This window comes from Saccostrea cucullata, unplaced genomic scaffold, assembly GCF_032062105.1.
Source record: "Saccostrea cucullata isolate Sc308-1 unplaced genomic scaffold, CSIRO_AGI_Scuc_v1 ctg424, whole genome shotgun sequence".
NCBI lineage: Eukaryota > Metazoa > Mollusca > Bivalvia > Ostreida > Ostreidae > Saccostrea > Saccostrea cuccullata.
Genome location: NW_026932916.1, coordinates 137,756 through 209,844, shown reverse-complemented (window position 1 = coordinate 209,844; position 72,089 = coordinate 137,756). Strand labels below are relative to the sequence as shown.

The following is a 72,089-nucleotide window of genomic DNA, read 5'->3' as shown; positions in this document are numbered from 1 at the left end:
ATGGTTTTTCAAAACAAAGGTTGGAAAATTTATGTTACTTTATAACATAAGAAAAATATAAGTTCAGATTAAGTACATGTATCACCTTTGTTATCAATCCCTCCTGGTTTGGTATATGTTCTCTCATCAATCTTTCCTGGTGTGACATATCCCTCTTTATCCAACAATATTTGTTTAGTCGACTTACTGATTGATTTACCTAGAAATATTATTATATTGGGTTTTAAAATAAGTGTTTGTGCTATTTAAAAAGTGGTGATTTTCACAAACATTAAATCAGAAACAAAACCTTTCTCATATAAAAAAATAATACTAAGTATTACTTGAACGCACTTGCTTTGAGAAGATTATAGTTACTATTCAACTCTGAAGTTATAACAAGAGGCCCAGGGGCCTTATAGGTTACCTGAGTATTGCGTAACAACTTGCAAACAATTAAATTTGGTTCGTGTTTTAAACCAGAGATCATGAAATTCACAATTCACAGTTTTGAAAGAGGCACCATTGCTTATCATAACTATAAACTAAGCATGCTTTCTCTATTTACTTAATACCCAGAGGTAGATCAGAGTAACAAAGAGAAAATGCACTTCCACTTTATAACCAGTTGTGCACCACACCCCAAAGGAACCACTGTCCCTTGGGCTACATATTTCAAAATTTTGCAAATTTTATCATAAAATGGTTAATTAATACGAAAGAGCAGATTTCAAAGCATTAATTTATTTTCAGACTATGGGGGCATAAAAAAATAACCATTTTGCTAGATGCACCTTTCTTCATTATAAATATATATACTTGGATCATTGGCATAAAACCCAGGAACAAAGGAAAAGATTTTCAAAGAATTAATGTATTTTCACTACATAATCAATAGAGCCCTGCCCTAACACCAGAACCCCTGACCCTGGGGCCATAAAATTCACAATTTAGGAAGAGGCACTCTTGCTCATCATAACTATGTGCTTAGTTGGTTTATTTAATACCCAAAAGCAAAGAAGAAGATTTTCAAAGAATTCATGTATTTTCTCACTATATAATCAATAGAGCCCTGCCCTAACACCAGAACCCCTGACCCTGGGGCCATAAAATTCACAATTTTGGAAGAGGCACTCTTGCTCATCATAACTATGTGCTTACTTGGTTTATTTAATACCCAGAAGCAGAGAAGAAGATTTTCAAAGAAATTATGCATTTTCACTATATATTCTATATAGCCCTGCCCTAGCACTAGAACCCCTGACGCTGGGGATATGAATTTCACAATTTTGGTAGAGGACTCAATGCTCATTACATTAAATTCATGCTAACAGTTTGCCTGCTTGATGTCCAGGAGAAAAGAAGAAGATTTTTTAAAGATTTCATTAATTTTAGTGGTTTTTGCCCCACCCCTCAGGCCCCAGGGGGGAGGGGACAATAAAATTCAAAATTTTCGTTCCCCATCATCCATAGATGCTGTATACACAATTTGGTTGAAATTGGTTCAGTAGTTTCAGAGAAGAAGCTGAAAATGTTCAAATGTTAACACACAACACACGGCGCACTACACACGACGACGGACGAAAACGGATAGCAATAGGTCACCTGAGTTACTCAGGTGACCTAAAAAACTATTTGGCTGTAAAGGCATATTTATTTAATTAAAATATTATGGAATGTTTCAAAACTTTGTATGTAGTATTAGTTATGAAAGGCAAACGAATGTCCCCCCGACAGCGAAAAAGAAAGTTTAGCAAATCTCAAATAAATTTTTTTTCGATACTTCTTTTTAATTCATCCAATGCTTACTAGTTTTCAGTCAATAGTGAAAAACGGTCAGTAATTTGAAACAAATTCCATTTTTCACATGGTATTTAATGGCTTAGCACTGTAAGCAGAGAATTGTGGTCGCCCGCTTTCGGTGTCTTAGTGGGTAAATTGCCATTATTTATGTCATATTGTGTCCAATATGAACGCCCTTTCATATGTTATTTAAAAGTAATTACCAAAGCTTGTTTTTAGTTAGGTCAAACATGAAAGACAGTGTCAAATGGTAAAAATCATAGCATGCTCGGCACATCATGTAACAGGTAATGCACATGTCAAACATGAAAAAGCTATCTCTTCTTAATCAAAAGTTATAATGACAAAAAACATTTTAAGAATAAGATAAAACTTTATGTTCAAGGTTTAAAAATAAAAAGCATATTTAGAAAGGCCTTGTCACATGTGACATGCATGTGTAACACAAAAGCTCTGTCATTTCTCTTTCAGAAGTTAGATTTTTTTGAAAAATAGGTCAAACTTCAATATCGAGGTCAAAGGGTCAAAAATCATAGCTTATTTGGAAATATTTTGTCACAGGAAACCATTTCTTCTCTGTCAATAGTTAAGACCAAGTTTAAGTTTTTTGGGACAGACGGACAGACAAATGTCTCCTTGCTTTTGCGATTGCAAACAGAGATGCTTATGTTTTTTTTTTTTGTTTTTTTTTTGATAATGATGATTCAGAATGATTACTAACAAGAAAAATACTTAAATGTTTTAAACTGATTTAAGTCTTTATTTCTGAAAAAAAAAGAGCTTTAGATAGCTATCATATACAGTATAAGTGGAAACTTTACTGAGACGAAAATTTAGTTATTTATCCTTAGAAACAGGTTATTTAATTTTAGCGATATTCAATTTTAGCGATCCCGGCACCCTCGCTAATAATGTCAAAATCCTCGCTAAAAATTCTATCAAATAGTATTGATCTGAAAGACATTAAACAAAAAAATTAATGTACCTAGCTTTAAATTTTTCCGTTTTCGCATCCAAATAATGCAGCCGATTATTACGAAAAATACAACCACAGAGATGGAGCTTATAATTATAATAACAACATCACTACCGGATTCATTCTCTGCCTTTTCCCAAGTCTTGTTTTGGTACTCCTCTGATACAAAAGAAAAATTATCAAAAATAAATCATGCATTTCTCCTTGTTTATGTCAATGTAAATTTGGTTTGCCAGTTCAGACGAACACTTACCTTTGAGTGAAATATATATGCTTATGTTTGTAGCGGCCGTTTCATGGTTACTGAGGAATACGGTGTATGTGTCGTTTTTATTGAGAACTTCTTTTGTTTCCACGCTAATTATTTGCCCAGGATATGCTACTGATACATTATGAATGTAGTGTTCGATATCTGCAAATTCATATGTAGTTTCTGTTTTTTATGCTCAACGTTGCATTATTGCTTTTGTGAAGAAGATGCACTTCCTTTACCGGTGGAATGCTTATAACTTTCAATTTCAAAGTAAGTATTCCCTGAAGTAAACTCTCTTCAATATTAATAATTGTTGGTGAGCCTGTATAGACAGAAAAGAGTAACTTCATATATGTTTTATTCGAATGGAACAATGTTACTCAACATTCTCGTTTTAACACTATAAATCAAATATACATAACTAATTAAAATATACATTCAAACATTTAATTAAAGCATGGTATATTTCGCTTAATAAATTTTGAGAATAAATAACATACAGCTACTAGCCTGAAGGTTTCCACTGCCCTCAATGAACATATTTCTATTGATATCCATCACTCCATTGGATACAACACAGACGTATTCACCTATATCGCTGAGAGTCATCTGATATTAAAGCTTGTATTAAATGCATTGTAGATTTTTTATTACGAGAGAGAGAGAGAGAGAGAGACAGAAGGGAAAAGTGTGTGTGTGTGTGTGTGTGTGTGTGCGTGTGCGTGTGTGTGTGGGTGTGTGGGTGTGTGTGGGTGGGTGTGTGGGTGTGTGGGTGTGTGTGTGTGTGTGTGGGATTGTTGTGTGAGAATTGGTGAATTGAATGAAGTCTTACGTGACTGATAAAGAATTGCCTGTTGCTGACGTTGAGTTTCTGAATAAAAGTTCCATTGAATCTGTGTTCCCATTTGAGCAAAGTATAATCCGTTGGTATGCCTTCATCGACTAAGCACCCTATTGAAACATTATCACCACAACTTACAACCAAGTCGTTGATCCGAGCAATTGGTGGATCTAAAAAAGTAAGAGGGACACTATACAATCAATTAAAACAAACTTTTAAAATTGTCCTTAAAACATATTATCAATGGAAAGTGAATATCATATGCGAAGACCTAAACTCAGACTAAAAGTAAAAACCTAACAAATGCTTATCTACGGCACGGTTACAATGTAGTTCCTTCGACAAGCATTCGGCACTGTAAAAGAAATTCTAGTCTAATCTTTCGGATAAGACCTTAAAACCCAAGGTTCCATGTCTATGAATGCATTGGCACGAAAAACCGTTCAATGCTATATTTCTTTCAAGTTTGTCTAAAGTTATAACCCTCCACTGGTTTCTATATTTGTGAAAAAATATCAAACGGGGCGTATAAACAGTAGTACCACTGACAGCTCTACTGAGTCTTTCAATTTCATCCATGCTTTTCTCCAAACACAAAATTAATATAATTATTATATATATATATTTCACAGTCTTCCTATTCATATTAAGATATGATCTTGATCATAAGCATTTATGAGATACACTTTTAACTTACAAATATTACCCCCTTTTTTAAGCTCGTGTTGATGTTTAATTTATTCTTGACATAATACAATTCGTATGTTATTGATGCTAATTCTTACACTGAACTGTGAGGATATAATGTGTAGTATTTTTCAACGTAGTTCCTAGATGTGAGGAAATCCCTTCGCATGAGTAGTTTCCACTGTCTGTTCTATTGAGCTTTGTAAAAACAATAGCGTTTTCACCCACTGAACGGCTTAATTCTACATTTTCGTATTTCCAAACAACAGTTGGGATAGGATGACCTATGGCAGTACAAAGTAATTTGAAGCTGAAGAACTCGGTAGGATCAGTTGAAGGTAAAATGTGAACACGTGGAGGCACTGAAAGTATTATTTTATTGACATATTCATCACTCCCGGTTTCCATTCATAAGTTTATGACAAAAATTCTAGTATACAATAAAATTTTACAAAAAATTTTAAGGAAGAAAAGATGTTTCATTGATTACATATATGTACTAACTGAGCTATATCACCTTTATGCAATTATTTCTATGAATATATTAAGAATTAAGAAGCAAGGACAATTTAAATGCTATTCGACATTTCTTACTTGCATATATAAATATCATGGTTCTTCCTTTTGGTGAATGCGTTTCTTCACCTATAAAGTAATATCCTGCACATTCGAATACTTCCTGGTGAATGGGAGTGACTACATGTAGAGTTACATTGTTAATATCACAATTAAGGGAGTAATTTGTGGCTGTCATATTTCTACATGATATTATTGAAAATATTTCTTCATCATTTTGTACAGATCTCCATGTGCACCTGCTCCAACCAGGATCAAGGGTACACAGTATGTCAGCTTCCTCTCCGTAGAGTACTTCTGTTTCATTTGATATATCTATAGATGGGTCTGAAAAGATAAAGAATTCAATTGAAAATATGGTTTAGTATGAATGTCATTGATTAAAAATAATATTAAGAACTCTATACTTCTGATAACTTTGACAGTTTTCAACAAAAGAGTTCTAATGTTTCTTTAGGGGATATACATGTAAAAAATAATGTTAATCTTTATATCAATAATTTTCAAAACAACTTGTGAGTAGAGTTTTTGAAGAGAGCTTAAAATAATTACCACTAATGAAAACTTTTGTTCTTTCACTTTCAAACCCATTTCCAGGATAGGCTGCAAGACATTCCCAGGTGTCATTATTTTTTGGCGTTGTATCATAAAATATTATTGTTGTTTTATTAAGAGATTTGCTACAAATTGCACGTTTTCCTTCGCCATTGTCTTTTGTTTCACAGTCGGCTTTACGAAAAACAAATGTATATGACACATCACTTGCTCTCCTCCAAGAAATGGAATCCCATTCATTATCAGCTTCACATGTCAGCACCAACTGTCCACCATATCTTATATTTGCAAAAGGAGATGGATTGAGTATCATACACTTGATGGCTATCAAAATAAATATTCATTATATTTAAGTTTCCTTAGGGTTATGGCTTTGGGAAATATGATGCATACTTCAAGAACAAACATGAAATAAGTTTTTGATTATATGGGAAACATGCCAACTTTTAAAAATTGATTTATATTTATTCATGTACCTGACAAAAGGATCTAAACACTTCGAAACTGGAAGCGAACTTACAGTTTAAACATCAATGCCTTGCATTAACTGTAATCTTACTTATGTGATACTAGTAACTTGCGCCGATTGCGGTGAAAATAATATCTGCCAAGTAAACTTTTACTATCTTTACCATTTTATAAATTGTACAACTTTAATGCAATAAAAAGTCGTGATGAATAATACATTTTATACATTTTATTCGTACTTTCAAAATTTAATGAAATATAAAAGAATTGCTTTCGTACATGTAGAATATTTTGAGTCGGGTCATTGTGAGACAATCTGTCATGGGAGGGCAATCAAACATTTTTTAAGTGGCCTGGCACTAATGATTTATACAATTTAATCCAAATAAAAAATTAAACAAAAATGTTACCGTTTATTTTTTAAATACTTCTTTGCTGACCTTTTTTTAAGTTATGCGAAACCAGAGAAAAACAACCAGGAAAATCAGAGCATTCTAAATAGCACAGTGAAAAAAAATTTCGCTTAAAGAATTGCTCTTCCAGCTAGCATAACTCAGGATAAATGGTGGGGATATTAATATAATACTAAAATGATTGACGGACATTTCTCCAGATTCATTCAACAGGAAGTCTGTTTCCACAATTTTCAGAACGAATTAATGCGATTTCTTTTTCTTTTTCTTTTTTACAATTTCAGATGGATTTTTATGATATTGACAGACGGGACAATTTCTGGTGAATTTTCTCAAGGAGCTCGTAAAGTATTTATTTTGATATGAATCTTTTTTTGAAAATATAAATCTGAGAAGCGTTTAAAATCGATAATTTATTTTTTACACATATAAATATTTGTGAGTTAATAATTCAAAATATTTTAAAATTGGTATCATACAATTGCCGCGAAACAACGATACCTGAAATGGATATAATTCCAATAATGGTTTTCTCCAAGTTCATTCCTGAAAAAAAAATCAAATAGTTTTCATTTCTATAGTTTCATCTGACTGTCTACAATAAATATATACCTCCAATAACAGGAAGTGATTATAAACTAACTTGTATGTTTTTGCTATTAAAATGTAATAAAAGGTGAATATAGCAAACAATGACCTTAATAAAAATCTTAAAAGATATAAAGAATACAAACTTCTGAACACAACCTCGAAAATTCCAGAGGTTTGATCAGGTGCCCAAAAAGGAGTACGCATTACTTCTTTGAAAACCTTCTCTGCTCCTGGGTATTCAACAAACTTACTACATGCGTAGTTATGATGAACAAAGGTGCTTCTCCTGAAATTGTGAATTTTATGACTCCAGGGTCAGAGGTTCTAGAGTTAGGGCAGGGTTTTATTAATTATATGGTGAAAATACACGAATACTTTGAAAGTCTTCTCTGATCCTTTGTATTAAGCAGAATTACTACAGGCATAATTGTGATGAACAAGAGTGCCCCTTTGAAAAAATTAAATTTCATGGCTCCAGGGTCATGGGTTCTGGTGTTAGGGCGAGACTCTTTATGTAATATAGTGAACATGCATGAATCCTTTAAAAATCTTCTTGTCTGCTTCCTGGGTTAATTTAACCTATATATCTAAAATGAGCAATGGTTTTTCTTGCAGCTTCCTCCTTATGATGAGTGAGGGAGTCTTTCCCAAAATTTGTAAAATGAGTCGCTCCAGAGTCAGGGGTTCCTGTGGGATGGGAGCACTACTGATTTTTGCTGAATATTACTGATTAGTTGAAATGCATCCCCCAACTATGCCTTTGGATATTAAGTAACCAAACTAAGCATGCTTATTGTATAGTTATGACGAGCAATGGTGGCTCTTTTAAAATTGTGAATGTCATGGCCCCTGGTTTTAAACATAAACCAAATTTAATGGTTAGAAAATTTATGCATGATGCCCAGGAGACCTATAAATCCCATATGGGCCTCTTGTTTTAAAATAAAACCTTGATCCCTTATTGTGGTCCCACTCATCCTCCATTTAAACTATAGAATTTATATTCTTTCTGGAAGGTTCCGCGTAAGTTTATTATTATCTAGTACAATGGTTCTTTTTGAATTTTTGATCTAGATTTTTGATATACGAGGGCTGTTCAATAAATAATGTCCTGAACACTATTACATGCAACACATATCATATGTGACATTAAGCTTGACCTTCTCTCGTGATTGAATTTTAAATGAATTGATATCAGTTTATGTGACCACTTTCATCTCATATTTACATTGTGAGAAGGTGGAAAACAAGGGCTATTCCAGACACTGCATTAAAAATGAATGGCAACGAATCAGTAAACTAGAGTGAAATTAAACGCTTCATTTAAGCTACTGTAAAGCTTGGCAAAAATCCCAAAGAAATGTTAACTGAAATTTGTAAAATTTACAGCAACCAATGTCTGTTTTATAGACATAAGAGCAGGTAGATTTCAATGAACAATAATGATAAAATGGACATGAAAAATGGGAACCGTCCTTAGCGACAAGGACTTGAAAAACCGATGTTCTGTTTGCCAAAATTCAACAAATTATTCCTTATGATGTTTGGTTGACTTTAAAACCATAGCACATTTAATAGGCATCAATATGGGGCTAGTTCACACCATTTTAAAGAAATATTTGATAATAAAAAAAGCATAGTACACAATGGTCACTCTATGTTTTGAAATATTAGTGAAAACGACACCGTGTGAAGTCCAAGCTTTTTGATATCATTGACAGCTCCATTTTTAATAAATATGGAACTCGTAAATTCACTTACCTGGTCATTGGTCATCTGCAAAATTTCTTTTTTAAAAACATTCTGATTGCACACATAAGTACTCTGAAGTTGACATCAAAGACATTTCTTGACAAAAAATTGTACCTTTTGATTATATAAATATGGACGACTGCAAACCGTATATAAGAAGACGTAGATGGCCTCAATGAGCGTTCTTTAGTTTTGGCAATAACAGTAACAATTTGTCCGCATGAAAAAGATATTAATTGTCTATAATTATAATGTATAAATTACTCATGCAATGAACAGTATCCACAACTTGATGCATAACATTATCGATCAATGCACAACTTTGATGGGAGAGGCAGTTTAAATTTGACACTCTTTTTTATGTATAGGCAGTTGGCTTCTAATCAGCACCTAACTAATTTATATGTTGATCAATCGATCAGCAATGTTTGGCTAATTTATAGGAGGAAAAAAAAATATAAAGTGGACGTATTCAGAAATGCCTTATTTAGACTTGGCATTTTTAAATCTATAGAGTTTATCATAGATAATATTTTCTTTACATCAAATTCTAGCTTCAGCTTTTATATACTAGTATATCCAAATAACAAGTTAATTCGATGATTTATTCTTTTTTGATTTATAGTTTCCTCTCTTGAAACTGAATAAAAAGTCATGTTTTGTTTCTTTTACACGATATATTATGACAAATGATGTTTTGCTTTTTTTTCTATATATCAATAATTATTATGATATGATTTTTCATTGATTTTTAAAAAAAAGATTTAATGTAGATTTAGGTTTAGGTAAATTGGATAAAATATAAATATATCGAACAGAAAGCCAGATGAAAAGTCAATTGAAACAATATAAAAATCAGTAAAATTTCTTTAATATAATTTTGACTGGGCGAATTAAAAGCAGGGCAAATTGTTTGCAAGTGCTAAAGGTCGAAAATAAACCATATATTGTGTATGATTTGAAAATACATTAGACATATAAGTAAACCTTAGAAAGACATCTTGGATGCAGAATAGTCTATTAAGTTACAATGATCATTTGAGTTTGACTATCTACCAAAATTGAATTTCAAGTCCCCTGGACCCAGAGTCAATGTTCTGAGATGCGGTCAGATGGCTATATATGGATAATACTTAGCACTTTCATTTGTAAGTCTTTTGCTGGACATTTAGCTAGCAATCTATGCATTAAAAAGTCTTTGCAATATTTTACAAATTGCATAATGCATCAACTCTTCAGCACCATTTTAAATGCCAGAAATTCGTATTTTACATAACAGGTTTTAAAAAGAATTACGCATTCAAACTCAATCCGATTTACTCCAAGTTGAAATAAAAGAATTTCACTTTTTTTTGTAAAGTTCCTAAAGTTCCTTGTTGAAAATGCTATAATCAAGCTATTGAAAATGCTACTGGATTTTTTTCTTAATTAACTCTTTTAATAATGGAACGTAGAAATACTTGCCTTCGTGTTGATTTCTGATCCCATTTAACTTTTTAATATTTCTCGGAGCATGCGCGAATTTATTCAACGTCAAATTTAGATGTGCGCCTTATTCTACTGTCATTTCTTTGACAATGTTTCTACGGATAATTCTGTTCGTATTGACAGGTAAGAATAACAGATTTTACAAAACATATACCACATCTGTACATGTATTTGATGTCATAGAATTTACCGATCATTGTTTGGAAGTGGTGTTCCAGATAATCAGTATTAACATAATTCTTTTTTCCCGATTTTTCTTCTGATCAATTCCTGCAAATAAGCAAACAAAAATAGTTTGTTTCCCGAAAAAAAAACTAAATGAAGTGAATGTTATAATGTTTCTAATGCATGATGGAAAACTGAGGGCTTTTTTAACGTCGCCAAGGTGATAGCGTAAACATTTTTGTTGTCACGTACGATTCTTGAAACTCAATAACGCAAAATGAATAATTTTATTAATATGTTTATTTTAAGGCTACAAATGAATCCTTCTTGTGGTTTTATATTTTCTTTATCAAATATTTGATTTTGAAATAATCTACTCCTCAATTATGGCTTCTTTGGACTTGTTCAACCACTGTACCATGAGTTTATTTTATGGTTTACTGTTATGTTCATCTGAATTATGGTATGATGTTATACAGTTGCTCACAAACTTCTGCAGAATATCACAACAAATGATTTTTCTTAATATTTTTCATTTTAAAAATGTTGTATCATTATGTACATACGGAATTGTCTACGGATTTCTCCATTATTGACAAGGAGCACACAGCCGGTGTGACCGGTCGGCAGGGGAGGCTCACTCCTCCATGGCACCTGATCACACCTCTGATGCTTTTGGAGTTCCATAATCGTTCTGCTCTTGATTTATATTATTTGAATGGACTTTGATTTTTAAATACTGTTCGTCATCTCTACATTTCATAATAAAGCGTCATTTTACAGGATGGAGAGAAGTGTATGTATGTGTGTGTCAGTGGATGTTACGCTGGGTTTTTTGTTTTCTCGCAATATCAAAATGATGACTATGAAACTTAAAATTCGGAATTTTTTCTACACCCCTGATCATACCGGAATGACTTTTTTCTGAAAATTTCCATTTCGATGGCTGCATGAAGTATATTATAGAAGATATTTCAGAAAATCTGGTAAAGACTGTGCGGAAAAGACAATTCTAGCAATTGCCCTCTCAAGCAGGTAAATTGAACCTTTGAGATAGATTTCGTTTTTAAAGACAAGAACTGTTTTAGATAACACAAATAAAAGTTCTTCTTTTAAAAACTAATGAGGATATCTAGTTGTTCTCTCATATTCATGTAGTCATTTACCTTTATAGGAAATATAATATCGATATTTCTGTTTAGAAATATCAATATGAGATTCTATTAGATAACCATACACGCTGTCTCACAATCAGGCACACAAGCCCTTTAACTATTTATTCGTAAAATATAAAAATTCTTTCAATAAGAGAGACATCTCTCTAGCATAGAGAGATATCTCTTTAGCTTATATAGATATCTCTTTGACCAATAGTGATATATTTAAACATGAGAGAGATACCTCTTTAAACAAAAGAGATATCTCAACCGACCTTAGCCTCGTTTTGAGATCGAACGCGGGGCTTATGAATATTCTTTGAGAATGGAGTATATCTTTATACCCTGGAGAGATATATCATTAAGAGCGAGAGATATCTCATAAAGTTAGAAAGGTATTTCTTTAACAATGTTAAAAGATTTATCTTTCTTAGTTAGAGAGATACCCCTTAAGATTTGCAAAAAGAGATATCTTTCTAAGCTATAGAGATATCTCTTTAAATGAAAGAGCTATCTCTTTTCCAGTCATTTTTAAAAAAATAATTAAGTCTCCCCTTTAAAACAAAAGCGAAACAAGAAGTAAACTCTCTGGACTTGCTCTTTAAGAAAAAAGAATGAGCATGCATGACCCAGAATAATATATGTACTATGTAGACAAAAATGCTATAAATCCCTTCTTTGATACAACAAATGATAATGGCAATTTCGTTGAAAAAAATGCTAAAAGTAAATACTTAGGAAAACGAAAGTAAGCTTAAAAAATCTCAAATGGAATGACCCAAATTTTCTCAGCTTATAAAATAATCAACTTTTACTAATCTTAAATCTAGACAACACTGAATTACTTGTTATGTTTAGTAAAACTATTGTGTAGAATATCATGAATATGTCGAAATTTAAAATAACTTATGTACTATGAATAAAAAGCTTACTTTCTTCGGTAAAGGGAGGAGTCATTTTAAGCGGAATTTCAATTTAAAAAATGATATATCTTTTTGCTTGAGATATATCTCTTTTAGTCACTTTTGAAGACTAAGATTTTTAAGAGATATGTCTTTAAATTGGAAAGATATCTCCAAAAGTAAATGAGTTGTCTCTATAGATGAGGGAGATATCTCTTTGACGTTCAGAGAGATTTCTTTTCATGAAAGTGATATCTCCAAAGGAAAAAGAGATATCGGTTCAAGTGGAAGAGATATCTCTCTAATAAATTCTCAAAGAGATATCTCTGAAAAATGAGAGATATCTCTTTATGATGGGATATATTTCTATTTTTCAAGAGATATCTCTCTAAAATGAGAGATATCTCTGTCATTCCAAGATGAAATTTTATTTCCGAATAAATTGTAAAAGGGCTTGCTCCTTTACACCCTCTCTCACACAAACTCCCACATATCATTTTTGCCAATAGTTTCTTATTGCACACTGGAAAAATAAAAACTGGGGTAATTTTACTTTTACTTTCTGCAATCCTTTTATATTTCAAATTGTTTCTTCGATATGCACAGCAGGAAATCTATCGTTCCTTAGAAAGCGCAGAAATATTTTTCCGAAAATTTCAAAATAGATTTAAATATTAATATACAGTGGTTTAGTGGTGCCTTTCAGGTTGCATCGATTTAGTTACAATAACATTACTTTCTATTCAACACTCCAAAATGACAGAACTCGCAAGGCTAGTCACTCAAAAATTTTGAAATTGTTAAATTTATTTAACTTGAAATGCATACACTTTCAAAATGGCAATTTTTTAATTTTTGAGAGCATTCTATTCGTTTGACTTAGTTTTTAAAAAATGACATTTTTGTTGATTGGTGCACGAGAAATCTTATTTTACCTGCAAGCTATTAATACAAATATCATTTGATTCTGATATATGTTGACACTGGAAGCTAATTGAAGTATGTTAGGTATTAAAGTAATATCTAGCAGATTAAAATTATTATATCAAATTGATCTAGAAAATAAATAAAATGTGTAAATAATAAAAAAAAAACTTACTTAGCAATTACAGTAAGCACCTACATTTTGATATTCTTATTTCAATTATTTTGATAAATAGCATTTCTCTTAAGGGGGGCGACTATATTTTCCATTGCGCAATATTTCGCGCATCATAGTAAAATGAAGCGTATTTACTGTTTTAATGCAACTTTTTTCGCTTAATTATTAAAATTAAATAAAATTAAGAAATTATAGGTATAAAAATATAATTATAATTTTAAATAACTGATTTTTTAACCGTTTTTGCAATTGATAGGTAGGTTGACGTCGTTGCAGTGTGTTTTTGACGTTATGATAATCTGTAGCTCTTAAAGAATGGGTTAATAAAAATTTTATTATATAATCATACACTCTTGAAATTTAAAACATAGAAATTTGAGAAGATCTCCATATTTTTATTATGTTTTCATGTGAATCCATTATGTACGTCATATTTTGTAAAACTCTATAAAAATATTAAAATTTGCTAATTTTTTGCATTTTGAGATGCCCCCTCAGGTAACAAAATGGTAGAATTTTGTGTTTCTTACATATATTGTATAATATAGTATTACTCATCAAATATTATAGTTTGAACAAAATGTCTATTATAGTATTTGTATTATTTACTTTAAAGTGCTAAAAATAGGCATTTTCCTATATAATCCTATAGTAAATGTACCTGTATTTTGAGACGGTCCCTTAAAAATACCTGGACTGTAGATTTCCCCCAAACTTTGCATGTACACTGAAGTTAATGTAAGTTATATACGTTATAAAAATGAAGAGTTTCGCTATTGTAGTTTTCACACAATAAAACTATAGTCGGCCCCCTTAAGTCTCCAGAATGTAACTGTGCACTTATTTCTTTATATCAATATTTAGAATATAATGAGTTGGATAAACTTCGAACTTGAATCTGCATGATTGACACTGTTTTTATCTGAAAAGCTAACGGCACCCAAAACAAGTAATTTTATTAATATATTACTTTAAATGTTTATTGTAAGGATCATTAAAGCTTTATGTGCCTGATTTTGACCTTGATATTACAGAAATTGGAAGAGTTCCAAAAGAAGACTTTTAGAAAAAATAAAGAGGATCAATCACAGCAGATTCGAGTTTTTTTTTATATTTTATAGATTTTTAAATCATCTGTGTGGAAGTTTCCAATCATTAAAAGAGACATCTTCATTCCTTAAATTAGGCTTTTTTTCATAGCATATAGATATTGTATGTTTATGGTGATTAAAAGACAATTTTAACATCTGAAGTGTTTGTTGTAATGGCTCATAAATCATTATTCTACCCTTGTAAAACTATATATTGACATTTTTATAGCTTAAAAGTTTGCATGTCATAACTGCTATGTGTATTTCTGGTTATTGTTTTCCAACAGAATATTTAACAATATACTTGAGATTACACAATTAAATACAAACCTTAATTTTTGTGTTTTAGTACCAAACTGTCATTCTTTCCTGGAAATCAAACTTCAACCATCAAAGGGAAAGAATGCAACTCTGGTGTGCCGATATCCTGTAGAAGCTACAACAGTGATATGGACACGAGTTGGAATAGGAACTATCACTAGCTGCTCCGTGCCAGGAACCTGCTTACCTTTAGTGAACAAGAGATATCACTGCAGTGTCAGTAGATTGTATTCTAATATCACAATAACCGAATCACGACAAAGTGAGGACTCCGGAGAATGGAAATGCACTGTAAATGACCAGTATCACTCTTCAGTCAATGTAATTGTCGCAAGTAAGCTATCTGATGACTTATGAATAGCATCATCATTATATGATTAACATGAGAGAGAAAAATCAAATAAATGTCAAATAATTTGATTATGCATCTTGATTAACAATTGAAACGATAATAATCAAGTAACACAATATCCAGATTATTGAAAAATCTCTCTCTCTCTCTCTCTCTCTCTCTCTCTCTCTCTCTCTCTCTCTCTCTCTCTCTCTCTCTCGTCACAAACACACAGATACCCACATAGATGCGTTGACTTTTGTTCTGACAGTCAAAGTAATATTGAGTTCTTGAATTTACAGCCCTCCCGAGTTCATTTTATTTCACAAATGCTCCAACGACTGAGGTTTTTATAACAAATAGTGGATTAGACCTCCATGCACGAGCTGTGTGTGTCTTCCCGAAGCTTATAGAAGTCAGTCTATATTATATGATTAAGGTAAGCCCTGATATTACACGAACATCATTTTTTGTAAGTTTTAACATTCATTTGAGAAATTTAAAATATACGTGTATCAGCTTCATTTTTATTAAATTTATATATCTATGTGTAGAGAGAGAGAGAGAGAGAGAGAGAGAGAGAGAGAGAGAGAGAGAGAGAGAGAGAGAGAGAGAGAGAGAGATTGTGTATTAAATATTGAAATCATTTTGCTTTTTTTCAGGGAGATAATTCATTTAACCTTTTCACAAAGAGAAAACCCGACATTTATTTTGCTGATGGTAGTACACAGAATTGCGATAAACATGAATACATCATGTTGACTCAGATAAGAGTACAGGAGGATGATTTCTTAGACCTGACAATGCTATTCAGAATGCAATACACTGCCTTAACTGGAGAGGTTATTGACAGTCAAACCACGGCCTTTGTTGCTTTCCCTGGTGTGTATTTATATAAAGCATATTTCAGACAATATCATTTAAGAAAATAAATTGTGCATATATAAAAAAATTATCAAATGTCGTTTTGGTTCGTTAACTTGGCTCAATGTTTTAGTTTGAATAAAATTCAATGAGACTTTCACAAAATCTTTAATACAATGCCCTTTTGTGCACCTCATATCAAACAGATATTTGGGGATTCCTTAAGGAAAACAGGGACTTTGTCATTATACTCTCATGGGAAAGGTGAAGATATCAAAGAATGATCGATCTCAAAAATCTATAAACAATACACATATGGGAAGAGGGCATAAAATAGGGACCTCTGGAAATTACAGAAGTGGGATCAGGTGCCTAAGAGGAGTAAACATCCCCTGACGGAAAATTCTGTGTCAAATTCAGTCTAATGTATTAAACACCTCAGCCAATATTCGACTCAATGACAGATTTTATTTATTTATAACGAACATAAAATTAACGAAATGCTGACTTTAAAACGGGGTTGTTGAAATCCCTGTTACATTAACTTATCTGCCTCGTTTTAAAAATAGATCGTACTCAGAGTATGCTTGTGAGTAAGATGGGAGATGTAAACATCATATGCAGGGAAAAGTGGGTTATTAGTGGGGTATTGCGATATTATTAAGAAAAGTTGACGATGGAATAGCTTTAGTCATCTCGTTTGTCATACAATTAAGTTGTTAATTGGCTTTTATCGTGATTAGTCAGTAAAGCATCCAAATAATGAACATATGTCGTAGCCTCTGTAGCGCTTTTTATTTCAAGTTCGATTCGACATATAAATGGAAGTATCTATTGTTAATAAATAATACGTCGTCGATATATAGAAATGTCGAGTTGAAAGCCAAAACAAGTGTTTTCTTCTTCTCATGCAGAATATCAATTCTAGAGCTTCGTGTTCACAGATTTGTTGAACACACAGTAAATGGTAGCATAAATTCATTACTAATGTGCAAGGTTAGTGTCCCATATATTCAACCTTATAGAACGAGCTAGCTGGATACTTATTTGTAAATCTAAGTAAATGTATATTTTTGCAGGACATCCATGTCAATCAAAGCCCTGTAAGAACGGCGGGGAATGTAATGTACTGTCATTTAGCCATTACCACTGCACCTGTCCAGCAAGATACACTGGGAAAAACTGTGATGTAAATGGTAAGCTGTGAAGAAGAAATTATTGTCAATCTTTTTTAAGATTTGCATTTAAAAGCATTACATTTAAAATACATTCCTGAATATTTAAAGAATGGAAAAAATTATAAAAATTATTTTTTCCATTTCAAAATCCAAAATATGTTCAGGAAAGGCCCATCCCTATTTGTTTTCTGTCTTAGATATCTACATTTATGTAAGATGACAAACACATTATAAATATAGTGAGAAGAAATTGTCTAATCCAACACCTTTGTAATCCTATCTCTGTAAATTCCGACATTCATTTTTATTGCCATTTCCCAGGTTCAAATGTATAAACAATTTAGGTCCATACTGAAAAAAAATAAGAATACCAGATGTGAACTATTGAATAAATTTTATAAGAAGTAAACTATTTAATTGCAGTAAACCCTTGTGTCTCAAATCCTTGTCAAAACTATGGCATTTGTCATGGCAACGAAGACCATTACACATTCTCATGCAAATGTCAGGATGGATATTCCGGATTTACTTGTCAAGGTATTTCTTTATTAAAACTTAAAATTAAATTAAACATTTGAAATAAACATATTAAAACCTACTACCAAATGATTACATATTCAACTTAACATAAAAGAAATGAAAATCATACTCATGAAAAACAATTCAAATGTTTTGGTAGTTTACACCTTTATTATTTGTTTTTAACTTCTCTTCTAGAAAAGCCTGAGACTACATCTGCAGCTTTCCATAAAGGTACATTTTAGTCAAAATGGATTAAAAGATATAATTATTTTAAGAAAGTAAATGAATATTTTGGAGTCATCATTATTTTTGGCTTAAGCTACATCCCCAAAGCAATAATTTTGTAATTAGTATGTGTTCTGAACGAATTATTCATAAAATTTACCCCCCCCCCCCTCCCCAAACAAGTAAAATTTTGGTTACTTATGAACATTGACCCCATTGATAAAGAATTTTTCTCAGAATTCCTCATCCATCTAGAATCTGTCCTAAGATAGGTGACATATTTTTTGTCATTGCTTTTTAAAAAGATCGTGATATGATAAAAAAATGGTTGTTTTTATAACCGATTTCTTGTACTGTCCCTGGATTTTTTTTTAGGATGATATATGTAAAATTATGCATTGTTTAATAGTTAACATGCCCAGCAATGTACTACGATGTATTGAAATTAGAAATCTTATTTTTTGCAGGGAAAGGCCTTTTCACAACTACATGTATAATAATGATAGAGATTGTCCTATTAGCTCTACGTTGAGTCACACCAGAAAGAAAAAAAGTTTGGCACTCAAATTGCCTTGAAGAAATCCAAATCATATATAAATGTACTTAATAAAATGAACATTTCCCTTCTGGTATAGAAATTGTGAGCTTAAGTTTTTTTTTTTAGTTATGGGTATGTTTTGTCCAATCATTTATGATAATGGCACCTAGTCCCATCTCATGATCATTAGAGATCTCTGTTTACCCTGCTCACAATTTGTATTGTTTGAATGAAATTTTAAGCTTGATATATTTTGTAGCATATTTATGTATTATTTATTGGATTAATAACATAATCTAATGTTACTATTTTATTTAATGACAACACACTTTACTATCTATTGATAGATGTAGTTTTCCTCCGTCGGTAATATCTAATTTATTTTTACACACTTCATGTTGTTCTAAATTACTGCTTTTGAAAATAAAAAGTCTACTTAATATATGATAAGCACGGGATTATGCAAGGAATTTAGATAAGAAATATAGTTGGTAGGCCTAGTAAACTGACATTTTCTAGATTAAAAAATGTTATTTTGTCAATAAGAAACAACACTTAGTGAAGAAAAATATGCTTACTTTCCGAACCCCACCAACTTCCCCTCTCTCTCTCTCTCTCTCTCTCTCTCTCTCTCTCTCTCTCTCTCTTTTAAATCCCTTTCTATTGTATGTCCAATGTTGGGAAGCATGAGTAGACAGTGGAATGTGCAGTGTTTCAGAAATATCACTAGTTTTGATAATAAATATCTTCAAAAGGCCCAGGCCTTCTGTTTTCAAGAGCAATGATTCTGAACATAAGCAATCTACAAGAATCATACAAAGTAAATGTTTATTTAATCATAAAAAAATGAATAATTTGTCACATTCTTCACATATTAAGAAAGCTGCAAGTATTGTCCCTCGATACAACTTGATTTCCAACTATAGGTATTTTATTTTTTTTATCTTTTAGCCCGATCTCTTATCTGTGATGATGAAAAGCAAAAAATTCTAGCATTTGAATTTATTTTAAAAAAAAAAAGGAAAATTAACTTTTATTAAATCCTACAAAATGATAGAAAAATATGTGGTTTAAACAACAATTAAGCCTGTACAAATACCTTAACAACTTTTTACAGATTTTTTTTTGTGTATCCCAAATCCTGAAAATTTCATCTCAAAAATAAAATTTTATTTTTTTTAACATTATTTTTTAGTTCTCCCTCTGAGAAGCTCAAGCTAATCATATCTTTATAAAAACATAATGACGACATCATGTATATATTATAAAAGGGAAAATAGCGTAATTTCTATTTCTTTACAAACACCTGTTGTTATATCTTTCCTTTAATTTATACATACTAGTACCAGGGTTGTTCCAGAAAATATTCAATATTTTTTTCACAGAATTGTTGTTCTTTTATTTGTTTTATCAAAGAATAGTTTAGAGAAAATTACATATTTATAAAGATATATATTATTAATATATTTCATTATATCTATTTCATTAAATTCCACTAGTAAGAAGTCAGAACTAGTTTATATTTTGTACAGATTTTCTTCAACGTTTCTGTAGAATGCATAAAGTTTGAATTTTACTAGTGAAAACATTTGCTTATAAAGTGATCAAACATAATCATCAGAAAATAAAGAAAATTTTGATTATTTCCTCATTCTTTTTGTTCATGGAATTTATCATAATCCATTCATCAAAACTCCTAAACACTGTTGTATTTTCCTCTATCTTTTTATATAAATAAACATGTAATAGAGCAATCCAGACTTATCATAATTTATTTGTAATAAGCATAAATTGTTAAATTACGCGTTTGATTTACAAAGAGCAGCCTGGAGAAAATTTTTCAAATGGATTCTCTCTTTGACTTTGGTACACGGTGCGTATGTTTTAAGTAAATTGACCCTGAACGAAAATTACGCTTTCTTTTAATATGGACGAAGCCATGTGCTGCTTTGCTACTTATAAGAGCATTTGATGAGGTAAAATACCTTGTATAATTACCTTTGAATGTTTGAAGTCTTCTTGAATTTCGTATACAACGGATTTTTGGGGTGATTAGGTGTTTTAAACTACGATTTTATGTGATTAAGATATTGGTTACTAAATACAAAATTAAAAATTACTCAAACCAACAAACGTCTATTTCGGCAAAAAATTCCTGGGTGTTCTAAGAGGGAAGAGGTCATGTTATACAAACCCATTTCCCTCCCAGAATGTCCAAAATATCAAGTAAGACAGTTTAAAATACTGCTGCATATATTTATCATCTTTTCCCTATCATCACTTTATTGCTTAATAAATGACATTAATTAATCTCAAAGTCCTTTGAAACAATACCAGTTCCGAGCAGAGCAAAAACGGACTAAAATTCAGGTTGAAAATGTAATCTGGATTTCAAACAAATCTCTTGATCACAAAATTGCGTGCCCCTCGTCATGATCGGAAAACAATGAAAATATCCGTCAGTATATACTAGTAAATGATAACAAAAAAAAAAAACGTTCTCATTTAATCAACCAGGGCTGTTCAATAAATAATTTAATGACATACAATATAGAAATCATATGACATAAAGTTTGACTTTCTCTCATAAGTGAATCTTTAATGAATCGATTACAGTTTATGTGACCACTTTTCAACAATATTATTCATTTAAAATCCAAAACAAGGGCTTTTCCGCTGCATTATAAATGAATACCTGGTAATAGAATGAAATATAATGAAATTAAACGCTTTATCTCAAAAGTCCATGTAAATACATATTTGAAGCAGAACAAAAAGAAATATTCATTGAAATATGTGAAATTTACAGCAACTAATGTCTGTTTTATAGACACATGAACAGGTTCTTTTCACCTTGTCAACAAAAAACAAGATATAATGAGCATATATAATTAAATGATAGCCTAACGTCCTTGGTGACAAAGACTTACAACAACCAATGTGCTGTTTGCCAAAATTTAACAAATAATCACTGATGATATTTGATGGAATTTAAGACACGTAGCAAAATTGATAGGCATCATTTTTTGGGAAGTTTACAATGTTTTAAAGAAACAGTTAACGGTAAAAAAAAAAGTTTAGTACTCAGCGGACACCCTATGTTTGGAAAAATGAGTGAAAACGGACAGCGTGTAAGAATCTCAAAACAATTATTTTAAAAAAAATCAAAAATTGAAGTTATCCACCTTTGTTTGAATTTCAAACAGATAGTGAAACTTGAATTCATTGCTTTAAACCCTCAAAGCACATTTACAATAAGATGCACTTGACATAAAAGCTAAAGTCTGAGAAAAGCAAAGAATTGCAAAAGCAAAAAAAATAGCTTTATATGTAATTTTCTTAAATATTAGTAGTCCCGTTGTTCAAATTCTTATTCGCGGAGGCAGTCCAATTTCTGGAGAAGTATAGGAAGCAATTTTTGCAAAAAAAATCAAAAAGTTTATGAGAGGATGGGACTAGAATCAGGAATCCACTACATGAAATTTCTTCATGACAGCCTCGAAAACCACACGTCATGAATAGTAAAGTAGTTTTGGGGAAAAACAGAAAGTTAATGTTTTGTCGCATCAACAATATTCGCAAGATCTTTCACCCTTTCACTTGTTTCATTTTTAAAACTTGAAAAAACACCTTTCAGATAGAAGAAACGAGTCAAGGAAATCATAAGATCTGCCAGATGCCAGTATTCGAAGGGCCATACTCAAAAATGTGTTTTAAAAACAATCAGCAATTGGATTAAAAAATAGTTACGGACATGCTTTTCAATTAAAAGAGAATATTAAGTAAAATCATTCAGGATAAATCCTTGAAAAGGGTCTTTTGTTGCTTTGCGAGCAACGAGGACATTTTTTTATTAAACAACCCTCATATGATAGAGATTGTATTTGCTAAGAAGGTAATTGTATCGAAAATAGAACTGACTTTAACTGGGAACTTAGCTATTCTTGTTTCGTCTTTTTTAGTCAATAACTTATTAAAAATTAAAATTAATGTGACTGAATCACAAACAGATCTTTGATTATCAAAATCGATTCACAATATCATTATTATACTAGGATTTTTTTCAATTATACTATAGGTATTCAAATGAAATGCCAGGCTTTGCTTACAATTTCCAAATACGCAACAGAGGGAACAGAAGGAATAATGCAGTGTGACTTTCACATAGAAAATTCCACAGCACACGTTGTATGGTACAATAACCGTGACCACAACATCAGTGTGTGTAATTATCCGGGTTACTGTGAGTTCCCTAATCACCAGAGATACGAGGCTTTTATTAACAATCGGTACTCCTCGTTTGTTATCTCTGCAGCCAGTTATTATGAGGATGACGGAAGATGGTATTGTAATGTTAATGGGCTGGCATCATCAATGAATTTCACAGTTACAAGTACGTGGCAAACAAGAAATCTATGAAGTTTTTTTCAAAAAATATTTGATGTTTTATTTTAACTTTCAAAATTATTTCAGGTATTCCAAAAGATTTTAGATTTACTAATCCGCCCATATCCGGAGTGTCTATACCTGATGATGGTGTTACGCTGAACGCAACAGCAGTATGCTTGTATCCCAAACCTCGCAATGCCACCATGTTGTACCGAATAAAGGTATACAGTACTTTATTGTTATTCGGGTCTTTATGTTGTTTTATTATTAAAGTTTCAAATGCAGGAGACGTTAACAACTCTGATTTTTGTGTTTATGCATTTCATAAAGTAAATTTGGAATGTTACCTGTGATCAAAAGGTTAAAAAATGTTAATGTAAACATTTTCCTTCATTGACAACTTGAAATAGCTTTACCATATTTCAGGGAGATCAACATTTTAATGTCTTTCAACGAAGAGTTCCTGTAATTGAATTTAACGCGGGACATTCAGGAAATTGTCTATCACATCAGAGTGTAATGCTTGTTTCAAACAGTCTATTCAACGCCGATTTTGATTTTGTGATGGATACTAGCGTACTGTTTCAATTTTCCTACAAATTACAGTCTGGCATAGAAAAAACAACAGAAGATGTGGTGGATGTAAAATTTTCCAGCAGTAGGTTGTTTATAATTAATTCAAATACCAAGATAATAAACCATGAAAACGGTTGGCCAATCCATGCCATTTATAATTTGTTTGTTTTTTGTTTTGTTTTGTTTTGTTTTGTTTTTTATTATTTTTTTTTTTTTGTTTTTTCAGGTCGTGAGATAAGAACCTCGACTTCCAAAATTAATGCTAAAACGGGTACGAAATTGTAACTTCATGCATTTCACTTTAAATTTTCTCTATTTTTATTGAAGGTTAAAAACAATTAACACTCGTTACTCTTTTCTATGGTCATACTTATAAATAAATTACCTTACAGAAATAAGCACAAAGACGACAGCTTCCGGGAATCTGCAAAACAAATCTTCCAGCCCCTTGGGTAAATACAAAAATACAACTTCTGTACATATATTTACGATATCCCTTTCGCAAATTAAGAAATAAAAATATCAGGCATCTTATATTGATAAATTTCAAAATTTTGTCACGTCTTCATAATATCACAACAATGAAATCTCATTAAATTTTAAACGGAAACAAAATAAATTGTAGCTTTATGACATACATATTATTTTTTGTTTCAGAAAATTTGTTAATACCAACAGTTTCGATATTAGTCATATTATTAGTACTAGCTACAGCATTCATAGTAGTGTGTCTGTGTAGAAAAGAAGTGCCCCAATGTCCATCAATTCCTTATATTTTATTCAAGAATACAGAATCCGAAATGACTTCACGGTATAGCGATATATCCCTTAACACAGACAAAGATTCAACAAGAAGGAACGTATATAACACTGAAGAAAACAAACCGGTAGAAATGAATACACAAACCCATGAAATACTTAGAAATAAATCGCAAGAGAAAAACACCCAAGTAGAAAAACTAAGTCAACAAGAAGGCGTAGATGCACCAAAAGAAAATAACGATAATGAAAATGTTCGTCGTTTAAAAAAACGAAATCATAAACCTAATTCTGATCCAAGAAATTTGCAATCATCTTCGAAAGGTACGTCCATTAAGAAAAGTGGTCAACAAAATATCAACTATCAAACCAATTCAAGCAACAGAAACATATCTGAACAGAAACCTGCTTTACGGGAAAATACATATCCTATTCCAGGTCAGATACCAAGTCATCAAAATACTGCTCAAACAAATCTCCTATCTCAATCTGTCCCTAATGAAGATCTTTCTACTAACACTAAAACTCCACCAAAGCATTCGACTGAAGAAACTTGTAAAGAACGAAGGGAAGACTCCAAGAACAAAAACACATGCAATGACAATAAATCTTCTACAGGAAAACAAGGTGAAGAGAATCAAATCAAGGGAAAGGGAAAAAACAGAAACGGTGACGAATCTGTTCAGAGAAATATGTCAAACTTGAATATCCATCCTAACACATCGGGTATAAATGCGGAAAACGATTTAGATGTAAACAAAAATAAGAATAGATCCACAACATTTAAATATAATGATCATGGATTATCTCGGGGTCCGAACTCAATGCCGGCACTCGGTCCTCAAGGATATCAGAGGGAAACGCCGAAAAGCAATGAAAGCACCTCCCCTAATAATGATGACACAAACGGGCAATTTTCACAAGAAAATAAAACAAATAAAGGTCCTATAAACACTGATAAGGAAGGTAATCGGGAAGTGAACGAGGGAATGCGTGCAAAAAGATATATACCTGAACAAAAATCCGTTTTACAAGATAATAAGGCACATTATTTTCCAGGTTCGATATCAAGTCATCGTACAAGAGCTAAATCAGATTTTCTATCAAAGTCTCTTTCATTGCCATATGGAATTAGACAGCCTAGGACACAGGATATTTCTGCCAAAGATGATTTAGATTTTGTCAAAAAAATGTCCCCAACATTTAGCAATTATAATTATGACTTATATGGGGCTTCAAACTCAAACTCGGCACTCATTTCTTTTGGAAATAAGAAGAAATCTTCAAAAAACAATGGAAGAGCATCTCCAAGAAATGATGACACACACAGGCAAATTTCACAAGAACATAAAACAAATATTGGTCCTATAGACACTGATAAGGAAGGAAATCGGGAAGTGAACGAGGAAATGCGTGCGAAAAGATATATACCTGAACAAAAACCTGCTTCACATGTTAATAAGGTACATACCTTTCCAGGCTCGATATCAAGTCATCTTACAAGTGCTTCATCAGATTTTCTATCAAAATCTCTTTCATTTTTGCCATATGAAAATAGACATCCTAGAACACAGGATATTACTGCAAAAGATGATTTAGATGTAGTCCAAAAAATATCCCCAACATTTAGAAATGATTCAAACTCAAACCCGGCATTAATTTCTTTTGGAAATAAGAAGAAATCACCAAATAACAATGACAGAGCATCTCATAGCAATGATGGCTCAAACAAGCAATTTCCACAAGAAAATTATTCAGTTAGTGGTCCTACAAGAAATGATAAGGAAAGTAACGGTGAATTTAACGAGGGGATGAGTGCAAGTAAAGGGTCGGCTTCAGAGGACACAAAGGGAGAAGCCTTCGAGTGACAGAGTTAATGGATAAAAATAAATATACTAGCAAAGAAAAAAAATATATTCATTCCTACACTTAGAAAAGATACAACACGCGGTTTTAGATCGATAAAATACCTTATAAGGATAATATTTCACCCATTAATTGTCAAACTTTGAAACCAGTATGTGATAAACATCCATCTGTATAATAATATCTGTATAATAATGTGTAATGTGTATACATTTATAAAAACAACTATTAAAGAAGCAAAATAAAAGTTAAAGAGGGAAGTATTCACGTATAGTACGAGGGGTGATCAAAAAGTTCGCAAACTATCTCTATATTTACAAAATCACAACTCAGATCAAAATGAAATTTGGCACACATAAAGTCACATGTTCTTTAAATAGCATATGTAATGGAACGTTTTCCCTCGTGTTTGTGACGTCACAATGTGAAAATGACGTCATAAGGCAGATCACTTGTGACGAAAAATGATTGATTCAGTCGAATTCGAGAAATGAAAGGTGTAAAGTTAAGCGAATATGTATTAAAATTGGAGAGGACTACTTTGAAACATTTTCAATACTCAGAAACCCTGTATCATTTCCTATTTGGAAGTTATTCAATTAGTTCGCGAACTTTTTGATCACCCCTCGTATCCATGTATACTAGTGTTTATGAAATAAAGATTCAAAACTATTTGATAGTCATGTCGCAAAGTGAATTTTTCAAAGATATTGGAAGTGGTATAGTATATTAGTGATGTCGACTTTTTTGTTTTATATTTTACAAATCATTTTCATATTTGTCTGGAGAAGTTGAACACAATAGCAGCTAAATCTTACACTGACCCTGGTAACTGATATCCTGATATCTCCCCTTAAACTCCTTCAGATGTTTTAAGTTATATTCTTCCCTTTCAGAGTGTATACAGTATATGTAATGCATATAAGCCTCAAGAGTGTTCTTACAAATCAAAGAGTAGCTTCAGCCATAGATAAAAGAAAATGATGAAGATATCGCGTACAGTTCTCGATCTAAAAACAGGACTAAGTACAAAACAAAGAACATGACATATACAGAGACCCTGGACAGTAGGGATCAGGTGCTTAAGAGGAGAAAGCATTCCCTGTCGATCTGTCACCGTGTGCAAGACATATGCATTGATCAGGTAAATGTAGAAATGGTAGGCCAATGTTATTTTTTAAAAAAAAGGTCTCCAATCGATGTGAACTTATGAACAGTTTAAGATGAAATATCCCTCCAAATTTCACCATTTTTAAAGATACTTTATAAGACTAGACTTAAATGAAAAAAAAAGTTTGAAGTATGGGGCGTTGCTTACTCTTTCAGAAATGAATATTATGCCTGTTTATGGTGTGTAAAAAGTTAACACGGTGAATAGAATGCTCAATGTTTTTTTATCTCACCATAAAATTAGAAACTGGGGATTTATATGAAAAAAATTTACTATCATACCTATTAAATTCACATGTACATGTAGAAGACATAATGAAGCATTGCTTTTTAAATCAGACTATCAAGTTATTTCCTGTGTTTGTAAAATTAAAAAAATGCATCCAACTACAAGAATTATCTTTCCATCGAAAGGAGTCACCGTTTTTCAAAATAGTTTAGAGTGAAATATTTATTAATTGATGTTAAAATTTTTGCATCTAAAATTGCTGTAACAACTTAATAAAAATATATATAAAAATATGAAAATATAATTTATAAAAAGAAAAGTATGAGATAACAAACAGTATTCAATATCAAAGTCAATAAAACAATACAAAATTGGAGCAGAGCCAACATGGACCTCCGAAACATCAGAGGTCTGATCAGGTGCCATGGAGAAGTGAGCATCCCCTGCCGACCGGTCACACCCGCCATGTGCTCCTTGTCATGATGGGGAAATAATGGAAAATACATCGACTATTCAGTTGGTAAAGAATGGTGTAACAATTATGAAAAACGTCTCTCAGTTTTTGATTAGATGATAAATTGTATTTGCTGACAAGGTCATGATGAGTTAAAATAAACAAGACTGCTGATATTCTTGTTTTATCAACTTATTTCTCACTAACTTACCTCGCTTTAGAAACTGGTCGTACATAGAACATGCTCTGGTACACTGAATAAACTCAAAGATATAAATCTCTTATGCTGAAAGGGATTTGACGATTGAAAAGGTTAAGCAATATAAGCTGCATTATTTGAGAATTTTATTTTGTTGTTAAAATGTGTCTTTATGATTTTTTTAAATAATAAAAACCTGATCAATATATTAAAATAGTATTTTATAAATTGTTTCAAAAGGACCTTAGTGCCGTCAAATATTTAGTATTATTTAAGAAAACAATATTGTACAGAACGACAATAATGAAATGCATCATTTAGAGCTTGTTAACAGTACTAATATTGCAAATATAAACAACGAAAGTTTGTGAACGTTCTATTTTGTTTCTTTGAAATACTTTATGACAATGTAATTTCATGATAATTTTGCAACAGAATATTTTGACATCAAAGTTGAAGTTCATTTTTCTTCAAAGTCACCACGTTTATCACAAAACATAGTTGTTAGATTACCATTAATATCTTATTCTAGTAATACATCTAAAATGTTACATTAGAGTAACACTATGAGTCAAAATCATAACATTTGTATTTTACGATTGTAGCACTCTGAACTCTAATAAAAACATGCATTAAATAAGGAAAAGTTTTTAATTGCAAACAAAGTACTATGCTGAACAATAAATTTATTCTTCTCGTATCAATCTCTAGACACATTTACATTTAAACATCAAGTGAAAATATTTCCAGTTAAAGCAAAGTCTATGAATGAGATTCGTCTAGTTCGTTCTTTAACTTCTGGAGGTGTGCAAGACGAATGTCCCGCCATTTTCTTCTCTCGTAGAGTTTATCCAGCGGGATTCTGGCTGCGATTTCGTTGTGTATTTTTTCCAGAGTGGGTCCCTCCATTTTCTTCGGGGGACCAAACGAGCACTGAACTCTGTATAACGTCTCACGGTATAGGTCCCCAAACACGAGCAGTCCTATGATGAACGGAAAAGGGAAAAGCTTAATCTCATTAGAGTATCTGTTAACATAAAATATCATGTCTTATCTACTGTTTTCTAAAGCAATAAAATACGTTTAATTCTTGGTGAGTTAGACCGGGTTACCTGTTTCCAAAGTCATGTTCAACCCTAAATACGTAAGAAATGTAAAGGGTTTACTTTTTTGGTACTTTTGTCAGTACAAATTACGAATTTATGTATTTATAAGTAAGTACACATTACAGGATTAGTTAGAGGTGCACATGTAACAGAATGATTTGCTTCCTAAGCAATTGAACTGTACATTTGCGAAGTATAGGTTATCTAAATTGCCATTTAGCAGTATTAGCCATTACAGTGTATTTTGTCCAGCCCATAAGGTATCATTCCTCCGTGGCACCTGATCTCACCTCTGGTGTTTTGGAGGTCCGTGTTTACTCTGCTCCTATTTTGTATTGTTTAATGGACTTCTGAGCTTGAATACTGTTCGTTATCTCCATATGTGTCATTCCAAAGGTCAAAGTAAGAGATAAGTATATGCCACTCCCATTAAATATTTATTACAATAAAGTACGTTCAATTCAAAACTAGTATTCTACTGTTGTAAGTTATTTAGGAAGGAGACTGAAAAAAAAACCCTAAACTTACTTTCTACTATGGAATTGTCTAGAGAACTGATAAGAAGGTATAGTACGGCCAATAAACGCTGAACCAAAATTAAAATGTACACTTAAAACTCGGTTGCTTCTAAAGTGAATACCGTCGGCGTTAAGGTAGGTAACTTCCAGGGGACCCATGAAGGCGTACCTCCGTCCTAGTCCCTCCGACATCACCTTATCAATGTCTTCTGCACTCATTACCCCCTCCTAAAGACAAATAAAGAGTTGTTATACCAGGTTGAAGCTTTTTACATGAAGTTATATCAGACTTAAAAGTTGCTGGATACCGATAATACATTTCCTTTTAGTGATCACAACGATTGTTTCTCAGTGCTATTTTTAGAGTGATAATTCAAATCAAAGTACTGAAAGTACTCATGGGAGTTGAACATTGTTATGTGAAAGATCTCACAGGAAGTATAGGAACATCCTCAGGCATTCAGATTCAAGTCAGCTAGAACTGATTTGTTAGAGATACAAAACGAAACATTAAAAATGATTTCTATTGCATTTAAATAGCCAAGATCATGGGACTGCTCTTAAATTAGCTGCAGAATTGTAGCTCTCCGAAAAAAAATTGACAGACCGGAGAGCTACAGTGCTATCCATTGAAAAAACTGTATATTTATTGCGCACAAACAGTGAAGTTTAGTTCTGGATTAATTCTTTCTAATTCTTACCTCAACAATTTGACCAAACCAAACAAACAACCCCCATCACCAAAAAAATTTTTTTTCAAACTCGAAAGTACTATTTTTTCTGTTAGGTTTTAAACTTCTTTCAGTACCATTTATTACTAAAACTTAAACACTACCCTTATATTTCTGAAACATTTGAATCAAAATACCCCCTACTCTGTTTAGAAAATGTACAAGATATTTGGTCCCAAGAAACAAACAAACAAACACTCTTTATATTCGAAGTTACCATCACCAGACACTAGATTGTCATTTTTCTTCCTCTGATTAAAACAAGTATTTGCTATTCTCTTTTGGGTATGAATGTTTCTTTTCGGACACAATAATTAATTTTTATAGAACTCCATGCTTATCTATTTTATCAAATGTATCTCTCTTTATAACTTAATAATCAAGTTTTGTTATTCCATAATTTTAAATTTCATTTCAAGTAATATCTATATACGTAGAAGTAAGTATGTCTAAATACTTTACATTTTGTTTTTTTTTTACGTTCGATAATTTTTCAATCATATTGAAACACTTAGCTACAGCTACAAGTAAGTCTACAATTTTTTATCTATACACGGCTCTCAAAAGCATTGAGTAGTGAGGGATCATTTTGTGCAAGCACATACTGCGACATGGGATTTCGGTTTATATTGTCTCATCAACAGAGTTTATCTCCAAATGCATCACACAGGATTCGAACTTGCGACGTAAGGATCAATTAACACATTAAGTGGAATCTTTAGAGCAAACTATTTTTACAACTGCGCCACGCGAGTGAGACTTAAAGTTTGTGATTTTGATTTGATTCAAATGTAATTAAAAATCAGACATAGTTTAACGAGCTACTACAAGAAAAAAATAGTTGTAATCATGAGGAACGATCTTTCTCACATATCGATCATTGGGATTATCAGACCATTGTGTCTGTGCATACGCATGTATTCATTAATCTTAACTGTTTTAATTATATAATAAAATCAAATGATACATTTTATAAGGTAATACTGCAATACAAATACACACACATTTTTCAAGTTCAGATTTGGTGTTGTACACGTGACCAACTGAATGCTGATAAATTCATGAAATTAATGATGCAAAATTAATGTCATTTGAAATTGTGTGATCGAATATCAACAAACTTTAATGCTATTATTTTTTCCCTTTACCAAAGTTGCATGTATCTGGTCTGACAAAAATTTTCCAGTCTAACAGATCATTTTACTTGTCAGAGCAAATAAATATTTTCCGCAGTGTTTTTTTTTAAAGAAACGTTGTTCTGTCTCTTTATTGCTGAAACAAATTGAAAGAAGTTTGGTTAAACCTTAGCGTTCCTTTCCTTACATCTTTGTTTACGTCTCTATATTTAGACAATCGCGTCATTGTCAAACCAGTAAGACCAGTTGTTGCTCCTTGGATGACCTAGCACTTTTTGTAATGAAGCGTAGTGGAGTCAGCCGAGGAATGCCGAATGATAAAAGTCGGAAAACTGGGACTTTTTTTCATACGGAAATCAAAATTTATGTGTCATTTCTCAAGAAAGATGACAAAAACATCCTATTCAAATTAAGTTTAATAAAATTCTATTTCATTTACTTTCAAATCATTTGTGAAAATTAGATTAATTCAGAAAAATGAGATGGACTATTTTTATTGCGGAAGTTTCTTCGAGTTTATATAGACTAGTACGAGTTTGTATTGAATATCACAGGGGAGTAAATTGGGCGACACAGAAACACCACGACAACCGCTATTTAATTCATTGTAAAATTACTGCGCTAGAAACCGCTTGACAGCCTAGGGAATCTGAACATAGTTCAACTCCCAAAAATCAATCCAAGTACTGTTGTTATGAAATGAATCCAGATGAACGTGCACGTGTTAAGATAACCTCATACAGTCTCCAGCATTCCCCAACGATTGCGTATTGAATCCTATTGAAGACAAATCCGTCAATCTCCATCTCCTTCTTCACCAGAACGGGAACCTGTCCAATCTCTGTCATCAGTTCCTTGGTTGTAAATACCACCTCTGGGTCTGTCCACGGAGCTGGTATCACCTCAACCAAAGGGGCGTAAAATGGAGGATTCGTCTAAAAAACAGAATCTTACTCTAAATAATTACCGAATTTGAAGAGTAGTACTAGCATATGATTCTAAATATAAGAATTACCGGATGACAGACGATGAATCTGTTTTTGTTGGTGAGACCCTCAGAAATAAGAGACGGGACCAATGTACTAGTGGAGCTTGAGATAATGGCGTCCTTTCTACAGATGGAGTCGATCTGAGAGTGGACCTCCCGCTTCAACTCCAGTCCCTCGTTAACACATTCCTGCCAAATGATTAATACTTATTAGGTTAGATAAATTTCAATATTTTTAGAACATCAAGCATTTAAAATACTGAAATAATGAAACATTTCTTCCTTTATATTTCCAATGTAAACCGTTTTCCATTATCAAGTCATTCACAATCAAATTTCATTGATAAAACTTTCTTCGAGGTGGTTTCTCTCATCAATGTGGCCTACGGACCAATAATACAATATTTTTCTATCTTACGAAAAAAATTACATGAAATAGATAAAACAAAAATAAACATGTATCTCCATGTTTACTGTCATATATGTTAACCTCATAATAGCAGTACTTTTCTGATTCCTTTGAAATATGAACTGGGCCATGTTGTTCAATATAGCACATTGATAGTTACGCAAAGGTGCGTCAATGTTGCAACGGAGCAATAGCGCTATGATGAGGATGCGAAAGCAGACATGACTTCATCGTACAGTCCCTGAAACGTTCTACTTTCCCACCTGAATAGTGAATGAAGGTTGAACGAAAGGTGAACGAACGCAGAACGGTGAATGAACGATGTGCAAACGCTGGACGCAACTTGGTTAACGATGTGTGAACGGTGAACAGTAAGTGAACGCAGGACGCGAACGGAGCGCAAAGTTAACGGTGAACGTAAGATAAACGATTTATTCGGAATGATTCTTTTCCTCTTTTCCTTGCATAAAAATTATTCTTTAATTCTATTCTAATTTCATGTGCTAAAATATAAATAACAATAGATATATAACTAAATAATAAAAGCAATTTTTTCTGTACATACTTATTATGTTTTAAACCAATATTTTAATATCACGATTTTTATTGCCGTAAAACATGTGTACTGGAATGAAATGCATGTAGTATGAATATTAAATTTATCTACTTACATAGTAAAAATGCTTATTCTTTGAATTAATGAAATAATGTGGACTTTAGAAGATAAAACTACTACTTATAGTATGAATTAATTACGTTTTACCACGGTTGTAATAATCATATTTCCGTGCCAAGGCGATTCCGAGTCAAATAACGGATTTACAAATGTCTGTTGACGTATTCCAAAAATACATTCGTATTTCATTTTAATACAAAATATTATATATTCATGTGTTTTTTTATGACGATTATTTTAGCAAACTTCTTCATGTCCCGACCGTGAATATACTCGGACAAGATGATGGAAATAGGCATTCAAAATATTTTAATAGATTAAATTTTCAAAATCAAACCCCTGAATTCCACATTTCTGTAGAAAAAAAGTATTAAAATGAAATTGGAATTATACATTTTGAAATTCTGCCAATTTAAAATAACATTGTCGGCACTTGTATATTTTGAAATACTATAATTTGATGACTGTTTTGATGTTTGTTTTAAGACTGAATTAATTGAAATATACTGAAAATACTACCTAAGAAATCGATTTCGGTGTTGGGGATTAATATTTTCAGGAAGTTGTGTGAATCAGATGTGGATGCTCAAGAATTCCAAAGAACTTTTTGACAATTTGAAATCACGAGATTTAACAAAATTCAGCAGCTTAAAAACTTACGACTTTTAACTTTATACACAACCATTACCCACGATAAATTAACGTCCAGGCTTTTTGATATCACTGACAGCTGCTTTTTCAATAAAACTGGAACTTGTAAATTTACTTACCTGATCTTTGGTCATTTGAAAAATTATGTTGTTAAAATTCATTCTGATTGCATACACAAGTACTCTGAAGTTGACATAAAAAGATGCTTGAGTTTCTGGTTGACAATATCTTTGTAGTTATTTGGAGACCAGGTATTCCAACAATCTATTCCAATTGCGCTCCGTTATTAGCAGACCTATTTTTATATTCATATGAAGCAGAATTTGTGCCAAATCTTATGCGTGAAAAGAAGAAAACACTTGCTGTAGCCTTCAACTCGACATTTAGATATTTCGACGATGTATTGACAATTAACAATGGTTATTTCCATTCCTACGTCGATACTATATATCTTGGTGAGCTTGAAATAAAAGTTACCACAGAGACTGACACATATGTTTCATACTTAGATATTTAACTTGAAAAAGACGTTAAAGTTAATCTAACAACCAAGATATATGATAAACGTTATGACTTTAACTTTTTATAGCCAACTTTCTTAATTTACTAATGCAGAAATATACCTTCATTACCTGCGTACAGAGTGTATATATCTTAGTTGATTCGATACGCAAGACATGCTCTATGTATGAACAATTTCGAAAACGAGGTAAATTATTGTTAATTGAGTTGATGAAACGAGAATATCAGCAGTCTCGTTTAAAGTCGTTATTTCGTAAGTTCTATGGTCGATACAATGACCTTGTCAACAAATACAATTTATCATTGAGTCAAATGCTGACTGACGTCTTTCATACTTATTTTTAGTCCATTATTTACACACTGAATTGACGACAGTTTTTACCGTTATTTCTCAATCATGACAAGGAGCACACGGCGGGTGTGACCGGTCAGTAGGGGATGCTCACTACCCCCATGGCACCTGATCCCACCTCTGATGTTTCGGAGGTCCGTGGTTACTCTTCTCCTATTTTGTATTGTTTTATGGACTTTGATAATGGATACTGTTTATTATCTCCATATCCTTCCCTTAACTAAATATCTGCAATACTGTTCATAATTCTCAGAACTAGTTCCAACATGTTTTCAAGCATTTAAAAAAAAGTGTTAGAAATATAATTTTAATAGTTGCCGTTATTGGTAAATTAAAAGATTTATATTATTATCCATCCATTACCGATTTGTCGTCTTTTACATAACAACAAAATGTTGTCGTGCTTGAAGTACCGTTCTACATACATGTAAGTACGTAATGTGCTTATAACAACATTTATTTTCCAGAGAAATATCATGTATGAAGTAACAACTAAGTTATAATTATAAAAGTATTAATATTGTAGAAAAGTTTTCCCATGAAATAATAATTCTTCAAATAGGATATCTTAGCTATGAAATTAAAAAAATGTGCAAATCCCTACCATCAAAAAGATAAGTCCTTTCACCTCGGAGTTCCAAATGACAATAAAGACTGAACGGTAAGTGAACGCTGAACGCAAGGTGAAAGCAAGGTAGACCGAACGAAGAGCGAACGGTGAACGTTTTGTAAACGATGAACGCAAAACAGTGAACGGAGATCTAGAGCGAACAGTGAACGTATGCTGAACGAACGGTGAGCGAACGGAAAAATGGGAAAGTAGAACGTTTCGATCAGGGACTGTAAGTAAACGCACGTTCCTTACTGAATCATTGCCTTACCACAATCATTTTACAGCGTTAACGCGTTATTGCTACAACACGCAATCGTATCAGTTATCATTAATGTATAATCATGTCACTAGCTCATGCAAACCTCATTTGTGCAATTGTGCGATAATGAAATACATGGTCCTGTTCGGGATTACCATATTACTGCGTACAAACAACTGTAAGTACATGTGTTTACTTGTATAAAGAAGGCGTCCTTGACACACTCGGTAAAGTCGTTCGTTTCTGTGATTAATGATCTTTGCTCTTTGATTGTCAATTTTCCTCGCAATAATCCATTTTTAGCTAGATGCTGAAGTTGGTCGTCAATGATGAATAAAGCGTGCTGGATCTGTTCAGGTTTTATATCGTACATGCGCACTCGATATCCAGCTGCAGCATAAAGCATAGCAAAGCTATGCCCTATTAAACCACTAAAATTATTTATAATAAATATTCAATTTGTCTGAGTTATGCATTTTAAAAATTAAGATCTTCTACAAGAAGGGGTTTGATTTTAGCACTATGTAATGATCAAATCTTAGAAAATTGCAATTGCAAACTAATAGCAGAAAGATCTGTTACTAAGAAGGTATTCTGTTACCCATCTAATGAGAATTATATCTTTGGTCCGCTCCAACTAGATGGCTATCTACATGTAGTTAGAGAGGATGAAAGATCTAATTTTTATTAGATTGTATTGTTTTAGATTTAAACCTGATTAATGAGAGTGTTTGTAAAGTATGCTACCTTGGGGTTCATTATGTTCATATTTATTAAAAATTTATATATTTTAACTTTCAAATTTCTTTAATTCAAGTTTTCTCATGTCTCTTTGATTGAAGCGCAGATTTCGTGAGTAACCCTAGCGCTGTTGATATTTTCGAGCATGTTGAGATTCTTCTAATTTTAGAAAACTTTTTTTCCTCTAAAACAAGATTTCGTCAAATGAAAGCATTTCTATGTTAAATGTAAAGATAACGTACATTGACCGAAAAAAAAATTCTATAAATAATACAGATATTTGAAGAGGGCATAAAATTGGACACCTGGAAAATCCACAAATGGAATCAGGTAGCTAGGAGGAGTAAGCATCCCCTGTTTAACGGTCACACCGCTGTAAGCCCTATGCAATCCCTGTAACATCAACTTATTAGTGAGTAGCATGTCTCGCCGTAATTTAAAATGTGATCATTCTTAGAGGAAGTTCTCGAGTAGCAAATAAATTATATTCTGGAATTGTTCATCAATACAGATTGTTTTTTTTTTATTTTATTTAGTTTACAATACCAATGTTTGTTTTTTTTTAATTTATGTAGCAGTTAATAAAGCACGGGACTTCTTTTTATTGAAAAGTTTATCGACATTTGTTATAATAACTTGTTTGCTTTTCTTTATTTACAATTTTATTTATAAGACACCATGAATATAGAATTGAGAAAATTAATAAACCCAGTCTTCTGACTGACCTTCCTATGATCCCCACCTGACGATCCGACTTTCTGTCCGCCATATTGGATTGTGATCTCTAAATTATCTGCAGTTGCACGGTATTATCTGTGAATACAAACTACTGCTGTGTCATTTCACGTAGAAATATACATTGGATATTTAATTAAAGATTTAAAATAAAAATATATGAAATGTTATCTCTAGATATCACTGAATGACCTAGCTGCAGAACAGTAGCTCTCTAAAACCCTTACATTTACGCCAATGTTTTTTTCTGTCGCTCACTTCGGGTACTTTTTCTTGTATTTTATACTTTCCCTGGCTTTAAAACGGTATTTAATAGTTTTTGATAATCATACATTTAACTTCATTTCCTGATAATTTACTTATCTTTCAACGCTATCAAAAGACTTTTTGTGGTTACGGACGAAGAAATGGTACTCTTTTAAACCAACATTACAAAACTATTTGCAGGACTTTTTCGGACCGTTAAAAGGTAAAAGAAGTATCAAAAAAGTTATATATGACCAGAGAAAGCTCAAACTACACGATCGACATAAATACCTAAGGTAGTAACAAAATATCGTCGGCGTAAATTGAAGGTTTTTGCAACGCTTGGATCTGAGCTCTCCGCTTTATATGTCTGAATTTTCTCAAGCAGAGAGCTACTCTTCTGCAGCTATGAATGACCCATCAGGAATGAATTGCATATGCACGAACGGTTGCTCTTTATAATTGACTGTTGCAAGTTGTAGATAATCTCTGAACTTTTGGATAAGACTTTGTTTACCATTTATAAGGATATGGGCCACGTTTCTGGTTTTCGTATGGAATTTTTCAAGAACTTTTGAACAGGTTTAATGGTACATGTTTAATTAAGGTCCTTTTAACCCATCAAGCCAGCCTTTTTTATAGAGTTTGTTTTAACACTGTTTTAACATTTTTTTTTATTATTTAAGTAATTGCAAAATGTATACACCTCTCTCTCTCACTCTCATACATGTTAGAAAAGTACATACACACACTCATAAATAAACATATAGTATACATACGTAAGGATAAATACGTTTCAATATACGTATGATATACATAAACATAAACTTATGCAATATGCAGTGCTTATTCAATCAGTTATTATGTTAAGAGTTACTATTAAACCCATAAAAAAGACATTTCCACTTGGACCATCTATTTTTATAAAATATATTTCCTGACAATTATTCTTCTAAACAATAGTGATTGTTTAAATATTTTAAGATATCATTAAAAAACAATATTATTATTTTTTCCCTGATTATTGAAATAAATTTTTCCTCACTAGTAATCAAATTAATTGCCTTGTGATCTTTTTTCCAAATTACCAAAAAATAAAAGTTTTGACATCAAATACAATTCTTGTATCAGACTTTTGAAAAATTAATCTGACAATGCTAACCAAATCATAGAAACCTGTGGACAGTAGAAAAACAATTGTTTGTTTGATTCTTGTTTTAAGTTTCATATTGAACAAAGTGGTGATTTTTACTCCAGCCCTAGAGGCTTGAGTTATCTAAAACGAAGCTAGGTCATCGAGTTACTCAGTTTAAGTTAAAAAAATATATTTTTGTAGATAAAAATATTTCTAGAAACGAAAATAAAGCTTATCTTGAAAACGTCTGCATATACAAGGATTCTATATTATGGCAAATGAACAATGAGTGAAGCTCCGAGCCGCAGCAGTTTCTATACAGAGATTTCACGCTTCCCTTTGCGTAGGAATCTTAGGTAACTTTTTTCAGTCGCCGACAAAACATCCTTGTACGAGTCCACTGCATACTCTGAAAGGTGACGCAGGTAACCCCATCGTTAACAAATTCTACAACGCATGGCCAGAAAATATACGGTTGTACCCACAACTGAAATTGCTTTTCACAGGCCTGCAAATGATGTGTACTTTGAGTGACAGTAAATTAATAACACAAAATTAACTTTAAATTCTTGTATTATCTTAAATTAAGCTTTGGTAACGGAACCTATATTATAATAACTTCTTTTGGATTCGTACGGAATATGTATTGGACATGCCGCTCAGTTAATTGAACCACATCCTCTCTAACCACGGTCGGGAGTAGGAGAGGATAGTACATTTTGGCTATGGTTTGCAACGATGGATGAACCCGTAGTTACGCGCATGGATTTTTAGAGCCCAGAGCCAGCCCCCCCCCCCTTTTCCATTCTGAAAAACTTTTCTACAGGCTTGTAGCAAGCTATTCAGATTGATGTATATATTGAATGTGATGTACGTCGTTAAGCAAAAATACAAAAAAAACGTATATAGTAGTAGTTTGAAGTATACTGTCTGCATAAAAAAAATATTCCATTAAATTAAGAAACGGCAACGTTACTTTGCTTTATAAAATATTCCTGAAAGTGTGCCACGTTAATTCATCTTAAAAAGTGGTACGGTTAGTTATATTTCTTCCAACTAAATTCAATATATGAATTTCGTTTCATATGCATGTACATGAAGTTTATTCAATAGAAGATTTAATTCAGAAGCCCTCATCTTATACCATTTTAGGATATTAATGACACTTCCTAACTGACTTTCTACAACTTGAGTATTTTGACTTTATTCTCCCATTAAAATTTATCTTAAGGTTTTTTCGGAGAGCTGTATCCACTGCAAACTTGCTTTTGGAAGAGATGTGAATAATTGAGTGAACTTTGATAGCAACAAACTTTTAACTACTGTTATTTTTCCTTAAAGGGAAAATATTTCGTTTTGACCAATTGTTTATTTGTTGAATAAGTTTAATCATCTTGTCAAAGTTAAATTCCTCCATTTTTTAAGAGTTGCAGTATATGTTGTACCAAGAACAGCAAAAGGTTCGGTCGTCCATTTTAATCGGTCTCATTACAATTGTATTTTCTGTGTTTTAACAATTCTTAACGCATTCCCTATGTAAAATGTTGATAAAATTGACCTTCATTATTTTTAACCATATTTTTTCTCTTAAACCCTTTTATTTCAAGAAGTTTATAAATAAAATACTAGAGTACATTGTTGTATCAGCTTTATCGATGACATCCATATACTTTGGCTGAAAATGCAAATACAGAAACAAAACACAGAATCGAAATATCTGCCACTGTTCTTTAATTTTGAGTTACTCCCCTTAACATCTAATTATTATTCATAATGATGAAGAGGTTGTTTGTTTCTATTGTCCATTTGAGAATGTGTGTAGCTTTTTTCAAGTAAGTTGTTTCTGACTTTGTTTACAAATCATGTTTTTCTTACGATTATTCCTTTGTGTATTTTTATATGTGAAGTAGAGAACAGAGTGGAAAAGCACACTCTAAAATCATTTTTATAAATTATATAAGAAATAACAGTCAATTTTTTCGGGAGTATAAAGTTTATATATAATTAAACAAAATGTGTTTCTTAATTTTTTTTTTTTTTTTTTTTTTTTTTTTTTTTAGCTGAGTATATGTTGGTACCTAAAGTAAGGTTTTTTCACAAGTAATACAAATGTGAAATATAAAACCCTAGAATTACCTGTTCGAAGGTTATGGCCAAGGTTAACGTTTTTAAATGTGGGGAAAAACTCCGGTGTCAAGGTCAAAAGGACAAGATTGTTGGTTTCTTAAAATAAACCATGTCTCAAAGATTACATAAGGGAAGTATGAAAGCATTGGCCCTTACCATTCGAAAGTTATGGTTAAGGTTAAAGTTTGTAAAAAGTAGGTCCAACTCCAAGGTCAAAGGGTCAAAGTTCTTGATATCCAATAAAAGGTCTTCTCACAAAGATTACATACGTGAAGTATGAAAGCACTAGCTCTTACCGTTCAACAGTTATGACTAAAGTTAAATGTTTTCGTAAGTACGAAAATCTCCAAGGTCAAGGTCAAAAGGTAAAAATTATTGATTTCAATTGGAAGGTCTTGCCACAAAACTTGATATTACAAATATGAAATTCCAAGTATCTACCGTTTAAAGATTAGAGCCAAAGTAATAGTTTAAATTTTTTGTGAAAAAATGGGTCAAAATCTAAGGTCAAAGTCAAAGGGTCACAGTTCCTAATATCAAATGAAATGTCTTGTCACAGGAATTGCATATGTGGAGTATAAAAGCCCTGGTCCTATCCCTCCAAAAAATTAAGGTCAAGGTTGTATTTTTTAAGTAGGTCCAACTCCAAGGTCAAATGGTCAAAGTTCTTGGTATCCAATGAAGCGTATTCTAACAAGAATTACATATGTGAAGTATGAAAGCCCTAACCCTTACCGTTTAAAAGTAATAGCCAAGGTTAAAGTTTTTTCATCAGTACGGAAATCTCCAAGGTCAAGGTAAAAAAAGCCAAAGATGTTGGTACTCAACTAAAGGTCTTTGCACAAAAAATATATACATGAAATATAAAAGTATATCCTTGTACATACTGATCAAAAGATATGGCCAAAGTTAAAGTTTAGAATTTCTAAGTAAAAGTGGGTCAAACTCCAAGGTCAAGGTCGAAAAGTGAAATTTTATTGGTACCCAGAGAAAGGTCTTGTGACAAGGAATACACATGTGAAATATAAAAGTCTTATCTCCACTAAATCAAAAGGTCTTTCCAGAAAGGATACATATGGGAAGTATAAATGTCCTGGAATCTACTGTTCAAAAGATATGGCCAAAGTAAAAGTTAAGACTTTTTGTGTAGTTGGTCAAACCCCAAAGTCAAAGGGTCAAATTTGGAGGTATCCAGTGAAAAGTCTTGTCATAAGGAATACGCATGTGAAATATAAAAGTCATAGCTCCACTAAATTAAAAATTATGGGCAAGGTTAAAGTTTTTGCGGTAAAACAGACAAACAGACAGATAGTCAGCCAGACAGCCGGACGGACACGACAAAAATTATACTTAGTTAACGAAAGCATAATAAAAGACGGTAAATTTACACTAGCTTTAATGTGTTATTTACATCAATTGGTTTTGTGATGTCATAAAAACTCAAATTCAAGAACTATAAGCGAGTTACAAATGTATCAAGTGGGCAAATTTATGCCCTCATTTTTCTGTTAAGCAAAAGGCAATTTTTTAACCCAACGTAATTTGGCATTTTTTCGTACCAGTCATAATGTTTAAAAAGTTAAATCCTAGTGTTGTGCACTGTTTTGTGTGACCATATGAGGAATAAGATGTGTTTTCAAAAACACTATGCGCCCGACGACAACAAAGTTTAAGAAAAACACATTTTAGCATATAGATCAATGTCAAAGTCACAAGGTCATTAATATTGTATCATTCAAGGAACTTTTTTAGTGGAGTATGCATTACAAAAATGAAGTTTCTATATCTCGTGGTTTAAAATTTATGGTGAAGATTAAAAAAAGTTATTTTTAGCATATAGGTTACAGTCAAGGTCACAAGGTCATTTACTTTGGTGTCATATCAAAGAGATTCATTGGTGGAGTATGCATATTAAATATGCAGCTTCTATCTTTCATGGTTCAATGGTTACGGTGAAGGTTCAAAAAGATACTTTAGCATATAGGTCACAGTCAAGATCACAAGGTCATTGACTTTGGTATCATTTGAAAGAGATTAATTATCGGAGTATGCATACCAAATATGAAGTCTCTAACTTTCGTGTTTTAAAAGTTATGGCGAATGTTAAAGTTTGAAGAGAAAACTATTTTTAGCATATAGGTCACAGTCAAGGTCAAAAGGTCATTGATATTAGTATCATTAAAAGAGCTTAATAAGTAAAGTACGTATATCAAATATGAAGTCACTATCTTTAATGGTTCAAATGTTACGGCGAAGGTTAAATTTTATAGAAACAAAATGTATTTGTGAAACACTATTCGCCCGGCGGCAACAAAATTTTTAAAAAAACTATTTTTAGCAGAAAAGTCACAGTCACATTGACCTTGTTGTCATTTAAAAGAACTTTATTCGTGGAGTTTGCATAATTAATATAAAGTCTCTATCTTACATGGTTCAAAGGTTATGGGCGAAAGTTCAAAATAGCTATTTTTAGGATATAGGTCACAGTCAAGGTCAGAAAGTAATTGACCTTGGTGTCATTTAAAAAAGCTTTACTGGTGGAGTATGTATATCAAACTTGATATCTCTATCTCTCATGGTTAAAAAGTCATTGCAAATGTTAAAGTTGACAACAGACAAACAGATAAACAGACAAACGGACAGGACTATCAATATACGCCTCGGATCTATCGATCCGGTGCATAAAATGCTATTTTCAGCATATAGGTCACAGTCAAAGTCACAAGGTCTTTGAACTTGATGTCAATTCAATGAACTTTATTAGTGAAGTACGCATATCAAATATGAAGTCTCTGTCTTTAATGGTTGAAAAGTTACGGCGAAGGTTAAAGTTTGCAGACAACCAAACACACCTTGTTTCAGCTTGATTTTCTCATATGCAGAACCCCTTTTACCCCTGATAGACATATAGCTATAGAGCCGTTTTATTCAAGATTAGGATGTCGAAGGCTGTTTTTTTACTTTGCATGACTGCAATATTTTGCCAATGTTCAAGACTCTGGCAAACGATCGACGACATATATCAATCGAACGAAAACACACCCAGACATACATTGTCGCCGTGACCGACAATGAATATGCAGGGTTTCAATATACGAGTATCATGCATGTAGAACAACGGGGTGTGTTAGGGAAAGAAGTGTTTAATAAAAACCGGAATCGTATAGTGTTATTTTTAATTGATGCTTAGCAAAGAGAGCGATTAGGGCTAGGTCCTGCTCGGACACAAAATTCTAATGATTCAGAGGATTGGGGTTTTCGCATTTTGGGTGTCCTTATCAGCATGTCATTTAAGTATTCTTGATTGTGTTTTGACTTTTTAATATAGTTGTAATAAAAACATTAAAGGAGAGAAAATTAGAAGAAAATCTAATTGAACGTGTATTATAAAGGGTGAAACAAGGTCATGGGATTCATCTTTGGCGATTCTTTCCGTGTCTTTTTAAGAAACTGTAAACAAAATTTCGAAAATGGACTATGCTCTATGACAAAAGCAGAACATGTCAATTTATGTCCTTATAATACATGTAATAGATTATTTTTGCAAACTAGTTTGCTCAGATGTTTGTTTCTCTTGGTTAGCCTTGCAAATATTACATCATATAAAGTTTTCTGTTCTATCTATTCTACTGTATAAAGTGTACGTTACCTTAAACTCCTTCCCCATAAGATAAGAGCAGGGTATATAAACATTCAAAGTAAGTTTTTTTTTTCTTGACACCGTGTCTTTTTTATTAAATGTTTTATATCTAATTTACAGGTAAAATCAAACTATTGATTACATCATTGCGTATATTAAATCAAATATTAGTGGCTCTGGTACATTAGTACATATACATTTTAACCTATCCTAGAATAAAACAAAAGGAAATCAATTCTTCTAATAAATTTTTGGTACTGTTTTGCATATTTCAAAATTCAAATAAAGTATGACAAAATATTACAAAAGATATTCGTTTCTTTTTTTTATTATTATTATTGGTGCTGTTTTTTTATATTTCAGATTTTTTTTACATATATTAAAATTATCAAAATATACACATTTAAATAAAGGTATGACAAAAAATACAAAAAGTTTTCGTTATAAGTGCTCTATTCTTCACCAATCTCTCGTTACACATTTAAACATCAAGAAAAAAATATTTTCAGTCAAAGTTATGTCTTTGAATGAGATTCGTCTTGTTCGTTCTTTAACTTCTGGAGTGATGCCAGCCGAATGTCCCATTTTCTTCTCTCATGAAGTTTATCCAGCGGGATTCTGGCTGCGATTTTGTTGTGTATTTTTTCAAGAGTGGGTCCCTCCATTTTCTTTGGGGGACCAAACGAGCACTGAACTCTGTATACATGTATCATGTCGCGGTACCGATCTCCCTGACTAAGTATCCTGCAATTATAAAAAAGATTCTCTCTTTCAATGGGGTTAAATACAGGGGAATGAAAGATGTGGAAATCGGTACTTATCTCATGAACCCTTTAAATGATACAGACCATGAACAGGACAAACACACGGAATCCTGGAAAAACCAGAGGGGTCCAGGTGCCTTAGAGGCAAAAGCATCCCCTGTTGACCGGCCACATGTTCTATAAGAACTTGTATTGGTCAGGTTAACAGAGTACTCAGTATTCAAAGTTTCACTGAAGGTCAGCATATCAAAAATTTATGTTTACAATATCTCCAAAACTATTTGAGGTATAAAGTTAAAAGTTTTTTTAGTGTATAAATATATCATTGATAAACAGACAGAAAGTAACATTTGAAAACAAATATTTAAATTTTTTTTTGGAGATAAAAAATATGTAAAATTTTGCATATTTTTAAAAAATTGCACCAGTTAAATGCTGTACTTTTAGTGAAAACCATCAATTTAGTTTATCAATGAAAGGCAAGGTCGACGTGACCGGTCTCTGAAAGGCTGTTATTAAATGCATGATCTGTATAAAGACAAGACCCCTATAAAATCCGCATTTTGCATCGTACATTCGGTTTCAAGTGTTAACATCTGAACAAAATACACAGGGACAACAACTTTTCAGAGGTTATCGAAGTCCTACTTGCCCTTCATTGATAAAAATATTTTGTTTCTTCAATGATGAATTTCACTAAAACTTCGTTTGTAGTTGGATGAATTTTGTAAAAGTACATGCATTTTTTAAAAATACTTTTTCTCGAGAGTTTGTTATGAAGAAGGATATGGAAATAACGAACAGTATTATGAAGTGATACTTTCTATCTGTTAATCAACAATATATTTATTAACTGTAAAACTTTTAACTTTATAAACCATATAGTTTTGGAGGTGTTGTAAAAATAAATTTTTGGGCATGTTGACCTGTGGTGAAGCCTTCAAATTAGTATAAAAACTGTTACCTAAATAAAAGTATGAAAGTATGAAGTATGTCAAACGTTGATTGAACTCTAAACTGTATTTTGCCAACAATGTCAAAGTAAGAACCATAGTATGTGCAAAATGCTCAATTTAATTGAGACTTTTTAAAGTCCTGTAACGTCAAAATCTTCATAGTAGCATGTCTTGGTTTTAAAAAAAGATAGTATTCAGAAAAAGTTCTTATGTACCTTATCAGATAGAGAAATTTATAAACACTGTGGAGGTCCTCAGACACAGAAAATGATAGCGACCTCGCAGGCTCGGTCGCTATCACTTTCTGTGTCTTCGGTCAATATCAATTGTCACGAGTCCTTATAACCACATATCGACATACACTGAAGTCCATAATTGTATAATAACGGCGCGAAAGCGCGTCGGCGGAAAATGATAACGCACGACACAGCGTTTGGTTGCATTGAAGTTATGTAAAACGTGACGTCATAGTATGAGAAGCGTGTTTTTAACCATTGTGACGTAATGACAGCCAAGTGTGTTTAGTTAGGACTGTGTTAGTGCATTCACTTTGAGTGATTAGGCCTATATAATATAACTATTATGGACTTCAGTGAACGGTCAATATGTGGTTGTAAGGACTCATGGCAATTGATATTGACCTCGCAGGCTCGGTCGCTATCACTTTCTGTGTCTTCGGTCAATATCAATTGCCACGAGTCCTTATAACCACATATCAACCTACACTGAAGTCCATGATTGTATAATAGTACCAACCAGACCCAACCTGCAGACATTCTGATTTTTTTTATTCCTTTGCAATATAAATTGGACCACGTGGTTTATTATGGTAAATCGACTATAGTGTCGCAAATGTGTGATAGCCTTGCGACGGTAAAATAGCGCCATAATCAGGATGCGATAACGGACATGGCTTCATCGTATGCGTCTTTGTTACTGAATCTTAATTCGCCTTATCACAATCATGTTATAGCGTCGAGGCACCATTGCTCAAACGCGCAATCGTATCATAATCAATTTATAATCATGCCATTTGCCCATGCTAGAGTCACTGGTGCAATTGTGCGATAGGGAAATACATGGTCCTGTTCTGATTCCATAGATCACCAAATTACTGCACACAAACAACTGTAAGTATACGTATTTACTTGTATAAACTCAGTAAGGTCGTTTGTTCCTGTGAATAGTGACCTTTGATCTTTGATTGTCAGTTTTCCTCGCAATAATCCATTTTTAGCTAGATGCTCAAGTTGGTCGTCAATGATGGATAATGCATGTGGACCTGTTCGTACATCGATATCTTGCTGCAGCATAAAGCATAGATAAGCTATGCCCTAGTAAACCACTAAAATAGTTCATAATAAATATTCAATTTGTCAGAGTCTTTATAATCAAGAATTTGGATAAGAAGAGGTTTGTTTCTAGCATTCTCTAATGATTAAGTCTTAGAATAATGCAGTTGAAAATTAAAAGTTGAAAGGTTTTTTACTATGATATGTTATTGTTACCCATCTAATTAATATTAAAATAAGATCTTTGGTCCGCTCCAACTAGATCTCTATTAAGTTTGAGATGATCAAAGATCTAATTTAAAATAGATTGTGTTGTAAAAGCATTTAACCTGATTAATGAGATATTTTATATAATTTAATTTTTAAAATTTAATGTCTGTAATTTAAATTTACTGATGTCTCTTTGATTGTAGCAAACATTTAGTGAATATGGAATGAAATACTAACGTTGCTAATATTTTTGATCATGTTGAGATTCTTCTAATTTTAGAGAACTTTTATTTACCCCTTTAATAGAGATTTCGTCAGATGAGAACCTGTCTATGTTAATTGTAAAGATAACGTACAATGATCAATCGTTAAAATTCTATAAATGATACAAATATTTGAAGAGAGCATAAAAACGGACTCCTGGAAATTTCACAGATGGGATTAGGTACCTAGGTGGAGTAAGCATCCCCTGTTGAACGGTTACACCCACCATAAGACCTATTCAACCCCTGTTATATCAACTTATTAGTTAGTAGCATGTCTAGTTTTAAAATTTGATTGTTCTCAGAGCAAATTCTCGAGTAGCGAATTAACTATATTCTGGACAGGTTTATCATTACCCATGTTTTTTTAAATTATTTTTAGCGTCTATCTAGAATGTAATAAAAGTATGGGAATTTCTATTTATAGAAAATTTTAATGCCATCGGCCATAATTTTTTGTTCCTTTTACTTATCTACAGTTTTATAAAGGACGCTATGAATATAGAATAAAGAATGTTAATTAATTAACCCAGTCTTCTGACTGGCCTTCCAATGATCCCCACCTGCATGACGTTCCGACTTTCTGTCCGCCATATTCGGTTGTGATTCTTATCTGCAGTTGCACGGTATTATGTGTAAATATAAACTGCAACGTTGTGTCTCTACACGTAGAAATACACACCATGTAATTTAGAAGAAGCAGATAAATTAATATGATATATATCAGATTAACAAGAAATTTATACTTACGACTTTCACATGTTTCCTTTAACATTTCATTGTATATTAATACTGAGGTGTTAAATGGTTTTTTAAATATATATGCAAATGCATGAAGGTTTGCTGTCTGTAACTGTTGTAAGTTATAGATAATGGCTGAATATTTGGATGGTGATTTTTGTTAATCACATTTAACGATTTGATTATATAAACATGTATGTGTTAAAATCACGATAGGTCTGACATCATTTTCTAGCTTAAATTACTCATTGATCAAACACCTTATACCTCTGTTGCATAGAAACGTTTTATTTTAGAATGTCGAGGTATTTGTTCCAATGAGTTAAATATAATTGGGCTACAATAGTATGTCAATTCTCGACTTCAATGGATCGGCACACATTGTGCCTGCTAGGAGGCATATGCAGGGTTATACGAGATATCATAACAGGTTGTCATCGAAAAAAGTGCAGAAAATGAACGTTGTTTGGACTCGTCAATTCATTAAAAAATGTATGGAGACAACTAACAGTATTCAATCTCAAAAATCCATTAAATGGAAATATATGGAGATAACGAAATTATCTATAAGCTTCAATGTTAATTAAAACAAAGAAAATCAGGAATAAAGCACTCGCTTTACTCTCAAAGATCAGAGATGGGATCAGGTCCCACAAAAAAGTTCGCAAACTCTAGCTACCGAATATGTAGATAGTTCAATGTTTAGCTCAGTAATATCAAACCTCAAAGTGTAAAAAAAATCATAGGAGTCAGTAGCGCAGTTGTAGTGAAAAATGTTTTAAATGTTCATATGTTTTTTTTTTAACATTTAACGTTTTCTATATCCTGGTGTCAACGACGATGGATGACCATCATTATAGATTTTACGATTTTTATCATTAAAGAGTCAATGACTGAGGATGACCATCTTTACATATCACGATTTTTATCACTATAGAGTCAACGACTGAGTATGACCATCTTTACATATCACGATTTTTATCACTATAGAGTCAACGACTGAGGATGACCATCTTTACATATCACGAATTTTATCACTATAGAGTCAACGACTGAGGATGACCATCTTTACATATCACGAATTTTATCACTATAGAGTCAACGACTGAGGATGGCCTTCTTTACATATCACGATTTTTATCACTATAGAGTCAACGACTGAGGATGACCATCTTTACATATCATGAATTTTATCACTACAGAGTCAACGACTGAGTATGACCATCTTTACATATCACGAATTTTATCACTATAGATTCAACGACTGAAGATGACCATCTTTACATATCACGATTATTATCACTATAGAGTCAACGACTGAGGATGTCCATCTTTACATATCACGATTCTTATCACTATAGAGTCAACGACTGAGGATGTCCATCTTTACATATCACGATTCTTATCACTATAGAGTCAACGACTGAGGATGACCATCTTTACCTATCACGATTTTTATCACTATAGAGTCAACGACTGAGGATGTCCATCTTTACATATCACGAATTTTATCACTATAGAGTCAACGAATGAGGATGACCATCTTTTCATATCACGATTTTTATCACTATAGAGGCAACGACTTAGGATGACCATGTTCACATATAATGAATTGAATCAATATATAGTCAAGGACTGAAGTTATGCAACATCTGCGTACTCTGACGTCACGATAGCTCAGTTGGAGGAGCGTTAGCTCTGTGATCAGAAGGTCGTGAGTTCGAATCTTGGCCGCGACTGACATAAATCGATTAAAAAAATAGGTAACAACTATTCATTCACCAAGCTATTGGCACTTTGAAGTAAAAGTCACGGGTCCTTCTGATTAAATCTTGAAAACTAAGGCCCCATGTCAATACATGTACGATCAATCAATCCACAAAGAGAGCTAACGTTACATTAGTAACATTTACCTTTAAAACAGGATATATTGATACGTTGATAAGATTATCAACATATAATAATTTGGTATTAAAAACACCTTGACCAAGTACTCTCTTTTACAGTAGTATCAGCTGTGTTCAGTTTTCTCCCTTGATATAAAATTCATATTATGTCACAATGCTCATTCAAAGGAGAGTATAACAAAAATTCTAAGATACATTCCTATACTTTGAAATCTTTAAAACTTTCATAAAAGAAAACAAAATACTTACTACAAAATACCGTCGAGATTTTAACTTCGTTCTTCTACTTTTTTCTCTTTGAAAGCCGATGCTGATTTGATATGCGTATTAATAAAACTTGAAAGAATTTAATTAGGAAACGCGTCATATAAAAGCGTACGCGTAGTCTACATCTTAAATATATTATTTTTTTAATCGAACCCAATTTAAAGTAAATGATGTGCTAGCATAGATTAATTATATTATAAGAATTTAACAGATATTAACTTTTTCATGCATCCTCTTGCAACTAACGGTGAAACCGAAGGGGACTATAGGTTTCCTCGTTGTCCGTCCGTCTTACTGTACCTCTGTCAGTTTATCAGTCTGTCCAACCAGGTTTTCCAATCTTTGTTCTAAATGCTTTTAAATATTGAGATGATTTTTGCTATGAATTTGCCTTGATGAGTTATAGATTAAGTTTTTACTTCGTTCCATTTCAATGATGTTTGTCATGACATTTCCAATATTTAATGGGAAACAAAATACAGACGTTTAGTATTGCTAACGCAAAAATATCAGACTGCTTGTTATCTGTTATTTATCTTTCTGTTAACAAAATTTTGGAATGATATTTTAAACATTTAAGAAACATCAAAAGGTTTAGATATTTAACGTTTACCTTCAATTTCACAAAAACATCCTGAAAACCCAAGTGCACAGGTGCAGAAAAACTTAGAATCTTCTATCCATGTACAACTTGCACCATTTTTACAAATTCCCAGGTCACAAGGACTAACTACAGGAATAAAAATTTGAAATGATAATCATAATGTCTACTTTTGCTAAAATATACAAGATGCAAATTAAAAAAAAATGGTAAGAGGTAACCACATTCATGAATCTATCTAAGCATAAAAATATTTAACTGTGTGTTCCAATGTTTACATTGTTTGTGCTTTCATAATTTAAGAAACCTTATAAAATAGTTACCATTAAAATCCCTTTAATAGTATTTACTAAGATTAGCTATAGCCAAACGCTCAAACAAGTGTTTTTTACATATATTTGCATTGTGATTTCGAACAATTTAAAGATCGCTGCTAAAAATGGGGACACTTCGAAACAGCTTGTATATGCAATGATCATTTATTAATGTAAAAAAAAATCAAAGGCGATCCCAATATAAGAAACCTTATAATAATTTTGTAATAAAATTTTGTAGTTACCATTAAAATCCCATATTTGCAGTCATAGAATTTCTTGAAATCGTTACTATGTAAGATTCAATATTGCATAAGTGAATAAAAAGGCAAAAACATGCTGATGTACAGATTTTTTCAACTTTTCAACCAAATAAAAGTGTTTTTTGGTTGTCGAGAGTGAACTTAAAATGTTTCCAACCAACCATGACTGTTGGCGCGTACCAACACAACAAGTATAAAATTGTCAAGGCATAATCATCGAAACTGATATTTATACATCTTTACATACGATTTATACGATTTTACTCTCAAAAGCGCACGTACGCGTCGTTTGCGTAATGTTTTTTACCGTTTTTAAAGTCATATTTGCATTGTAATTTCGAACTATTTAAAGATCGCTGCTAAAAATGGCGACACTTCGAAACAGCTTGTACATGTATTTTAATCAAGTTTGTTACTGATGCGAATATATTTTTAGTATTTTTGGGGGGTGTCATATCTCTCATATTTGAACAAAATTTTGTTTTGTTGATAAAAGATAGTTTAAAAATGTGGAAATAATTGTTTTAATATATAATTTAATATGCTTTGTATATTTTAACGATATATTGTAATTTTTCATTAATTTATAACTAAATATATATAATATATCTTTTTTTTGTGATGCACAATTCAATTCAATTCAAGTTATGGTTCGAAAACGACACATTTAATTTAAAAAAGAGAACATAAATGCAGAGATTCAAAAAAAATTTTCAAATTTCAAAAAAAACATGCATTTTATATAACATAACTTGCCTACGTCACAATAAGTTACGTCAAAAACGTATTTCTCCGCTTGACGTTACTTTTAAAATATTGCTCAGTTTGATGCCTGTTTTCGGAGGAAATATTGTCTCATTGTCTACACATTAAAACCTTGTATCCGATATAACAAATCTTGAGTACATAAACCGCTTCGCCGTTTATAAAGCGTAGATTCTATAACATAGAAAGCAATTCCTTAAATAACAGAGATGGCAATAGGTAGGCATGGACTTGCATAATGCATCTTTGGATGCTGTAGCTGAAATTTGTATCTGAATTTATTGGAATAAATGAACTTGTAATGAGCAGCTCCAGATTTCCACATTAGTATCACTATTTAGAATTACTTGAGTCGCCAACTGGATTTATGAAAAGCAAGATTGATCTTGATTCATCAGTCGAATATTGAAAAGTTAGCAAAAATTAATATTTATAAAATATCTACTAAATAAAATAAAGAATTGATGTCTATAAAAATAATTGCAGGAAGGTAAGGGAACAAAAGTGATTTAAGTTTGCAAATACTAGATTAAAAAGGCCTAAACTGAAATCTAGAGGAACTAATATATTAAAAGGATGGATCAAGCATACAAAAATATATATCAAAACTTATAACAACCATATGAACACCAGCGGCAGAGATTGTACACGAAGGCCTAAATAGAATGAAAGTAATTTTTGAAAAAGTGGTTCTTTCAATTACTTTATGGATTTGCAAGGTTGCATTTACAAATACCTTAACCATATCTTTACCATTTTTTAATTAATGCTGATTAGAAATAAGACCAAAAACTCATTGAATAAATTATGTTCTCTTATCACCTCTATATTCGCATGACGTCCCCTTAAATTCTAAAGAACATTTACATAACTATTCAGATGTAGCTATATTTAAAATAAATATCCCTCCGTTTTGGCAAGGCTGAGATTCACATGGATTATAAGTGTCTGACCGAAGAAAGAGAGCAGTGCAAACATATTTCAATTAATTTTCTGTTATGAAAGAAAGCATGAAATGTATTATACCATTTCTATCAGTATTTCAAATTGAATATTTGATAGTTTGATAAAATATAATATTCTTTAGGAAATATAAAACATTCTTGACTATGATAACTAATCAGTTTTCGAAATTTATTGCAATTCAGCACCATCCTTAGGCATAAACTATAGTTCACATTTTTCATAGACAATTAATCAAAATATATATTTCTGTATTCTTACCCCGTTGTATAGTTACATGAAAAGGAGTATATAGCCTTGTTGGTTTCTCTGTAAAATATACAAATGTCATCACAAATATCATTTGCTGAATCTTTTGTTTCTAATAACAAATAAAAAGTAGTTCATGTGTCACAAGGGTTAATTCATTTATCAAAGTCACATTGCTAGGTCTATTGTTTTTAATCAGAATATACTTAAAAGATTTTTTCCTCATTTATTCTTTGAAAAAATTGGGTTCAATGTTTTCTATCCCTAGCTGCAAAGGGCCATGAATTTAAACACTTAAGGCCAAGATCTAGTAAATGCAAAGTGACTTCAGTTTTATCAAATTCAAGAAATAAATTCCTTTAATGATGTTTTATAACATTAGCTTGGTCAAATAAGGTGTTTCAGGGCAAAATTTGTAGGAAAACAAGAGGCCCATGGGCCACATCCCTCACCTAAGAGTACTTTGGCTAATTAAGAAAAAGTAGAAATTGGTTTATTATTGTAAAGTTTAAATACAAAAGTAGTCCATGACCAATCATGGATTTGCTGATTTTTAAAGAATTTTCATATATATTTCTATGTAAAACTTTGGTCGGCCATTTTGGCCCCGCCCTACCCCAAGGGATCATGATTTGAACAAATTTGAATCTACAATACCTGAACATGCTTCCATTTAAATATGATGAATTATGGCTTTCCTATTCTTCAGAAGAAGATTTTTAGAGAATTTTCCTATAAATTTCTATGTAAAACTTTGGTCGGCCATTTTGGCCCTGCCCTACCCCCGGGGGTCATGATTTAAACAAACTTGAATCTACACTACATGAGGATGCTTCCATATAAATATGATGAAATTTGGCTTGGTCATTCTTGTTAATAAATCCGTGAATTCAAGAAGCCGTGAATAAATTTTCAATAATCTCCATGTTTTATTTGGAAATTTGAGAATAGACTAGATACGTTCTTGAAAAGAAGTCGAAAATGTGAAAAGTTTATAGACAGACGGACAGCTAGACAGACAGACAGACGGACGCCGGACAAAATTTGATTAGAAACCTCACTTGAGCCTTCGGCTCAGGTGAGCTAAAAAGATGAAAAACCATATTTTAAACTGTCATTTTAACGTAATTTCAAATTGATTTTCATGAAAATACTCATATTTTCTACATAATTCTATTAGAGCCGTAAAGTTCGGGAAAAAGAAAGTTGAAAGTGATTATGACGTCATAATGGATCCTCAGTCTTTTTTTCTTACATATCTTGAACTAGCTCCTACTTTTTTGAATAATTTTGCATGGAAGCCTTACTAAAAATTGCCTTGCTTCTGAGATAGATTTTAAAGATTTTCACCTACCTATGGTAAACTTTGATCCCCTATTATAGTTCCACGCCCTATGAATCTGAATGTATTGATTTTCATGTGTGATTACTGAGGATTCTTGCATTTTAATAAGACTGAATGCCTATGGTCGTTAAAAGATTTTTAAATAAAGATTTTTTTTTTGCTTAATTCACATGCAGATTTTTGAATACCTGTCTAAGTTTCACTCTACACCCCACCTGCTTCCCTAGGGCTTTGATATAAAAAAAAATTCGGGTTTCTACCTTAAATGAAAATGCTAAGGTTTTTGTTTTTTGGACTCTGAGACTGAATACTGTTCGTTATCTCCATATCCTTCCTTAAAAAAGAATAATCATGTCTATGCTTTTCTTGAATCAAGTGTTTAAAAAAATATATTTCTTATCCATTCCTTTGTAAAACTTCGATTCTCTCCTAAAGCCCTTCTCTACACTTACATCAATATTTAAACTAAGACCGACTTTAACAAGAGGTCCATGGGCCAAATCGTTCACCTAAGCGCATCGTCTAGCAAAAATCACAACTCAATTAAGTATTGAAAGTTTTACTTGGGCTGGGATGGGGGACTTGAATTTAATACTACTTTATACTACATATTAATATAGCATATAGTTTTGCTGTTCTTTAAACGATGTTTTAGGGAGAGGACTAAAATAGGCTGAGCCTGCTGCCCAATCCTATTCATATTAACATCAGTGAATAAAATATTGCTTAAATTAAATTAAAAAACTAAAATTAACGAGTTTTAAACATTTATAAAAGATCACTTTGTAATAAAGCTTTGATCCCCTATTATGTCCCCTCCCTACCGCAGAAGTCATGATTTGTACAAATTTAATCTTCAGTATAAGTGGATGCATACATATCAATATGACTTTAAAACAGCTCTTCTGTTCTTGAGCAGAAAGTCTTTCCTTATATTTTCTCGTGTAAAACTTTTATACCCATTGTGGCCCCAACATACCTCTCGGGGTCAGGATTCTAACAAACTTATATCTGCACTAACTAAGGATTTCCATATAAATACCTTCAATCATTGATTTGCTGTTCTTCGGTTTATTTTAGAAAATTTTCTATATATTTCTATGAATATTTTGATTCCCAATTATGGTCCAACCATATCCCCAGAAGTCACGATTTGAATAAACTTAAATCTACAAATCTACACTTCCAAAAGATGCTTCAATATAAATATTAACAATAGTGGCTTTACTGTTTTCAGAAGAAGATTTTTAAAAATGTTTCCTATATATTTCTCTGTAAAGCGAAGGATATTGAGATAACGATCAGTATTCAATATCGAAGTCCATAAAACAATACAAAATCGGAGCCGAGTGGACACAGACCTCCAAAACACCAGAGGTTGGATCAGGTGCCATGGAGGATTGAGATTTGTAAAGATTTGATTGCAAATAGTCACCCCATCCCTATCCCGGGGGATCATAAATTAAAGTTCTGAATATATACTACCTTAGGATGCTTCCATTTAAATAACATCAAGCAGAACTTGGCTATTTTTGAGATCTTTCAACATATTTCATGCAATTTCTATGTAAAACTTTAATTCTCTATTACGGCCCCGTCCTACCTCTGGGGTCATGAGATGAATAAGCTTAAAACTAACATTATACATGTATCCAAAAGCTTTCTAACAAGCTTCATCTTTTTTAAAACTATTTTTTGTTTATCTCACCTTGAAAGTGTGTGACCTTTATTTTAAAAAAATTGAATTCCCTTTACGGAAGGATATTTTGTATTAAGTTTGGTTGAAAGTTGCAAGTAAAGTCCAACGCTATTTACCATGCCATGCAGTCGTAATCTTATCCATTTGAGTAGTTGTATGTTGGGTCAGACTTGTAGGTTTCTCTGCAAAATATGTTGATAGTTATTTGTTGCAATTATTTTATAAAAATACACCATTCATATATTATTTATTGATATAATTCAAAACTCGCTTTGCATATAAGTATCCTTTATAAATTTGCTTCGTTAAGACTCCTGGCCACAGTATGCATAAAACATTAAGAAAGTTTTATCTTTTATTTTGGCAGAAAATTATTTAGAACTTTAAAAAATTCTCTTTAATTCATATAATCTTTACGAACAAAATGTCAGTAATGGCGCAAAATATAGGGATATGGAAAGAAAACAACAAAAAATTTATATTCCTTCTGAAATTTCATTTCCTAATTCAAAATTCAAAAGAAATTAATGTTTTTGAATATACATGCAGTTTAAACTTTAAATCGTGACAAAAGATCCATTGCCCATCGCACTCAATAAAGTAGCCGTATCCTAATACAAACAAAAATTTTCATAGACCCCTCACATACTTTGAATAAATGAAAGTGAAAGGTATTTTTAAAATAATATCATAAATGTGGTAGTAATTTGTGTCTGTCTTACCTTTGAATTCCACTTTGATTGTTTTTAAGGACAGTTCTTCATATCCAAAATTTGTTTCAAATTTGAATTTGAAATTCACAACCAGCCCATTAAAGTCGCTTGCATGTATTTCAATACGAGCTATCAAGATATATTCGTGAGACAAACATTTACTTGTTTTTCCATCTTGAAAGGAAAGTTCTGCCTTCCTTTTTGTGAAGTCATTATATGAATTATCTCCCTGGAAAAGTAAATATGTCAAAAATATTGTTTCTTTATACACATGATTTTTTCCCCTTTTTGGAAATTATAAATTCTAGCATTGTTTGTATGACATACCGTAATGCTGTACAAAAGATTCAAGTTATTTTCTCTTGGATAAACACACATAGCTTGGGCCTCAAATTGAATTGGATCAGGTCCTATAATATCAGACTCTGATGGTTTCATTAGCTTTAAGGCGACTGGAAGGGCTGCAAATTATCCATAAGCTTCAATGTATATTAAAGAAAGTCAGCTACAAGCATAGTCCCCACAATAATTTTTTAACCGTAAATTATAAATAATTTTTTTATGCTATACAAGTATTTAAATACGACATTAAAATATATTTCCGACATACACAATTCTTAATAAAATTTGTTTGTTATGATGCAAGGTCCATGATGTGGGATCAATTACAAAGAGTTGATACTTTGGTTGAAATACAGAAATAATCCATGTGTAAAAGTCCACTTGTAATCATGAGATATTTGTCTTTTTGAAGAATTATAAGAAAACAAGTTCATGGATCGGTTAAAAAACATAAAACGTAAAATAATTTATCTTTTATTTCTCTTCCAAATCTGATTTTGAACAAAAATGTGTTTGAAGTATTTTCATCAAATTATACTTACAGTATACAATCAAAGTTTTTCTTGATTCAAATATATTATTCAGTTGGCATGTCCAGTTGCCGTTGTCAAGGGTGTAATTAGCCTCAGTGATAAGGAACAATGAGTGACTGGAATGTATTGATGGATGATATCGTCCATTTGAATCACTGATATTTCCACAAAATCCACTATCATAGCAAACAGCTTCAATATTCGATTCATGCTTCCAGATTACACTATGAATGTTTTGCATTGGGAACAAACATTTCAGACTTCCATTTTTCCCTTTTATAGGAACACTGGCTATCTCCAGAAATCCTAATCCTAAAATAAAGAATTGGACCGTGAAAAGGGCATTGAAAGTATTGATGCATCATCATTTTCGTGTAACCATGACGTACAAGATTTTGCATGAATATTTGGTATTATATTTGAAAGATGCACGTCGTTCTCAGTTTATTCAATACACAAGAGCAAGCTCTACGTATTTCCAAATTTTGAAACGAGATAAATTATTGAAAAAACAAGTTGATGAAACAATATATATCAGCAGTTTCGTTTGAAGGCAGTTCTATATAGTTCTATATACTTCGTTAGTTCTATATGGTCGATACAATGAGCTTGTCAGTAAATACAATTTATAATTGAGTCAAATGCTGACTGACGATTTTCATACTAATTGCTGGACCATTAATTAACAACAGATTTTTTGTTACTTCCCGATTGTGACAAGGAGCACACGGAGGCTGTGACCGGTCGACAGTGGAAGCTCACTCCTCCATGACACTCCATCCCACCTCTGATGTTTTCGAGGTCCGTGTTTGCTCCTATTTTGTTTCGTTTAATGGACCTTTGAGCTTGAATAATGTTCGTTATCTCCATATATTTCGTTAAAAAAACGAAGAGGTTGGGACACACTATCTACACGTCAGTTGTCTGTGCTATAGTTAAACATTTTAATACTGCTTGTTCAAATTGATGTTATTTTAAAAATTAAAGAAGTGTCGAAACACATCATGACTACGATGTGTTCCCTGTATTTGAACATTTTAAAAAGAACAAAATATTTGGTAAAGGTTAATGAAGTCTAATTAAAAGATTAGTATATAATTGCTCTTTACATGTGAATAAATAGTCTACGTTTTTCTTGAGAAAAAATTATCACATCGACTGTGCCTGAGGTAAGATGGATTCTCAATTCTGAGGTGAGAATTCCATCTCGTTTTCGCTCCTCTTTTTTAAATATTTAATTTTTATATTCAATCATTCAAATGTCTTTTCATTATTCGATCGTCGATTATTCGTTGGCATCCCTTATAAAATGCCATAATAAAATTAAAATAAATAAAATAACATAAAGTTAGAGAAATCATACATACCGAGGTGGAACATGAGAAAAAAAAATAAACACCAAATATTTTTGTTCATATTCTTGATCCCTGTAATGGAAATACACTTTGAGATAAAGTAAGAATTGTAATTATATATCAAATATATCAAGATAAATATTCTTTTGTGTCATAGTTGTTTTGAAATGCATCATTTATTTAGGTAAATCTTATTAAATGCATGTTAGTGTCTTTATTGATGGAATTTTAACATTATTTAAAAAAAAAAAAAAAAAAAAAAAAAAAGCTTATCCTTACCTAAAAAGAATAGGAAGTACTTATACAGTATTTAATTATGATTGATCAAGTTATATAGTTTTTTATTTTTTATTTTTCTCAATAGTCTGTCAAAATAAATGCACGTACAATTATGCATTTGTTTTTCTGGCACTCAGTGCAACATACTCGTTTAAATATCTTTTTGAGAATATTGTTCTTTACCTCGATTTTTCTCATTTATTACGTATATGTGATTAATGGACTTTTGTGAGAAGCACTGACTTTTACAGTTGACGGTTTACTTTGACACTGAAATCTGCATCTTGTACGGAGGACAGAATCGACAATAGATAATAAAACCTTTCTGGTGGTCATAGGTGTTAGGGTTATAACACGTAAAGACTGGGAGTTGCGGGTAGGGTGGATGTCGTCTTCTTCAAGGGCAACTTATCTGTGCTTTAAAATAACCATTATTTTCGTGTGGGCTAAATATTTCTATCGTAAAAATGATTCTGCACATTGCCCTAGTGCAAAAGTAAGCCGTTAACCATAAAAGTCAGAACACCCCTCAAAAGTCCAATTATAATAATAACTAGATTCGATCTCGTTGCGAGCAACGAGTAGGTCTTCCGTTGAATTTCTCGATAAGATGAGACGTGATTTTGACTGAGATATTCGAGAAAAGAGAATGAGTTTTCCTTCATTATATCTAAAGTTTCTGATTAATATCACAATATCTTAGTCATCTTTTGTTCAATATGGCTTCTTAAAATACTCCCCCTTTTCGAGATGAAAAGCATCCAATATATAGCATTTCGGCCCCTTTCGACTCCTTATTGCGTAACATAGGATCAAAATTTTATAACATATTCTTGCAAATCGTTAAGATGAATACTTTTACTTCAGTAATGTGTAACGAAATATTGATCATTAGAGAGTTAATGATAAAAGACTTTTGGCCCCTCTGAGCCCCTAATTTAAGGGGTCAGCCCCTTTCTCTTGATTTCAAATGAAAGGTCTCATGATTTTGAAGATTTTTGGTTCAACACTTATTCAGAGATTTCTTTTCGTTGTGGAGATATGCTACATGGAAATATTTAGGAGCCATCGCTCCAAGTCCTTAATGGGGCCGTTTTACAAAAATTCAAAGTATGCATATTGTTTAGAATATTATTCTGACCATCTTTTGTTCAATATTGCTTATCAAAACATTCCCCCTTTTTGAGATATAAAGCGTCATAGATTTGACATTCTAGCCCCTTTTGACCCCTTATTATGCAACACATGATCAAAATTTTATAATACGTTGTTGCAAATCTTAAAATGAATACTTTTGCTTCAGTAATATATAACAAAATATTGATCATTAAAGAGTTATAGATGAAAGACTTTTGGCCCCTCTGAGCCCCTAATTTAAGGGGCTAGCCCCTTTCTCTTGATATCAAATAAAAAGTCTCATGATTTTCAAAATTTTTTGTTCAACACTTATTCAGAGATTTCTTTTCGTTGTGGAGATATGCTAAATGGAAATATTTAGAGGCCATCGCTCCAATCCTTAATGGGGCCGTTTTACAAAAATTCAAAGTATGCATATTGTTTAGAATATTATTCTGACCATCTTTTGTTCAATATTGCTTATCAAAATATTCCCCCTTTTTGAGATATAAAGCGTCAAAGATTTGACATTCTGGCCCCTTTTGACCCCTTATTACGTAATATATGATCAAAATTTTATAATATATTGTTGAAAATCTTAAGATGAATACTTTTGTTTCAGTAATGTATAACAAAATATTGATCATTAAAGAGTTATAGATGAAAGATCTTTGGCCCCTCTGAGCCCCTAATTTGAGGGGCTAGCCCCTTTCTCTTGATATCAAATGAAAGGTCTCATGATTTTGAAGATTTTTTGTTCAACACTTATTCAGAGATTTCTTTTCGTTGTGGAGATATGCTACATGGAAATATTTAGGGGCCATCACTCCAATCCTTAATGGGGCCGTTTTACAAAAATTCAAAGTATGCATATTGTTTAGAACATTAATTTGACCATCTTTTGTTCAATATTGCTTATCAAAATATTCCCCCTTTTTGAGATATAAAGCGTCAAAGATTTGACATTCTGGCCCCTCGTGACCCCTAATTACGTATCATATGATCAAACTTTATAATACATTGTTGCAAATTGTTAAGATAAATACTTTTGTTTCAGTAATGTATTACAAAATATAGCTTATTAGAGAGTTATAGATAAAAGACTTTTGGCCCCTCTGAGCCCCTGATTTGAGCAGCTAGCCCCTTTCTCTTGATATTACCTGAAAGTTCTTAACATTTTGCAAATTTTCTTATTCAATATGCTTTTACAAAATATGAACAGGTACGAAGATATGAAACAAAATGTGTCAAATTTTGTGAGATGTTTTTGAGACATTTTTTGGGCCCTACCGAGCTCTGGCGCCTTTTGTGCTAGAAAGATTTAGACACACGATTGCAACTAAGCCAACCTTCCTGTTTACTCACTAAAAATTTTGGGTCAATATCTTAAGTCGTTTTGGAGGAGTTTCCCGGACAAGCCGACCCTCTGAAAATCAGAAAATCGTCCATATCTCACGACCGGAAGTGACGTCATCAAAAAGCAAAAAAACCTATCAAGATCAATTGAATATCTTTTACCTCTGAAAGTTTGGTGTAAATCGGATGAGCCATCTCTGAGAAATCGCTTGCACAAAATCGGTTGGAAGAAAAATAATAATAGGGAAAAAGAAACCGAACGAAAACAATAAGGTCTTCCGTTGGAAACGAAAGACCTTAATAATGCCTTTTTTTGTCATTTGACCACAACAGAGAAATGGTGTTACGAGGACTTCGGGAATCTTTTATCGAAATCCAAACTTCAGGAGCTCTGCACAATAATATAGTTGAGAATTAATGCTAATCATAAATTGATAATAAGTTATTCCATGGAACTTTTAGAAAAAATGAAATCACAAAATTTTAAAACGTAATACTTTTCAATGCTTTATACAACTACACCTAACAATAAATTGAAATTTAAGCTTTTTGACATCATGATTATGTTAACAGTTGATTTTAATGTTCCTCATGAAAATGGAAGTCATAGATTAATTGATCTTTTGATTTGTCATTTGCAACCTTTTTTGTTAAAAAACATTCTTCTTATGATCACAGGCACTCTAAGGTTAAACTTAACATGACCGATTAATAATATCTGTAAGGTTTCGGGAGACCAGGTTCTTCAACAATCTGTCGGATATTCCAATTTGTTCCAATTGCGCCTCATTATTATATTTGCCGACCTATTCCTGTAATCATGTGAAGCAGAATTTATTCAAAATTTTATAAATGATAAGCATAAAACATCGAAACGTTTGCTGTGTTCTTCAACTCGACATTTAGATATATAGACGACGTATTACCAGTTAACACTTATATCCGTACGTCGATTCAATATATCCCCGTGAGTTGAAATAAAAGATACCATAGACTGGTGATATTTTACTCGACGTCAGGAGTCACTTTTCGACCAAGATTTATGTTAATCATGATGACTTTAACTTTTCAACTCCCTGACTTATGAACCAATATACTTTTATCACCAGCATAGGTGGTTTATGTGTCTCTGTTGGTTCGATACTCAAGGGTATGCTCTACTTACGAACAATTCCTAAAGCGACGCAAGGTACTAACAAACAATTTGCTGAAACAAGAATTCCGACAGTCTTGGTTAAGGCCATCATTTTGTAAGTTTTAGTGTCGATGTAGTAACATTATCAGCATAAACAATGGATTTTTCCGCTATTTTCCGATGACAAGGAGCATACGACAAATGTGACCGGTCGGCAGGCGAAGCTCAAACCTGCATGGCATTTGATTTCACCTCTGATGTTTTAGAAGCCTTTGTTCGCTCTGTTTCTGATTTAATTTGTTCGTATGGACTTTTGAGCTTGAATACTATTTATCATATCCGTAAATAATACGTAACATTTAATAAATAGTAATAAACAATCACAGTTTGTGTTCATCGTATTTCAAATAGTCTGTTAAAAGCGTGGTCTCCAAAGACTAGATAAATGTTGTCAGATAGGAATTCTAAGATCTTTTAATATAAAATTCAGATAGATTTATTATGTACTAGTATGTAGAATCAGCGGGAGTTTCTATGAAATTAATGTGATGATAAAGATATGAGAATTTTCGTGCTCCGTTTTTATTGAAGAAAGAGTTGACTACACTAGACAAAATTGCTTACGCAAAATCAAATGAAAGTTATATTTTACTTTCAAAAACTGTTATCGATGTACTTTAAATACTATTAATCCGAGATGCAATGAATAGAAACAAATAGTAACTTTAATCAGATTTAATGTAAAATAATGATTACATTTTGTAGCTAGTATTTGTCACAATCTATTTATGCATAGATGTAAATACCCAGGTGGAATCCAGGGAATCACTACCTACCTACTGACCTGGCGCGATAACACACCCACAGGTGACTTTGGTGGTACCAACAAGAGTAAATGCCACGTGGGATGAATGAATTCAAGCTTTGACTCAGGTCCTAACTCTATACCTGTATCCCCTTGAATACAACAGCAACATGGGGATAACACCCCCAGGGGTAGATTGATTGTATATTGTTTAATGTCCCTCTCGAGAATTTTTCACCCATATGGAGACGTCACCGTATGACGGCGAAGGGCTTCAAATTTTGATATTTACTCTCACTTGTAAGCTAGGGTCTCCATGTAATCAAGACTCATCTTTGATTAAACTTATATCAGACCAATTAATTGAATTTGGACTAATAACTTGCAGGAAAATCAGGTACTTTCTATACTATGAAACCACAATGATCCAGGCGAGATGCCCGAGTCATTGAAACCAACATGTACCATCCAAGTGCATTAATTTATTCCAAAACAAAGAATCAATTTAATTCATTTATTTTATTTCCCTGACTCCAAATCTATTTTTAAAAAATCTTTTATATCAAATTGGGAGCTTTTCCCTCACGGACAAATTCTCTCAATTTGGGTATCTCTGTATCCTATGAATGCCATATCAAAGACAACACACAATCTATGGATACCTGCTACTGGCCAGTTGTTTGAGAATTGTTCAGGAATGACCTATAATGCTGCTGCTGAAAAGAGTGTGATCTAAAACAGCATTTGTTCATGTCACAGAAATGAAAAGCAAATTTTGTCAAAGGGAAGTACATGGTCAAAATTCATTTGCTCTTCCTGAATTTGGCTTGCCCTACCATATGCTAATAGTGTATTTATATAAAAGAGGAAGACAATTACTCAGTAGATCACTCAAGCCCCTATGCACAGATTTAAATCTGTCTTACATATTGATTTTATTCCCACGGGAAAATGGTTGATAAAATTCTCTTGCCCATCCCTAACATTTACTAGCCAAGGGTGTCAGCAATGGGATATGTCATCACCCGAAATGCGTTATTAGTTAGGGGATTACCATTGAAATGTACCTAAAATTGGCCATATCCCTAACAAAAAAATACTATAGTCTTTAATAACTATATCTGTAAATAATTGTAATGTATTGTTGATGGAAGGAGAGTAAAAGGGGGTTGGGTGGTTGTGGCCATTTTTTGACTATTTTGATCTCCTCTGGAAGAAGAGCTCCATTTAAAGATATACTAAAATGATCACATTTTAAAACTAAAATTTATGAAATTTTCCTTGCCAAATGATAGGTGACAGCTTAAGATATTATATCTAAAAAATGTTATATCTGGTTGTTAATTTGTTACCCCTTAGCCTCCTTAAACTATTAAAATGATTAAAGCAGTCAGATCCTCCGGTTATAAAAATCGGCAATTAATTGAAGAAGAATATGGAGAACATTCTAAAAATAATGCTATCTGATTCGAAAAGTAATGTGTATTTAAAATGTACCTATAATATTTCTTCGAACTTATATGTATTGTTATATTTACTGGTAATCATGTCATAGAAAGAAAAAAAATTATCTAATCTCAAAATATATTTTCAGGAAATGCAAATGAAAACCATAAGCTATATGTGCAATTTTACATTGTAAATTAATGTGAAAAAACATTATTTTACTTAGAATAAACATTTATAGGTATCCTGGCATTTGGGGGGAAATGCATGCTATTTATACTTTATGGTATTTAGTTCTTATATTTTCTACCATCATCATAAAACACATACCTGGTGTAAAAAGAATGTGCTTTTCTTCAGGAAATCAGCTACATTGTACATAACTTCGTCTACTTTTATTTTTAGCTGTTTTACTTAACTGGTTTTAGGCGTTCTAGACACCTGTCTTTGGGGTTATTATATAGCTCAGCTGATGTACCTTGAGATAAACACATAAGCATAGATAGTCTCCATTCTATTCCTTAGAGTCAAACCTGATGAGAGTTCCGCTGTCTTGTCTTTTAGATACATGTATGCCACGTTCAACATAAACCTAGTGAAAAATATCTAGCACACGCTTACAAATAGTGTTTCCCAATTTTCCTGTAAAGTAATAAAGAACTACGAACTCTAACTCTTGATTCCCGCCTACATTTTGCACCCATTACATTCAATTTTAATGGCAATTTAGCCATTAAATCTTTGTTTAATACAAAGATCAGGTCTATGGTAATTAATTAATCATTTTATTTCCAGCGCTAGATAGTAAATTATCATTAATTCCAGCTCTTGAAAAAATGGGGGGTAGGCGATATTTTCTGGTGAAATCGAATTTTCAAGCATCACCATATTTTGAATTAGTTTTAAATATCATAAAATGTATCTCATATCTTTTCTTATGTTTTACGTAAATAAATAAAACATATATAAATAAATAAAATACAATTATTTAGTTGTAAATAGCTTTAAAATTTGTGAAAAATCAGCATTTTTTTCGTTTTTTGTCTATAAACATATGTTCCCCCTCCCCCCTCCCCCCCGTGAAACACAAAAAGCTTTGGCATAAATGTGTTAAATGACAGTCCATATTACCTGTGAAAAGGAATTTTTGTTTCACGGGGGGCAAAGATGTTTTAAAAATATTTTCCGTTTTCCGTTGATTTCTATAGTGAAAAACACAAGTTTAACCAAAATTATAGAGTTATCTCTCTTTGGTATCCCAAATAAGAAACGTTTTATGAAAATTCATATAAATATCTATAAAAATTTCGAAAATCATTCGAATATGTTAACTTTTGAAAATTGACTTAGAGGTAGGCGGGAGAACAATACTACCGTTCGTGGTTCTTAGTAAGTATGAGTAATTAATAACATTTTGCAACCTTTTCCAACATGGCAAGTGTTTGCTGAAGCAATATTGGGGGTGTGGGTGTGGGTGATATTATAAGTCAAACAAAATGCATTCAAAATATACCAAGACCCAATAGGTGAATAATCAATACTGCTTCGTCTACGTTACTTCATTTCACTCTACATGTATCCAAGTCAAGAACTTGCGTCCAAATTGTAAATGTCATTTATTTATAAGTGAAATTACTCTCTTTAATTTGTAGGCACAAGGCCTACTCATGACAATTTCAGGTGATTGTGGTCATAACTTTTACCAGTCAGACAGAGAACCTTGTTGGGGAGGGGGTATTACTGCCCTTTTCGACTAAGCTTTAAATGCAACATTATTCAAAGTGTACAGCGTCATTGCAAAATTCCATGTACACTCTACACCAACTTTTCAGTAAAGTGACAAGAAAAGTTTCACTTTGTACACTTTTTGTTTTAAGTGTAGCTTGTCATTGAGTTTCATTGAAAATGCTGTACACCTTACACACATCAGCCATCGTAAATATACTTATACCGATGGGACAAATGTTTAATTCACAAAAAATAGAAAGTGGTGCGTTAGCAATCTTGCCTGGTGCATGGTTTCAAAGGTACGGAAGCGTAAATGGTTCTACTTTTGTTGTGTTATAACTTTGTTTATTGTCATATATTTTATTGTTCTATTATCAATATAAAAAGTGTTATAACTCCTTATTTATACGCATATATTGAATTTTATTAAGATGTTTTACATAACTTAAGACAGCTTCTTCTGTTCAAAAGAATATATTGCTTTAAAGCAATATGAGCTGCATGTTTGACAATGAAAAAAAATATTTCAGATTTGTAATTAACTATTTCAATGACAGGAAAATAGAATGTTTGTGAACTTTTCTTGTTCATATTTGCTATGGAAGAACTTTTTATAAGCTTTGATTAAAGCAAAGTTGAATTATTGTCGTCCTGTACAATAACGATTTCTTATATAATTCTGTACATTTGGTTGTACAGAAGTATTTCTTCTGAAACATTTTTAAACTTTAATTTGGATTTATTGATCATAAGGGTTTAGATTACATACAGATTAATCATAATAACACATTTCACCAGCATATTAAATTCTCAAAAATGCAGCTCATATTGCTTTAAGTATTATCGACTGAAATATTATATTATATGAATCTTCACTTCACTCGAGATGCAGTGAAAGCTTATGTACGATGTATTTGCCAGTGTGTACGATTATAGGCTGAATCAAATTCAAAAATATTTTAGAAAATAGGTGATAGAGACACATTAATAGTTAGATTCATAGGGGACTATTGTATCGATCACCACTTTTGAAGAGGGGGAGGCAAGAGTATATTCGAGTCCCTCATCCAGATTATTTCAAAAATTAATGAGTACAGGATAGATCCACTAATATATATCCCCAATATCAATTTACGTTCCCCTTTAAACTTTGTGACTAAGCTTATGCAGACTGACTGAAATCAAATTATTTTATACTATTTTAAGCAAAACGATGTTAGATCTGATAGTTATTTTTTATCTGATACATTCTATAATGGTTATTTTTTATCTGATATATTCTATCATGGTTCACTGTTTATATTTTTGGATTTCAGGGGATAGGAGGTGTCAGGACTGTGGAGGTTCGCGTTCATGAGACAGATCCTTTGTGTACCACAGAGTGGAAATTTACAGAGTACATAGCCAGGATTACTTTTATAATACTGTTATTATATATCATAAGTGATTTACAACCCCCACTGAACTCAAAGATATAAGCAGTGAACCATTCTACAGAGTATGTCAGATCCCCTCTTCAAAAGTGGTGATGGGTACAACAACCACCTATGACAATGCCTAAAATCTAACTGTTGATGTGTCTCCATCTTCCTTTTTCAAATACATTTGATTTTGATTCAGCCTATAATCGTACACGCTGGCAAAGATTTGCCATTAAACATCTTAATACAACTCAAAATATGTGTAAAAATAAGGATTTATAACACTTTATATGTTGATAAGATTATAGAATATAAGACAACGAACAAATTTATAACACAACAAGTGTAGAGCCATTAAAGCTTCCATACAAAGAGCATTTATCGTATACTGTAGCAAAGAATATCTGAAGTTCCTCATTTACAGCACTCAATATTTCTATAAGGAATATAGACAGCGTTTACAACATTTGCTGGATCTTGCATTATATTTTTGCTTGATGATTTTTTTATAAAGATTAGGAATTTAGAATCGGCATAGTAGATTTAACTCAGACTGGTTGATTAGAACGTTTAACATATTAAACACTGAAATGTGACATTGAAGAATTTCATCGTTAGAGAGAAAATTAAGATTATATGTAGGATTTCCAACATTAAATCCATCTAAAGTACAGATATAATAATGAGCCTTACAAACAAAGACGATATTGTTACATGCTTTGTCTTCTGAAACCACAAAATATTTTTTCATATAGTCACTTATTCTTTAGAAACCTCAGGTTTCAGGAGAAAGGAAGGAATTTCAAGATTAATATAAATATTTTTCTCATAAACTCCACATTAGTAACTCACATTTCCTTATCAAGGAAACATCAAGTTAAAGTGGTTTAAGCGCTCGTTGTGATGAATATTTTAGGGAAATAATTTGAAGTTGTAAAGGAATATTACATGTAAACTTTAAATGAAATTTTATTACATGCGAAGAATACAATACGAAACGTATGGATCAGTACAATTGGAGTGAAATTTATGTCTAATTTCTTCATATGAAAACAAGTGACAACTTTTGCCTTCTCCTGCTATAACATATTATTTTAGTTAAATAAATTGGTTAAATGGTTCCTATTACTTGTTAAATTGTTTTTGCCACTCAGTTACAATAGTTGATATCTTAGTGTGATGAATATACAAATCAAAATGTCTAAGTCCCCAGGCAAGTTTTTGCTTTACACAGCTCCTATATTGAATTATTTCAACTGTATAATTTGAGAAGTATACAGGGTAAGAATGTAGGAAAGGAATTTTTCACTTAATAATTTATTTTATTGAAGCGCTTTAACACAATATGCAGAAATATTAAGGCACCATAGAATTAAAAATTCACAACGTTAAATATTGCATTATTATCCATTCAATGGCATTCACAGTAAGACAACACTTGAAATAATTAAAGTGGAAACTTAGAAATTTTGACCAGTATATATAAAAATACAACAGGCCCGTAGCACAGTTTATCAAACATACAGTGTATTTGCAATTTTTATAACCGTAAACTAAGATTAATGATAAAAAATTTTGAATCAGAAAAGGTATAATTTCTTTTGGTAAAGAGAAACAAATGCTCCAAACATATCTCATAAGTTTTTGTACATGGACTGACTATCAATGAATTTTTTTTATGTTCCAATTTCTCAAAGGAAACTCCTGCAAAGGGAGTCCAAAATATCGGTGAACGGGGTATTTGTGCTGTGCCTGACAACGCAGCTGCATATAAGCTTAGAGGAATAAAAAAAAATGAAGAAAAGAAGGTATACAGAACTTTTCAATCACACTGTACAATATTATGTCAGACATGCCATTGGAAGTATTATTCATCAGTGTCTTTGGGGCATCTCCAATGGTGAGTATGCTGCTTATGATTTCTGTTCATTACGAAGACTTAAGTAACACGTAGAACAGGAAATGTCTTCAGAGATTGAAACTATATTAAGAATACAACGTACTTTCTTAGATGACATTTTGCATTATTAATTGAACGACCCTAGTACATTTCTAAACAGATACATTTACATTTTCTGTTTGTTTCCTTTAAGTCAATTATGAAGTTTATTTGAATGACATTGTCGTGAAAAATCTCGAGTAGAAATATACAGTATATATACGTATAAAAAGTGATTAAGTGACGACACTATGATTGATTGATTGTATATTGTTTAACATCCCATTCGAGAATATTTCACTCATATAGAGATGTCA

General features: G+C 32.1%; 4 protein-coding genes and 1 long non-coding RNA gene across 11 annotated transcripts in view; 1 reads left to right on the top strand and 4 right to left on the bottom strand.

Moving 5' to 3' along the window:
* Positions 1–3,176, bottom strand: part of LOC134236485 (uncharacterized) — a 17,088-nt gene extending 13,912 nt beyond the window's left edge. Inside the window, exons 1-2 of the mRNA XM_062718669.1 lie at positions 3,012–3,176; positions 2,768–2,917 (exon numbers count right to left, since the gene is read on the bottom strand). Of these exons, the coding sequence (XP_062574653.1) occupies positions 2,768–2,795 (28 nt within the window). The 5' untranslated portion in view covers positions 2,796–2,917; positions 3,012–3,176. The remainder of the gene's footprint in view (positions 1–2,767; positions 2,918–3,011) is intronic.
* Positions 3,177–3,346: 170 nt separating this feature from the next.
* Positions 3,347–7,346, bottom strand: LOC134236484 (opioid-binding protein/cell adhesion molecule-like). The gene is made up of 7 exons (XM_062718668.1): positions 7,286–7,346; positions 7,053–7,097; positions 5,668–5,994; positions 5,134–5,442; positions 4,638–4,901; positions 3,844–4,022; positions 3,347–3,620 (listed from the first exon to the last, which is right to left on the bottom strand). The coding sequence occupies exons 1-7, from the start codon at positions 7,344–7,346 to the stop codon at positions 3,483–3,485; spliced, it is 1,323 nt and encodes a 440-aa protein (XP_062574652.1). The 3' UTR covers positions 3,347–3,482.
* A 17,197-nt stretch (positions 7,347–24,543) lies between these two features.
* On the top strand, positions 24,544–26,370 carry LOC134236483 (probable WRKY transcription factor protein 1). The gene has a single exon (XM_062718667.1). It carries the CDS (start codon positions 24,544–24,546, stop codon positions 26,368–26,370), a length of 1,827 nt encoding a protein of 608 aa, XP_062574651.1.
* A 2,705-nt stretch (positions 26,371–29,075) lies between these two features.
* LOC134236494 (lambda-crystallin-like) lies at positions 29,076–38,515 on the bottom strand. 7 transcript variants are annotated; one of them, XM_062718675.1, is made up of 7 exons: positions 38,395–38,515; positions 37,848–37,935; positions 36,578–36,812; positions 32,927–33,088; positions 32,646–32,846; positions 30,167–30,272; positions 29,076–29,403 (listed from the first exon to the last, which is right to left on the bottom strand). In XM_062718675.1, the coding sequence occupies exons 2-7, from the start codon at positions 37,889–37,891 to the stop codon at positions 29,183–29,185; spliced, it is 969 nt and encodes a 322-aa protein (XP_062574659.1). In that variant the 5' UTR covers positions 37,892–37,935; positions 38,395–38,515; the 3' UTR covers positions 29,076–29,182. The 7 variants fall into 7 exon arrangements, with proteins under 7 accessions (XP_062574659.1, XP_062574660.1, XP_062574658.1 ...); XM_062718676.1 differs by lacking the exon at positions 38,395–38,515 and having other exon boundaries at positions 37,831–38,001; XM_062718674.1 differs by lacking the exon at positions 38,395–38,515 and having other exon boundaries at positions 37,848–38,001.
* Positions 38,516–51,691: 13,176 nt separating this feature from the next.
* LOC134236493 (uncharacterized) lies at positions 51,692–58,514 on the bottom strand. The gene is made up of 5 exons (XR_009985616.1): positions 58,327–58,514; positions 57,721–57,786; positions 54,573–54,620; positions 54,171–54,296; positions 51,692–52,135 (listed from the first exon to the last, which is right to left on the bottom strand). It is a non-coding gene; the product is annotated as an uncharacterized LOC134236493 (long non-coding RNA).
* Between the last annotated feature and the right edge of the window lie 13,575 nt (positions 58,515–72,089).

What these genes read in the sequence shown, in the direction of transcription:
- LOC134236484 (XM_062718668.1), bottom strand. Translation starts at nt 7,346, where the DNA reads ATGCGTACTCCTTTTTGGGCACCTGATCAAACCTCTGGAATTTTCGAG. An exon ending in TGGAATTATATCCATTTCAG is followed by an intron (nt 5,995 to 7,052) that starts GTATCGTTGTTT and finishes TTATTTTGATAG; the next exon opens with CCATCAAGTGTATGATACTC. An exon ending in AACAAAAGTTTTCATTAGTG is followed by an intron (nt 5,443 to 5,667) that starts GTAATTATTTTA and finishes TTATCTTTTCAG; the next exon opens with ACCCATCTATAGATATATCA.
- LOC134236483 (XM_062718667.1), top strand. Translation starts at nt 24,544, where the DNA reads ATGACTTCACGGTATAGCGATATATCCCTTAACACAGACAAAGATTCA.
- LOC134236494 (XM_062718675.1), bottom strand. Translation starts at nt 37,891, where the DNA reads ATGGCGGACAGAAAGTCGGATCGTCAGGTGGGGATCATAGGAAG. An exon ending in CAGGTGGGGATCATAGGAAG is followed by an intron (nt 36,813 to 37,847) that starts GTCAGTCAGAAG and finishes AAATAATTTTAG; the next exon opens with TGGTTTAATAGGGCATAGCT. An exon ending in AATGCTGGAGACTGTATGAG is followed by an intron (nt 30,273 to 32,645) that starts GTTATCTTAACA and finishes ATTTGTCTTTAG; the next exon opens with GAGGGGGTAATGAGTGCAGA.